This window comes from Wolffia australiana, chromosome 13 (assembly GCF_029677425.1).
Source record: "Wolffia australiana isolate 7733 chromosome 13, ASM2967742v1".
NCBI lineage: Eukaryota > Viridiplantae > Streptophyta > Magnoliopsida > Alismatales > Araceae > Wolffia > Wolffia australiana.
Window position 1 is genome coordinate 1164001 of NC_135847.1, and position 72089 is coordinate 1236089.

The 72089-nt window shown below is 40.8% G+C and overlaps 1 protein-coding gene, 1 long non-coding RNA gene and 2 pseudogenes across 3 annotated transcripts in view; 3 read left to right on the top strand and 1 right to left on the bottom strand.

Annotated features, from left to right (window-relative positions):
• LOC144711384 (serine carboxypeptidase-like 11) overlaps window positions 1-1469 on the top strand; it is a 3287-nt pseudogene extending 1818 nt beyond the window's left edge. The window contains exons 7-12 of the transcript XR_013583537.1: window positions 1-41; window positions 110-181; window positions 255-379; window positions 451-564; window positions 662-707; window positions 784-1469. The exon at window positions 1-41 is cut by the window's left edge and continues 112 nt beyond it. The product of XR_013583537.1 is annotated as a serine carboxypeptidase-like 11 (transcript). The remainder of the gene's footprint in view (window positions 42-109; window positions 182-254; window positions 380-450; window positions 565-661; window positions 708-783) is intronic.
• Window positions 1470-36816: 35347 nt separating this feature from the next.
• Window positions 36817-37332, top strand: LOC144711386 (uncharacterized). Its single transcript, XM_078585374.1, has one exon. It carries the CDS (start codon window positions 36817-36819, stop codon window positions 37330-37332), a length of 516 nt encoding a protein of 171 aa, XP_078441500.1.
• Window positions 37333-41194: 3862 nt separating this feature from the next.
• LOC144711387 (serine carboxypeptidase-like 11) lies at window positions 41195-43713 on the top strand (annotated as a pseudogene).
• A 2577-nt stretch (window positions 43714-46290) lies between these two features.
• LOC144711432 (uncharacterized) lies at window positions 46291-51423 on the bottom strand. Its single transcript, XR_013583545.1, has 2 exons — window positions 51003-51423; window positions 46291-46459 (listed from the first exon to the last, which is right to left on the bottom strand). It is a non-coding gene; the product is annotated as an uncharacterized LOC144711432 (long non-coding RNA).
• Window positions 51424-72089: the final 20666 nt, after the last annotated feature.

The following is a 72089-nucleotide window of genomic DNA, read 5'->3' on the forward strand; positions in this document are numbered from 1 at the left end:
GTCATCTCTCGTTGCCTAACTCTCTTCACGAAGGGTGCCAGGTAAAACATTCATATCTCCAGTTTCTTTGATTTATCTTCCTCATATCTCGTCCACTTGAAGCTAATAGAATTACATGTTCTTGCCGATCGAAGTCTGGGCAGAAAATAGTGCTGTTCAAGAAGCACTGGGAGTGTCCAAGGTTCGTTTTCGAACTGTTGAAATGAAAAGCTGAAAAGACATCTGAATACCCTTTGCCGCAATCTTTTGAGCAGGATCGCACCGGTGACTTAATCAGATGCCGGCGGTATCTGCTGAACTCATACATACATGATATTCCTAGTGCAATTCCGTATCATCTGAGTGTGACATCCAGGGGTTTTCGATCTCTCGTGTACAGGTTAAGCGTCATTTAATTAGCCCGTTAACGATGTCCCAAGCACCATTTAATTACCTATTTAACTTCTTTAGCGGTGACCACGATCCAATGGTGAATTTTCGGGGCACACAAGCATGGATAAGATCCCTCAACTTTCCCATCATCGATGTTTGGCGGCCATGGCTGGTTGAAGGCCAAGTTGCAGGGTCAGCCCTTGAAATCAAGATTTTTCTTCATTTTAAAATTTTTAGTGATGTTCTATTGCACTAACATTTTTGGTGTTTGATTGCATAAAAAAATCAGATTTACAAGGACTTACGCAAATAATCTGACGTATGCGACGGTCAAGGTGAGAAGCTGAAAAGTTGTACGGTACAATTGTTGGAGATCTTACATTTTATGTGCAACTATTTTCTCTTTCTCAGGGAGCTGGCCACGTAGCTGCCTCGCTGAAAGTCAGAGAATGCATGGCCTTGTTTGAACGATGGATTGCGGGGAAGCAGCTGTGATGGACTTAAAGATCCAGAAATTCTATGCCCCTGTTTAACAGTGATTCGGTCATCAGATTCTCAAAGACAGTTTCTGAAATGCTGTTTGACATATAGATAGAGACGTAGCCATATAGAAATCAATTCCTAGATAGATAAACCAGAGTAAAGAAACATGGATGGAATGGTATTGTGATATTTATTACGGTTTATATTAAGGTTAGGGAGTATTAATTGTTTATTTCATTATAAACAATAACGAATCAGCTCCACTATATAGTGTCTAATTTAAGTTAGAATAGGATAACATAATTCATCCATAAAGATCCGAGCTGAGAAATGGCCGGCTTACCCACTGTATAATTATATTCATGGAACGCGCTTCTGAAAACCCCCTAATCAGAAAGGAACTCCGGTTAAATTAGGATAACAATGTAAAATATTATATAGGCTCCGTTTTGGGGAACGTGGAATGTCTGTCAGAGAAATTCAAATTCTAGTCTGTGTATCTACGTGTCATCCATCTCTCGGTCTCTGCCTCCTTTTCACTCAATTTTATTCTCTGTATCTTTCTCGTTTACTCTACTTGTACATCATCTCTTTCTCTCTTGTTCCCATTCGTTCTGTGTCATCGATATCTCTAGATAAACTTTCTCTATTGATTTCTCTATCTATCCTCTTCTATCTTTTTATTTATTCTCATCTTAATATGTATACTTTTATTTCTCTTTTGTTCCATGTCTATATCTTTATCTATTCTTTGGTCGAAATATCTGTATGTCTCTTATTCCTATTGTTGAAGACAGAAATGCAAAAAATTATTTTCGGGGAGAACTTTGATCGAGTAGAAGAGTGGAATGAAAGTATATAAAACTAAATCCTTTAACATTTCAAGAATAAGGCCTTTGACATTCTAAAAAACGGTTTATAGGTCAACAAAAGCTGAATACCTCTGGTCTCTCTGATTAGTAGGAACCCCAAAAAAATGACACAAGGATGCAAGGACACAAGTATTGGTTGGAAGTGGTAAAGATACTGCTCTTTAGTTTGATCATAACTAATCACATCATTTTAAGTAACATAGACTTAACTTTTTTTCATTTATTATGTACATTAACTTTTTTTCTGAAATGTCCTAATCCTATTTTTAGCTTTATTCAATCACTTACTTGGTTTAAAGATAGTATGATATGCATAATTTATTTATATCTCTGTAAAAAATACTTTATATAAAATGGATAGATAAATCACGCCACAAGGCTATCTTGACATTTAAAATAAGTATCCACCTTGGCTAAACAGAGTTTGGAAAAATAGTTTTTGTTTGATCTAAATGGATAGATATCATGATCCACAAGGGATGCCATCAACTTAAGTTTTTTTTCATGTTTTTGAGGCCATGAGATAAATGGGAATTTAAAAACAGAGTACCCCTGAATTGTATTAGGATTGTCCTGACTGTTCTGATCAGATTCACACCGATCTTGTGGGAAGGGTGACCCTCAAATTCTCCGATGCAGATAATGAGAATCTACTATTCAAAACAATACTGATGATCTAGAACATGTTTTCAAAAATTTGTTAAGTACATCAATCGTAGGAGACTGCCTGGACGTCGCCTTCGATTCTTTCGCTGATGGCCATTAATTAAACGATTAATTTCATGTTGCTGGGATTAAGCCAGTTCTTTTTGGATTAAAGGATGTGGCAAAATAAAGGGAAATCGTGGATTCCTGAGCGTTTGTTTTCTCTCTTTGAATCAGTCTTTCTTTGATCCAGTTAAGATCCAAGTGTCTCTCTTTACGTGAGACTTATTTCACACTTAAATGCCTATATGTATGTTCTATGTATAATAGATTTAAATGTGGTTGTTCATCATTTCTCTACTCGCTCTTTACCTCTGTCTTTTCTCTGGTATGTGTCTGCTCTCTATGTTGCAAACTGTGTGAAACCTCTTGAAGCGGTGTCAAAGCATTAATGATGGCGCACGTTATCGAAGATCATCGACGACGTCTCCGCATCACCCGCCGCCGTTGTCAAAGCTCGGATGAGATTGCTCACTTATCGCTCTTGTTTTCATTGTTTCTTTTTCTAGTGTTTTGTCATTTTCCCATTCTCGTCATTTTGTTTTCGTCGCATCCACGCTGCGTCAAGTATGCCGTCTTCACCGTCATGGGAAGGGGCCCTTGTCCTAGCGACATAGAGAGGACACACATACCAGAGAAAAGACATATACCATGGGCTTCAGCGGATACATCAGCCTGACGGTCTATTTACCCGTTGGACGATGACACTGTCATAGTCCGATAACATCATCCCTTATCAACACCAAACCATCATATTCGGTGTCGATCGGACAACATCCCAGACGATGTCCGACATCAACTTGGTATCAGAGCCTGGCTGTGGATGCTCACAGCACGTCTACGACTCTGTTTAGCCATCATTTCTGCATATTATCAAATTTTTGAAAACCATTTAGGTACCCTAGGTACATGGCCATCAGGACACGATTGAGCAGGAGGGCGCAACCTGAAGGTTCGACCTCCCCGCGATGCATCGAATCGTTGCCCGACGAGAGAGGCCGTCGTACAGTCCTATCAGAACATCATCCTGCGACGCCCATAGGCGGCCAATCACAGCCACTTACGGAGTCCACACCGACCGCACTCGCGTAGGCGAGTGACCCCCAACCATCCGGTCCTCGTGAGCACACATGTGCTCGCCGCGGATACCGACGGTCCCCACGTAGTTCCCTGAGGTCACTAGGTGTCTCGTCACCTAGCGACAACGAGGATAGGGCGACGACGAGTCATCGTCCATATGGGAAAGCTCCCGTTGACGAGGCTTCACCTTGGGCTGCCGCCGCACGCCACCAAGAAGCAGGACGCGTACAAGGAAGAGCGCACCGATGGCACCAAACCTGGGAGGACCTGTCCGTGGAACGATGGACGTCCCCGCACCATGACCGCCTTTGTCAAGCGCGTCAAGCAGTTGTTCCCACGCCTACAACCTCCATTACTCGACGTTGTACCAGTGCTCGTGGCTCCAAAGCGAGCCCACGACCCACCCAGGGTTGCGCAGCACCCGGATCGTCCAAGGAGTCCTTATGACAATGAGGAGTACGGGAGCACGGTCGGAAGCCAGGCTAGGAGCTTTGAGATCGGCGCCTCGCCAAACACCCTGCATGCAACCCACCAGACGTCCGTGATCTGGATAGATGATACCCACAAGATGACTTCGACCATGAAGACGATTCCGACGTACCAATCCGCCGAGGTAATTATGTCTGGCCATTTGACCAAAAACTTGAGGATGACCTACCAACCCGCCGCGACGATTACATCCGACACGACGATCATGGCTACACCGCCGGACTACCGGCCCACCAAGGCGAACACGTCTGGCACCATGATCAAAAGTATGAGGCCGACATACTGGCCCACCGAGACGACTACGTCGTGATGGTTATCCGGCCGACCTACAGGTCCACCGTGATGAACTCGTTCGGCCCCATGATCGCAAAGAGGAGGCCGATCAATAGGCCCGCCAAGATGACTATGTCCGGCACGATGACTGTAGTTATGCGGCCGACCCACTGGCCCACCGAGACGAACACATCTGGTGTTATAGTCGAGGATACGAGGCCGATCGACTGGCCCACCAGGATGAATACGTCCCGTGCTATGAGTATGACGCTGATCTACCCGCCCGCCGTGACGACCACTTTCGGCCCCGCGATCATAGACATGATGCTGATCTACCAGCCCACCGTGATGGCTACGTCTGGCCCCACCCCCCGTCGGTATAAGGAACCTGATGAGGTTCCCCAGTACCCGCCATGGGCGATGCCCGACATCCGCACCGCACGCGACGATCATCCATGACACTGGGATGACCACGACCGTGACCCGGCCCCACCTCAAGAACATGTCGACCCGCATCACGAGGATCACCCGGTGCCCAAATGATGCCTGAACAACGATGAACACCGACGAGAGGAGCACAGCGCTCAGATCCAGAAGAGTGTGCGTACCAACGTTGCCCTCTTTGAGGGGTCAAGAAGACCCAAGGAGTTCATCGACTGGGAGTCGAGCATGAACTCCTGCTCCTGGTTGTACTTATGCAACGAATATGCAGAGACGAGACTTGGCAAACAGGCCAAGATCTTATGGGAGAACGAGTGTGTTGCCACTGAGCGATGAGTATGCGGACCCAAGAAGTGCCGATGTTGCCGCATGGACGACGACTTTTGCGTCGAATATGCAGGGACCAGACTTGGCGACAGGCCAAGATCATCTAAGAGAACGAGCATGTTGCTGCCAAGCGACGAGGCCGGCCCATCACATCCTGAGCCAAAAATGGAGCTGAAGTTGAGAAGTAAGTACGTGCCGCAACAATACTCGATGTCGTTGTTCCTCACGTGGCTCAACCTTATGCAAGGTCGACTCTCCGTGATGGAATATATTGGGGCGTTTGAGGAATGCCAGATGCGATGTTGATTCGTGGAGGACCTTCCAGTCGACCACAATCCGATCCGTCGCCAGCCACGTCATGAAGCCCGAGCGGACATGAAGAATCTACAATTTCACTACCAAGCTTGAGAACCGACATCGTCTTATTGCTTTACGTCGTGTATCTTTATGTTCTTTCGTTCTTTCATTGTCTTTGGATAATCGGGAGGCCCCTCCTGCGTGAGTACCGTCCTCCCTCCTTGGTGTTTTATTTTAATTAGGTTTAAGTGTCATCTTTAGGGGGAGGAAATCCATGTTGGGCTTTCTTCTCCCCCTAAAGATCTCTCTTAAAGGGAAAGCCCACTAAGCTTTCTCCCTTAAGAGGGGCCCAACTTAGCCTCCAGTACGTCCACTTCCCCTCTATAAAGAATAGAGAAGGGCGGACGTGGAGGCTAGAGGTCAAAAAGAGAAGAAGTCATTATGTGAATTAGCAGATCTTGTTTTGTGTTGGCAGCAGTTATTTTTGTTCTACGCGTTTTTTGGTTTCCTAAAGGACACGAAGAAGAGTATCTGAAGAAGAAGAAGAAAGGAGTTCTCCACGGTTCATCGTTGTTGTCAATCGCCAGGACACACTAGAAATCGACGGCTGAAGATTCGAACCAACGCTGTGAATTTTATTTATTTCTTTTCTTGTTCTGTGGCGAAGAAGACGCTTTCCCGTTCCTCTGAAAGCCCATCGACGGTACCAGTACGCTCGGTTTTCATCACCACGGTTGTTGCACTCAGATTTCGACCCGAGGATCATCGAAAGAAATCAGAATCCCTGGTGGCGGTCCTGGACGATCGTGGATTTTCCCATTGATTCGATACAATAATATCTGTTGGTCGTCGCTCACCGTGAATCCTCTTTTCAGTGATCATCACTGCCGTCATACTTCGCTTGATCATTAGAACTCTTGTGGAATATCGACAACTTGGGTTCTTTTCACCGTGCCCTGTCATGCTCAATTTGCTCTCACGACCTGGTTCACAGAGCGCCCGTGTAGCCCCCCCCAAACTTTCTCACACCATCGCGTTCAGCGTCAACTCTAGTGCACTGTTGCGTCGTATCTGACCGAAGTAACAGCCCTACCGCATGCGATAAACAAGCAATCGCTCTGAAGACGTGCCCTCTCATCCGTCAGAATATTGGATGTTGCTCGACCGGCCATCTTCACACAGATTCTCTTGGCTGCAACGTCAAAGCGACGTTATTCTTTTGGAATTTGCTCTCCAATAATCAGAACATATTCCCTCCGGCCGATGATTCTCACAGCCAATTATCACGACGGAACTGAGAGCCAGGTTGCTTATCACCCATTGATCCAGTTTCTCCGACGTCCACTCATTCTCGCTTACGACAACGGATTGTCACACAAGCTCGGGAGCACAATCTTCAGGTCCGTTCTTCCCTTACTTTCTTAGTATTAGTTACTTTCTTCAATGCCGATTTCATGACTGCTCCACTGCAAAGAGAGGATCTTACTTGAGTATAGGATTAGCCCCCCCCCCTGCTCGTGGTTGAGAGAGTTTTCCTTGTCGGTGTTGGATCCGGTCGTTGAGTTTTGATAGTGTCGACGCTCTTGGACGAAAAGTCATTCCCCACCACGTTGACTGTTCGATCTGTTTGCATTGATCATTTGGAGCCTGATTAAGACGACACCTGTCCCATGACGAATAGTTGATCTCTGTCTCAGATCGTTCGGCGATCAACGTACTACTCGTTATAATTTTTATCGAATCATCTAAAAATTCCACGTCATTAACTTTGCATTATGTGTTTAACATATAAATTTTGATCGTCGTGTTACACCAAATGCCAGATGCGATTTTGATTCATGGAGGACCCGCGAATCATCATCGGTCTATTCATGGAGGACCCAAGCCACTCGCGCTCGTACAACATTGCCAGCTGCCGTACGGGCTTCCCAGAACATCAGGGGGCAAGGGATGGCCCCCATCACATCCATGGATTCTACCCCACCTGCTCGGGCCATCACAAACGACACTCCGGTCCGCAGCACTACCGTTAGTTAGGCACCACTTACGTGCTTCAAGTGCCAAGGGAAAGGGCACAGAGCTAGCCAATGTCCATCTTCGGCCCTCCTGACCGATACGGGAGAGACCAAACAGGATCTGAACGGAGAGCTGGATCTGTTACCCATTGATGACTATCATGCAGACTAGGAGATGCGAGCGCGTACGAGTCACCCAACCCTCGGGTCGGGTACATCTAGATAGTAGACGCTAGTACGACCCCGGTGACTCGTTAGCATCGTTATCGACCGCCCAAGCCCTAGTGGGACAACCGTCCCACCTGACGATGACTCGCAGGTTAATTCTGCCCCTGTCCCATATAGGACAACAACGCTGGCCGACATGATGCTACAAACATCATTCTTCTGCACGGTTGTTCGGATCCATGATAAAGTGTGTAAGTTGATGGTGGATAGTGGTAGTTGTGTCAATACCATATCGGAATTGATGGTCGCCCGACTAGGGTTGGCAACCACACCTTATCCGACGCTATTTGACATGTCGTGGTTGATGCTTCATCATTATTGGCGAAGCGACAATGCCACATTCCTGTTAAAAATAGGGACATATGATGAGACTGTCCTGTGTGACGTCCTTCCTATGAAAGTAGGAAGTATCATTTTGGGTCAGCCCTAGATCTATGATCATGACGTCGCCATAGCCGGCGGAGTGAGCACATGTTCGTTTCTGCATAATGGACGATGGTTCATATGGTACCCTTACACCACGAAGCCAACAGAGAGGAGTGCCCCGACTAAGATGGTTTGGCTTACGATCATCCACTATCCCGTGCCCCCTCGAGAGTTGGGATACAAAGAGGATGACGTGTGTTCGTGCCCGATTGATCGCGCCCCCCGCCGAACAGCTCGCGCCCCCAGTCAGGAGACCCACATCAAGCATAGAGCCACCTAAGCCAGTCATCCAACCAGTCGCGCTGCCAGCCTGGGCGCCAGCGCCACTCACCCGGAGCAGACACGTAGCATCCCCATCGGCTTCATCTAGGAGTTTCCTTGACTTGGTGTGGACCACTTGCTCTTCCATGGCCAACATGATGAGCGATAGATGCATTGTGACTGATGTATGATTAGCACGATAATTACCAATCGTCGTTTCCCTACCCCACGCGTGGAGCACACGCTTGTCTTCCCGGAGGCCCATGCCGCCAGGTTGAGCCCACCCGAGATTGCTAATGGCCAAGTACCTCAACGACTCCATACCTTAGAACCCGTAGTTGGTCCTTATTATGCATTCACCCAGCATGTTTTGTCGCTGCATCATGACCATCAAGCAAAATCTCCATATAGGCATATAGAGTACAAGCAGTATGCGGACTCGCACAGCCAGCTCCGAGTGTCCGATGTGGGAAACTGAGTGTCAGTGAGAATTTGGTCGCAGAGCTATTCTCCTTGGCTGGCAACAACGCTACATGTTCATAGCGCCTGCCCATTCTCAACCCTCCGTTGAGTGGATAGTGACATCTACGTCGCCAAGGTCCCTCCTTCGTGGGAGATCGGCTCCACCGAGTCCCTTCTCTCCCCTCCACCCTGGCCTTTCTAATCCCCATCAATGTGCGCAAGTTTGCGGCGACCACTTCCCTGCTGTTTCTCGCACGGTTAGCCTTTCTCAGCACTAAGCATGACCTACACCAACAACGACCGGGCCCTCGCCAGTCGCCGCCGTCAGCTACCCCAACTTGACGAAGTGTAGTTCTTTTGACCCCGGGAGGATTGATGGCACACGTCATCGAAGGTCGTCGATGACGTCGTTCGTATTACCTGCCACCGTCGTCAAAGCTCAGATGAGATTGATCACTTATCACTCTCATTTTCATCGTTCGTTTTATCGTGTTCTGTCTTTTCTCCTTCTCGTCATTTTATTTTTGTCGCATCCGCAATGCATCGCGTATGTCTGTTTTCGCCGTCATGGAAGGGGCCCTTGTCCTTTCCCCTTTTCGCTTCCATTTATATTTTCAATCTCCCCTTCTATTTTGTAATGACGGGGCTCACTTTATAAGGGCCCCCTTAATGGACCCCTATGTTTCCTGTTGACCCACTTAAGGGGGGCCCCATTGACCTCTTCCCCCTTTATAGGGGAAGATGGGGCGCCCTGATTGGTTAGACCAGAAGAAGAAGAGAAAGTTATCGCATTGTTATTTATCTGCTATCCCTCCTCGTTCTAGAGAAGATCACAAAGGGGGAGGAATCATGGAAAAATATTGAGCAGGGAAGACGACAGAACAGCAACGGGTATATCACCTGTGATAAGAACCGCGAGCCACCCAGCCCCATTCTCTAGAGGTGGTAGAATTCAAAATTGGGGTTGGCAGTTTGGTAGAACAATAGACTCTTGATTCATCGTAAACGCAGGGTGAAACATTGCTCAAATAGCGGCTTGGCCATCTGGCTAGGTCACTAGTAGTGAATTTGCCCTCCCCTCTTGGGTGATCATGCTGGATGTGCGAATCCCTCTTCCTGGACCATTGAAGACGGTGGAATCAGAAAGGAAAAGAAGAAAACTGATGTCCTAAAAAAAGAGAGGATCATAACCGGAAGACTCATCTCCGCCGGGTCTACTACCCTCTCCCAGTTGATCAGATCTGAGTCCCCACCTCACGTTGATTGTCCCACGCCTTTGGTTGCCCATTGCTTATTTGATCCAACAGAATTATCACCGTGTGGGCACCATAACCCGACAGCTGTAACTGAAGAGATCACAAATACGCCTTGCAAATGGTCGGGAGTCTTGCCTGTTTTAGAAGAGATGGTGGCGTGGATGGTTGATTCAATATGCTAGATTTACTGTTCCTTCCCAATCAGGATGGTTGCTGCATCGACACCATAGTTTGAACGATTACCTATGAAATTGTGTCGCCGGGGAAGCTAATTACTCAACGGGGCCACCAGGCCAACTGGAACCCTTCAACATTGTTCTCCCTTGTTTGCGCACCAAGATCAGATCATAGTCAATTCTCTTGTTGCGGCAGCTGGGCATCTTACGACCCAATAGCATGAGGATAGCAAATTGATCCCTTCACGGCTCCTCGGACGTCATAGACCCCCGCGTCAATTGGCCGTGAGGCATTGCTGCATTGGCCCACCATTAGCTCGCCACCTCACTGCTCGCTCTCGCCCGTAGCGCTACATGATCCAGGTGTAGAGGCGGGCCTGGTTAGTGCTTGAGTTGTGCTGGCACTTATCGTCTCACTCGTCTCTCCCATGACTCCTCTGACCTTTACGTACAGCTCCAACATTACTGCTCGTCGAGCCACTGTCTACTCTCCGGTGTCTCTCCACTCCACCTGCTCTGAATCGCCACTGACGTCGATGAAGCCCTACACAACGAGCCACAAGGCGACCATGTACTCTGTCCTCTCACTCGTTTAATTACAGTTTGCAGTACTCTTTCGGCTTGACTCCACTGTGCTCGGGCTAGGTAGGTGAATGAGACAAAATGAGAGAAAATTATGACATTTGAGTGTCTTACCGGTCCGTAGGAGATCGCCTGTTACATGCGAGCCCTATAGAGAGATTCTGTTCGGCTGTAGATGCCTTTGTTGCTTTGACAAGGTTCGAGAAGCCACCGTCGCCATCACCCGAGGACCCCGTCCAATCTTGGAGCTTGGGGCCTCCCTCGAGTCAGAGCCTACGCGCACGACACCGTAGTTACTTCAACCCGTTATGGTTACCCGTTAGACGACGACACTACCGTAGTCCGATATCATCATCCCTTATCGGCACCAAACCATCATATTTGGTGTTAATCAGAAGACGTCCCCGATGATGTCTGACATCAATTAAGGAGGATGAACATGGGAGTAGGTTTTGTCAAAAACTCCAGGGTACAGGCTCTAATGATTCGCAGTGGAAGGCTTGAACGAATCGAATGGCATCAACAAACACATTAAAAGAAGTACCTTTCCACAGATTGCATCCATGATTTCTTGGATCACGGAGTGAGCCGAGTTAAGCTGCTCACGTGTGCTGACTCTAGACATATCCATGCAGTCCTCGGCACATCCGATCCCTCCTTCTCATTCACAAGCCCCGTTCTTTCTCCATCGACATCGCTATGTTGCCTCGATCGCATCAGGGAGGGAGAGGCGTGTTGGGAGATGGGAGAAGGGGAAAGGCCCCTGAAAAATTATGGCTTGGGTGAATTTTGTACAGGGCCTTCCCTTTTTATTCTAAGTGGGTATTTTTCATAAAAACCCCTAAAACTCAAGCATATATTCTGACGTCCAAATGACCATTTGCGTGCAACCCTCTAGGCCCATCTATCAGTCTAGTTAATGACTCTAGTGGCCCAATGACCTTTGTTGGCCTTTTAAATTAATTAACTATATCATCATATAGATAAATTAACGTAAGATAGATTTAACGCAATCAATAGGTCGAGTCTCTAACACGTGAGGTGCCAATATACACCTCGTATTCTAGAAGATACAAAGGAGTGTGTACCGACTCATTCATGGAACCTGTTCATCATCAGTTATCGTGTATATATAATCCCTAATGCACTTGACACTCCTTAGACGACTTAGGGTATGGTCAACTATTAAACTCTAGTTGGTCATCCGAGTTAATACTAATGCATTCTAGAATCAGCAGAGAACTCTTCTCTAATATTTCACTACCATGGCTAAGGACTTCATTGCATCATCTTCCTTGAGCTGTCACCTCTTATACCGAGAGCGGACGATCCCATCTTGACGACTCAATCGTCATCGTGAACTTTTGGATGTACCCGAACTAAGACCATTTAGAATCCCATTGTTGAGGTTTTTGTGTTTTAATGTACATTACATTAAAATAGTAATCATGACTTTATAAATTAATAAGTTCCTTGAAGTTAATGGTTTTTAAAGGTTTTTGAATGCTTAAAAAAAAATGTTTTAAAATATTAAGAGCTATTAATATAATTGTTAAATAAATTGTTAAAATCTTCTGTATAATTAAAAATGCTTTTTAAATATTCTGAAAATGTTTTTAAAATGTTTTAAATAATATAAAGGGCGTTTTAGGTTTTAAAGTGTCTTTAAAACATTGATTTATATTTTAAAATGTCAAAAAAAAATAAAGAAATTAAAAGAATTTTTATTGAATGAGAAATGATTTTTTAATCACTTTTTTTTGGATTTAATTTGGGTTATAAAGGGCCCAATAATGCCTAAATGGGCGGAGCCCATTAGCCTTAGTGGCGGACCCGATGGGCGGACTTAACCAGTTAAGTCCGCGGTCGGGTCCGCAGTAGAAAGAAATAAAGAAAAAAAAAATGGGGCAGGCGGGATTCGAACCCGCGACCTCCGCCCGGGCAACGTGGCGCTTGACTAGTGCGCCACGTGTGCACTTTAATATAGAAATAAAATTTCTATATTTAACTCACTTTAGACCTGATAAATCGAATTAGGAAATTCGATTTATTCCAAAGGTCGGGTCCGACGGTTGACTTTCCAAAATTCATTTGTCATTTCTAAAAATCATATTTTTTCCAAATTTTATAATTCCTATATTAAACCTAACTACTTTAATTAGCACTAATTACTATAGTTAATTTTTTAATTAAGGAAACTTTATATAAAACTTTGAAAGATCATAAAAAATTAATTACAGCTCCTTTTGAGCTCGAATTTTTTTTAAAATTCTCAGAAAATTACAATCTACCCTCTAGCCCTATAAATACCCCTTCAGAGCAAGGGTTGAGGCATCCACTTTGAAAACCATCTCTCTTGAGCTCCTCTTTGAAGAAGAAAGTGCTCCCTCTTGTGAAGTTCTTCCCCTGCAATCAGTGTGCTTGTGCTTCTCGACTCTCAAAGGAAGTTTTTCATTTTCATCATTCATTCATTTACTGAATAGGGTGATAGTTTCCTCCACAATCATTGAGTTAGTGGTGATTTTTATGAGATTTTGTGAAGGATAGTGAAGGGATTGATATTATTTTTGAAAGTGTTTAAGAGGAATTGATTTGTTGATCTTGAAAGTACTTATGAGACAGGTTTTCAGAATTGATCTTGATATCACATTTGAATCTTAGTGTGTTTGATCATTCATACATCATTGAGAGCGGTGATTGACCTTTGATCAATCACGGGGAGCGGATATCGTTTCTTCCACTAATCTGAATAGGTATTGAAGATCGAGAAGGCAGGGAGGTGAGGTTGGTGGCACCAAGGACGTGACGGTGACGAGGGAAATGGACGTACGAGGAAGAGCTCGTGACGGTCTACCCGAAGGCGGTTCGGGGTTGAAGCTCGTGCACCAAAGAACGTGACGTGCCATCGGAAGACTCCTCTGTAGAAGCAACTCTGTAAGTTGGGTTAGGGTACCTTACAAGGGAGGATCCTTAGTAAGGTTATACTGAGTCCTAATTTGGACTCGAAGGGGGGCCTTGGATTGACTCGATCACTAAGCGGATCGAGGAACCAAGTAAATCTAAGTGTTTAAGAGAAAGAAGGTGAGAGTCAAATCAAGGAATCTTAAAAGCTAATTAGGCAAACAAAAAGTAGATAAGCTAATTCACCCCCCCCCTCTTAGCTTCCAACACCCATGATTAGAGACTCGTTGGCCATCCAAAGTACAACCATTCATCTACAAGCCGTCTTAGGTGTCTCAGGTCTAAGGACCACTTACTCAAATCATTCTCCAAATAATTTGGAGAAGAAAATTAAACTCAATTACTATTAGCAATCTTTTAATAAGGGTTTATCTAAATTTCTTATGCACTAGAAACCCTAAGGTACTATTTTCTAGTGTTTTGCATTTTCTTTTATTTATTTCTCATGGATTTAGAATGTAACCAAGATTTTTTATTTAATTTTATTTTTTCTAACTAATTCAAAATGACAAAGAGGTCCTTAATTAGCAAACTGTAAATATGATTTGCTAATTTGAGAAACCAGACACTAAAATGTGTGAATTAGCGGTCAAATATCATTCGAGAAAGGGTCAATCTAAACTCGAATGAAACTAATTAAGTTAAAAACAAGGTTAATTTCAAAACAAAGGGATTAAAATTTGAATTTTAGGGAAAATGGTGAACAAGAACGGAACTATAAAATTTCTGAAAATAAGTGTGAAATAAAGGGTAAATCAGAAAAAAAATATCCTAGAGGTACCAGATATTCTCGGAAAATCATTCCGTGCTTATTCCGCGCAATGAATGCCCAATGTTCCACAGATTTTAGCTTGAATTTGGGGAAGAAATGCGACCACGGATCTGCAAATTTCCGGTCCAAGTTAAGCTGCAAATTGCTCCTGAATGATTCTTGAGTCATTGAGTAGGCTAGGTTTTCTTTCCTTGAGCTTGAAAATCAAGAACAGCCCTCAATTTCTGTCCTTTAGGCATTATATGCAGGATGCGCAATGCAATGCGACTGGGGCACTCAGCCCCACGTGTGCATCGCCCCTCTGGGCGTTGTACGCAGGCCACTTGTTCTTATGATTCTGTTACAATTTTTGTCATTTGCACGTTGTACGCACGGCGTTATGTGCACCTATGTTTCGGACAAACTCGGCTTACGTGGACCTGGCAATCTGCCATCTCATTGGTCCAGCAAGCTTAATGTGACTTAACTTGTTGCGTCGCATGCACGGAGTTAAGTCGCATGGGATTGGTCCGTGCAGTGCTGGGTGTTGTGCACAACATGCACCACGCTACGTGCGTGTCGTGCACCGAAATGCCTAGTGCTGCTCTGATTGCCCCTCGGATGCTGTGTGTGGTGCATGACATGCACGGTGATGTGTACGTGCTTGTCACCCACCGAAAACATCTACGGCCGTTTTGATTAGCTCTCGCACTTCTTGGTGCATTTCATGTGCATTTAACGCCCGATTAGCGCACAAACTATCCCAATAAGGGCCAGTTTTGATAAAACATTTTTAATTAAAGAAAAAACCCGTTAAATCATAAAAAATGTTTATTATTGCGAAACCTTTTCTATTAATTTCTAAAATTTGTTTTATTCTTTTATTTCTTTTTATTTTCAGATATAGGTCAATTAATCATTTAGTATATTTAAATTTTATTTTAAATACTTTGAAGCTTATATATTGACCTAGTTATTTATCAAAGGTATTATTTAACTTTAAATCTAGTGAAATTCTTCTTTTAACCTAAAATCATGATAACATGCATTAAAAATTAATATTTTAAAGCATTAGAGGCCCAAAAATATGATGAAATTAACAGTTTATCAGCCCTTATTTGTACGTTATCATATACCATCGTATACGTTCAAGGTTTCTGATTTAGTCCCCATAATGGCCCGCGTTATGCTACCAATGAGCCTCTTCCGCTTTTGTCCTCCCCAGTAAGTGTGTTTGTCGATACCACCCTCTCGTATTGACTTACAATTGGCATGAGGAAATTTAGAGTATATTTGATGGAGTAACTATGCCCATCGAAGATGGAATGGGATGAACATTTCTTATTTACTAGGAGGGGCAACAATTTTCAGAGAGGGTGTCTTGGATCACCTAAACCCAGATATTCTAACAGGTACCACAGACTTCCCCCTAGACCCAACAGGCTCGAGTTCATCCCAGGGCATGGGAATTGGTGGAGACTGCAACAGCCAGGCACCACTAGTCCAGCAGGAAATGGTCTCTCCATTGGTGGAAACTGGTCATGGCACTCGCCTACCATGAACAGTGCAAAAGACCCACAATTTATTTATTTTTGAGTAGAATGTCGTTTTCTTCCTTCCATCGACTACTCGCTGTTTTTTCTCTGTTTGAACTCGTCAAACCTTATTTTTTGAGTAGAATTAAGTTTTAAGTTCATTGTTGGTGTTCTCGTGTCTAGGATCTATTGGGAACCTCCGATCGACGTCGTCGCCGCCTGTAGCAGCTGCCGTGGAAAGGCAATCTGAGCACCTGATATCACCTGTTGTGAACGGGGGGTACTGATCTCTTGCCTTCCACTTGAAGCCGCTGTGCTGCCTGAACCACTACTCTAAGTCTCCCTTCTGCTGCCACGCCACCACTGTCGCATTATCCTTTGTCCCCCTTTCCCCTCATTGGCATCTCGTCACTGGCACTATACCATTTTCTCTTATCCTTCTTCTCCTTCCTCTCTTGGGTGTCGACCGGAGAAGATCTTCACCTCCATTTTCTCCATTCCTTCTCCTCCGTCATCGTCCTCCCTCTTCCTCCTTTAATTCGCTCCTCTCCGCTCCTTCTACAAGGGAAATCTGACCCCAGGATCTTCTTCTGCCTCTCTCTTACTCTTTGTGGCTCTGGCATCGTCCACCTTGGGTCCTCTTGCCCCTTCCTCGCCACAAATCCTCATCACCCTCATCCGCAGCATCTTCTTACTCGCCAGACTGATAGAATTCATCGCCGGCGCTAGGACTCGATACAAAGCCTGGCTACGGGAATAGCTACACAGAATTTGCCTCGCTTTGCCCTCGTCACTGTAATCGCAAGCTGCAATTCGTGACTACACACAGGATGCCCTCTGTCGCTGCTAGTCCCCCCATGTCCGTCTTCTTTCCTCTACTCATTGTAGACTCTTTAAGAAATGTCCTCGCTCTTCTTCGATCGAAACTCAACAAGAACAATCCAACAAAGAAGATTAAACTTACCACAAAAGGGAAAACGAGAGTTCAAGCATTACATCAAACACTTGGCTCTCAATTATAAAGCAACCAATGAAGGAATTAGAGAGGAAAAGTTTGTTGTAACAGCCTCTCGGGATATGAGCTGGCATCCCACGTGGAGGCCGAGTTTGTTGCAATGGCCTCCCAAGATATGGGCTGGCATCCCACGTGGAGGCCAGGTCGCCGTTATAACTCACGACAACGGACGGTCGCGATCAGACCTGAAACAGAAGTAACAAACTAAGAACATGAGTCCAACAGACTTCTCGCCGGAGACGTTCCCTCCGGCGATCACCGGAAAGAGTCTGAATCTTCATCTTCAATTTCCCCCATGATTTAAACTCCTATCGTAAATGTTTACAATTCCAAGACGTCTTCTCATTTCCAAAAACATTACTCTACCAAGTCCTTTAGAAAGAATATCCGCAAGTTGGTCTTCAGTCTTTACATAATCCACAGAAATCATTTTCTCCTCCGTACATTCTCTTATCATGTGATATCTCTTGTCAATATGCTTGGTTTGGCTGTGTTGCACCAGATTTTTACTTAAGACAGTGGCAGATTTATTATCCAGGTAGAGTTTTATCGCTTCTATTTCTTCTCAACATAACTACCCAATAATTCTCCTCAACCAAACACCTTAACAAGCAGCCAAAGCAGCAGCCGTATATTCTGCCTCACATGAAGATAGTGAGATTGTCTTCTGCTTATGTGATGACCAACTAATTAAGGCAGTATTGTAAAAAAATACTTGCCCTGAAGTACTTTTCCATCCGTTCTCGTCACCTGCAAAATCACTGTCGCTGTACCCCACTAAGCTTTCTTCCTTGTTCCCTTTTTCATACACCAATCCATATTCAAGCGTCCCTCTTAAGTACCTCAGAATTTGCTTAAGAGTTGAAAAAGTGCTCCGAAGTAGGTTTGTCCATAAGTCTGCTTAAGTAACGTATAAAATAGGTAAAGTCTGGTCGTGTGTTGGTTATATACCTTAGACTTCTATGAGACTTTGGAAAAATGTTGGATCAAGACTAGATGCACTCAGATTATTGAACTTGAGTCTTGTTTCAATTGGACTGTGTATGGAATTGCATTCTATCATCTTGGCATGTTTGAGAATATTTTCGGAATATATCTTTTGAGATAGGGTTATAAAATCCCTTTCTTGAATTATTCTGATCCCCAAGTAGCAGCTTAAGTTACCAAGGTCACTCATATCGAAGTGATCCTTCATCTGTCCCTTGAAAACATTTATGTCACTTTCTTCCTTTCCCGTGAGTAGAAGGTCATCAAAATAGACTCCAATCATCAAATGGAGTTCGGTAGTGGTCTTATAATAAATGGCCTGTTCATACTTACTTTTTATGAAGCCCAAAGACATCAAACATTTGTGTAGCTTGAAGTACCATGCCTGAGGGGCCTGTTTGAGCCCACACAATGCCTTTCTTAGTTTAAGAACATGACCCTCTTTACCTTGGACCACAAGTCCTTCCAGTTGCTTCACATAGAGATCTTCTTCCACATCCCCATTCAGAAAGGCTGATTGCACATCAAGATGATGTAAAGTCCACCCCTTTTTAGGTGCTATAGAAATCATAACTTTAATGGATTCAAATCTTACCACCAGAGCGAACACCTCTCCATAGTCTATTCCTTGTTTTTGAGAATAGCCTTTTACTGCTAGTCTTGTTTTTCTTCTCAGAATTTTCCCAAGTGTGTCTCTTTTGATTTTGAAAAAAAATTTAGACCAATTGGTCTGCAACCTTCCGGTGGTTGTACCAAACACCAAGTAGAGTTCTTGATAATGGCCTTCATTTCTTCCTCTATGGCTAGTCTCCAGACTTCTTCTTGTGATTCTTCTTGGTATGTCATAGGTTCTTCAGTGGATACAAGACATTCATCATCTTCCATACTTTGAGGACTTGTTTCTTCATATAATTGAGTGAGGGACTTGTATTTTCAATTTGAAGATACCTCACATATTGAGATTTGGTCTGAGGTAACTTCAAGAGGTTGCAGGTTTTCTCCTTGCTCTACATACTCTAAGTGATGCGCATCTTCTTCTGTCTCGTTAGTGGATAAGGCAGGATAAAAAGTGAGAGTAGGTACTTTTTCACCTTTGTGTCTCCAATCCCACTTGGCATTCTCTTCAAAAATTGTATCCCAACTGATATGAATAGATCCTTTGACTAGGTCAAAGAAACGATAGGCTTTGGAACCTAGCTCATATCCCACAAAAATCATAGGAGTACTTCGATCCTCAAGCTTACTCTGAGGTAGTTTAGTACTTTTGACATGTACTATAGAGCCAAAAATGCGAAGATGAGCTACTGAGGATTTTCTCCCTCTCCATCTTTCATAAGGAGTCACACCTTGCAAAGATGAAGTGGACATCCGATTAAGACAGTAAACAGCAGTATTCACAGTCTCTCTCCACAGCTCTTGAGGTAAATTCTTCTCTTTGAGCATGCTTCTCACCAATGCCAATATAGTACGATTTTTTTCTTTCAACAATGCCATTCTTTTGAGGAGAATAAGGGGCAGTCAACTGATGTTGATGCCCTGGGAGTCACAAAACGAGGTAAATTCTACTGAATTGAACTCCCCTCCTCTGTCACTTCTTATGCACTTGATCCTTGCCCCTTTCTCAACTTCGACCAGATTCTTAAACTTCTTGAACTGAGACTCCACATCCAATTGTTGCTTCAGCAAAGCTACCCACATTAGCCTTGAATAGTCATCCACAATTAGAAGGAAATACCTACTTCCCCCCAATGTGGATGGACTGATAGGTCCACAGAGGTCCATGTGTACAAGTGCTAGTGGATTTTGGGCCTTGAAATTGCATTTTTTGGAACAAAGTACGGGTTTGTTTCCCTGCCAAGCAACTTCGACAAACATAGCTAGGTAGTCTAATTAGTGGAAGCCCCTCCACTGAACCTTTATCACCCATATCTTTCAAAGAATGAAACTTCAGATGACAATACCTCAAGTGCCATAGTTGACTTGTTTGGTCTTCTTCTTTTGAGATTAAGCAGCCACCGATTACTTGAAGCTTCAAGACATATAGTCTTCCATATGTGCGATTGAGTTTTATGAGCAAATTGTCTTCTCAATCATGAATTGTAAGACATCCTTATTGCATAAGTACTTTGTAGCCTTCTTCATCCAACCTTCCCAAACTGAGAATGTTAACACAAAGTTTGGGAACAAAAAGAACATTCTTAAGTTACATAGTTTCCCCATCTTTTCGAAGGATACAAATACTTCCCTTTCCTTCTATTTTCACTCGAGAGTTGTCCCCAAACTTCACAAATCCTTCAGTTGAATCATCCAACTTTGAAAAAAAAAATCCCGATTCCCAGTCATGTGATTAGTGGCGCCAGTTTCTAGATACCATAGATTGGAGTTTGAGTGCTCCAATTCAGAACCTTGAAGTAGGCGATCACTTTTTCCTTCTTCAAATGCCATCAAGAGTGCTGATGTTTCTTCTTCTTCTACTATCGACGCAGTGGGTGAGGTCTCAGCTAGGTAAGAACTATCACCTCTTTCCCTCTTTTCATCGTGGCATTCGTAAGAAAAATGTCCATACCTTTGACAGTTAAAACACTGGATTTTGGTCTTGTCAAAAGGCTTCTTATCTTTTCCATCTGAGAAATTATTTCTTCCTCCATCTCGGCCTCTTCCTCTTCCCCCCCGCGAGAACTCTTCCTCATTTCCAATTATAGCTTTGTTCATTGCTTTGGCCAGTAAGCCCTGCTCTTCTTCTCGGGATTCCCTATCCCTGAGACGCATTTCATGTACGGTAAGTGAACCTATCACTTCATCCAGATTTACCTTGTCTAACTCTCCATATTGTTCTAGAGACAAGGTGAGTGCATCAACTGTGGAAGGCATTGCTCTCAGGAATCGCCTTACCACTTCTTTTTTTGGCATCGCCTCCCCAAGACTTCTCAGGTCTGAGACAATCCGAGCAAACTTCATCGCGATGTCGACAATTGAGTAGGACTTGGACATGTTGAGAAGCTCATATTCTCACCTCAAGGCCTGTATGCAAGATTGAATGACTCTCTCTACTCTGAGATTTCTCTTCCTGAGAATCCCCCAGTTTTCCTTTGCCGTCTTCTTGGCGTCCAACATCAGCAGCTGCTCCTCAGAAATAGCGCTAATGATTGCTGACAACGCCATACGATCCTTCTTTTTGGAGACATTTTCCTCAAATATTGCCTACCAAAGATCATGAGAATCTAGATATACCTCCATTGACATCAACCGGATCTGGTAGTTTGTTCGCAATAGCTTGAGAGTGAGCAACGACAAAGGTAGTTCTCCGCCAGAACTTGATTCTCCCTTCTTCTTTGCTATACCACTTGTAGACTCTTCAAGAAATGTCCTTGCTCTTCTTCGATCAGAACTCAACAAGAACAATCCAATAAAGAAGATTAAACTTACCACAAAACGGAATACGAGAGTTGAAGCATTACATCAAACACTTGGCTCTTATTTATAGAGCAATCAATGAAGGAATTAGAGAGGAAAAGTTTTTTGTAACAGCCTCCTGGGATATGGGCTGGCGGCCCACTTGGAGACCAAGTTTGTTGCAACGGCCTCCCAGGATATGAGCTCGCATCCCACGTGGAGGCCAGATCACCGTTATAACTCAAGACGACAGACGGTCATGATCAGACCTGAAACAGAAATAACGAACTAAGAACGTGAGTCCAACATACTTCTCACTGGAGACGTTCCCGCTGGCGATCACCGGAGAGAGTTTGGATCTTCATCTTCACTCGTGGCACTTTAATAATTAATAATATGCTCGCCTTTTCCATTGCCACGGGGTATTTCAATTGGATACCTCCATTCATGAGCATCGATTAGGAATATTGACCGGGGAGTTACACAAGTTGTATCTGTTTAATATGAAACTGATAGACAATGCTTGCGTCCTCAAACGAGGCTGGGGCATCCTCATCGCTAAATTATAATAATTCTCAAATTCTTTATTCGTTTGCTAGAATCTTAGTTGCCTTCTCTTTAATATAAACTATTCTCCCTTCACCTTGTTCCTGCTCTCTTGTTCTCTATTTTCTCATAATTCTATTTTCTCTCGTTCCCATTCTCTTTCTCCCGTTATCTCCCTCATCCACGCACGTTATAACTAGTTCTCTCTCTCCCGTTATTTCTCACTCTCTCGTGAACTCCTTCCTTCTTCCTCTCATAGTTGTGCTACTTCTCTCCCTCTGACTCTCCCTCTAGTTATCTCCCTTTTAAACATCTCTCACCCTTTGCGGGCCACGTTCGAGAGTCATTCTGCATCATTGATGCTCCCTAGTCATAAATTTTTTTTCTCTTTACACTTGCTCAAATTTGAATGATTATTCTTAACCATTGTTTAAAGTCATTGAGGCTAACAATGGATTCCTCAAAAACTGGATGAAACCTAGTGTGGAATATCAAGGAACAGTTGTGCTGAACCTTGATGCTTCCTTAAACTTTGCCCTATATTTAACACATTTGTTTCAAAGTTTGTGCTGATGTATGACAAAGATAGAGAGATATTCTAAAAGAGACAGACAGAGAGTTAGAGAGAAAAAGATAGAGATACAAAGTTAGAAAGAGAGACATAGATAGAAAAAGAGGAATAAAGTCAACAAGAGAAAGAGAGAGAAAGAGAGAGGGAGAGAGTTTGAACAACAGATAGAGAGAACAATGGCAGCACTGAGAGTTCCTAGATAGTGAAAGCCTTCCTTAACTATTCCATTGAGTAATATCTCTTTTGTTGCTTTGTCCTTCAAAAGAAAACAAATTCATCAAATTCAATAAAAACTTTGTTATCTCGGGTAAAGTATAGTATTGTTTTTGATTTCTTCCTCTTCCTTCTCTTCTGTTTTGGCAATAATTTCTGTTTTGACCATAGTATTTCTTATCATAGCCGGGTCCTTGCTGATTTATTTGGGTCTGTAGATTATTAGCCATAGGCGGGAACAAATTTTTCTCATCTTCCTGCTCAATCATCTCTTCAAATTTGAAATGGTGAGGATTTTCATTGATGCTAACCCTGAACTGTGAGTATGCTGATCGTAGTCCTTTTGAAAATCTAAGGGTAGTAGATGACTCATTAATCGATAGCCCATGTTGTATGTATTCAACTGTATATCATGTACCTTTCTTCATGTTGTGTAATTGCCGTTGAAGCTCACTAACTCTAACTTGATTCCATCCAACAAAGGTATTTTCCAGTTTTTTCCATGCCCCTCGTGAAGACCTTGCTTCACTTATGTAGGGCAATACTGATTCCAAGATAGTGTGATGGACAAATTCCAAGACTTGTTCGTCAATTGTCCACCATTTATTGAATTCTGTATTTGGACTGTATTTCTGTAGGTGTATGCAATTGAAAATGGAGAAGAAATTCCTCCTATAAACTTTATTAAATCATACTTGTGTAGGATTGGAATCATGGAGCACTTTCACATCTGGTAATTCTCAATGTTCAACCTTGGGTTGATTATAATTTCTAGAGGAATTACAACTGGGACTTGTCTAGCAGTTGCTTCACTGGTTTTTCTGGTAGATCCCGCAGGAGTGACTGGTAAAGAACTTTCTCCAGACATCTTGATCTCCGTTTTGCGCCCTGATACCAAGAAAGCGTTTGTCCTCGCTCTGCAATCAACAAGAATGATAATGAAGAAGAAAGAAGAGAAGGAAAGAGAAGAGTGATAGAGAGAGAACACTGTCAAAATATTAACATTAATCTTATTCCACACTGAAAGATTTAACAATGTTCATATTTATACTATAATTTTTGTACTTTTAATGCATTGTTAATTTGTTATAAGCGTAGCCGTTATAACAGGTATATCGACTACAATAAAGCTAATCATAGCCATCGGATCATATCTATGTTTAATACTATCTACGTGAATCGTAGCCGTTAAAATGGGTATAGTGGCTACAATAAAGCTACTCCAAGTCATTGGATCCTATTTATATATGTGTGAATCTTAGCTATTATAATGAGTATAACAGCTACAATAATGCTACTCCAAACCATAGGATCCGATCTATATTTAATCCTAAATGTGTGAATCCTGTCTATGTTGAAACTTATATTGAATCCTATTTATCTAATCTCTAACAAGTATAAGGGGCATGTGTCCAAGTATTACTAGCTACTCTGTAACAAAACTATTGTGCCGCATCAGTTCCTTGAGTTGCTGACTCCATTTCAATTTATACAGAGCACAACGAAGTAGGGAAAGTATTTCCATGTCTTCTAAAAAGCTACATCCTAGTTGACATCTTTGGAGGCTAAGAAGTGATAGCATAATTGGAGTGCCTGTGCTAACCCGATGAGTGAAATAATATAAAATAACTGATCCTGCAATACTTCAAGAAGAAGAGCTTGGAGCATTCTTAAGATACGGGCTTTTATCTCAACCCAAGAAAATAACCTTAAGTCTCTCTTGGCGTAGCTCTCTATCTCTATATCTATCTCACTATGATGCATGTATAAATCGTTTGCCCTCTTTCAATATATTTTTATATCTATAGTTCTTTCCTTTTGTTTCCTTCACTTTCATTGTACCGCCATTTATCTTGTTATTTCTCGATCCCGTTTTCTCAATATCTATATATATATCACCTCATCTGATTCTCTTTATCTATTTTGTTCTCTCTTTATATCTTTAACTATTCTTTGGGATAAGTCTCTGTAAGTCTAGAATTTCAATGGTTCAAGACTGAGATGTAGAAATTTATGTATAGGTAGAGTTTTGATCATCCCGAAGAATAGAATAGAAGTAAATAAAACGAAATCCTTTAACATTTCCAGGACAAGGGGTTTGACATTTTAAAAAAAGCTCCTTATAAATCAACACAAGATGAATACCTCTGGCCTCTCTGAGTAGTGGGGACCCCAGGAAAATATTTGATTGCAGTATGACGCAAGGACTACGGACCGTAATGATTGGAAGTGGTAAATGTACTGCTCTTTAGTTTGATCATAACAAACCTCATCATTTTAAGTGACATGGGCTCAACCTGCGAGTTCAGTTAGTATCCGCCTTAAACATTTTTGAAATATCTAAATCCTATTATTAACTTTATTCAGTCACTTAACTGGGCATATAGATTACTTATGATCTACAGAATTGTTTTATATCCAATTCACAATACTAAAAAGTTTTTTTAAAATGAAAACGAGAAATGGATATATAAATCATTCAATGATCTTATCTTAATTGAAATTTAAACCAATTATCCACCTCGGTGAAAGAAAATTTTGAAAAATATTTTTGGTGGGAATTAAATGGGTAGATATCATAGTTCCCAAGGGATGCCATTGAGTGACGTTTTAATGTTTTTGTGGCCGCGAGATAAATAAGCAATAAAAATGGAGCACCCCCAAAATTGTGTTAGGATTGTCCCTACTCTTCGCATCAGATCCACTCAGACTGACTGGGAAAGGTGGCCCTCATACTCTAAGACACATATACTGATAATATACTCTTGAATACAAAATTGACAATCCACCATGTGCTTTCTACAACTTTTTTAGTACATAAATCGTAGCAGAATGCTTGGAATTCACCTTCATTTGTCTAGTTGATGGCCATCAATTTTATAATGTACTTCATGTGGCATCCAATGTTTTTCTGAACCTTAACCTCCAGGCAACATCAAGTTGCATGCCATGTTGCACGGGTTGCATACGAAGGGTCCTGTAAAATTATCAAGAGATCCATAGATGAGACACGCACAGAGACACATATTTTGAAGATTGGGGTTGAATGAGAGGGAGAAAGTTTAGAAGAGAGAGCCAGATAGATTGAGACTGAGCAAGAGAAAAAGACTTCAAGAGATTGGGGTTGGTAGAGAGAAATGAAGGATATTGAGAGATTCAAACTGATATTGAGATAAGAGAGAGATTGAAAGATTGGATTGACAGAGAAAACTAAAGAGAGAGATAAAAATTAAGAACAACCGAGGGATTCAGGTTACGAGAGAGAGATATAGAGACCTCGTGTAATAAAGATAGACGGAGTAGTCTTGTTGATGCAGCGAGAGAAACTGATGGATAGAAAGCTCTTGTTGAGGGAGAGAGATAGAATTCTTGTAGTGGGAGGATGAGACAGAGAATGAGAGGAAGAGAGAGTCAGAGAGAGAGAGAGAGAGAGAGAGAGAGAGAGCGAGAGCGAGAGAGGGTGAGAGGAAAAGAGAGAGAGGAGAGAGAGCACGAGAGAAAGGGAGACAAAGAACTTGTAATCTCGTGAGTCTATCCAATCCCGACCCCAAAGTCTATTGAGCTTGATTGATCTTCACGATTGATTGTAATCGGAAGTGAAAGAACAGAATGAAGAAAAGTGAAGAGGGGAGAATGAAGAGAGAAAGAAGGGGCAAGAAGACACACACAAGTAGATCAAGATCGTTGTATTAACGCGCAAATTATTTGTGTAACATTGGTTGTGTATTTATACTCATAAGTATAGGTAATTTCTGTTTATTCCATTGTAAACTATCATAACGAATATACAAGATTTTAAATACGGTTCTTAATCTTGACCGTTGTAACAATTTGGGTGCACCGATCACAGAAGTTAATCAGTGATGTATACCCGTCTTTTATAACAGACTTGTGTATTTAATCCTGACTGTTATAACGATTTGGGTGCACCGATCACAGCCGTTGATCTGTGCCATTGGACCCATCATATATAACAGATATATCAAAACTTAATCCTGACTGGTATAACTCCCTATCCTTTAGTCCTGATGATGTGAAATGACGACGACCGGGATCGATCGGCGCGTTTCATGTCACAGGGTTATGATGCGAATGTAAGGGATGTAAGCCGAATGATGAGAAAATACGAATGAGCAGATAAGGACTAGACGGATAGCGACGTCGGCTGTACCGATCAACGAGAGAGGAGTGATCCTAAGATCAAACTCCCAATAACCCGCTGGACCTACTAGACGTCTACTAAGTGAGGGGCGTCTAACAGCCCTGGAGCGTTCGGTGTCCAAGTCGGATGACAATCCGTCTACCACAAGAATCCCTACGCTCGACAAAGTGGCTAGTCCTATCCGATGATGTTCGAGAATATCACGGTAGCAGACACGATAGGGGAAGACGAGATTGTCGAAGATAATAATACTGGAGTTTATGGAGGGGAGACGAGACTGACCTTTGTATCGCTTAGTCCAAGGCGTCCAAGTCGTCGAGCGGATGCTTAGTGTCGGGTCGTGCGGACGAGTGTCGTTGACGAGGACGAAACCGGGTGCGAATGGTGCGGTCATAACTACCAGCAGAGAGCTGAGTCCACGGGTGGTGTGCAGCAAGAGTCAGAGCAGAGGGCGCACAAGGTGCGCGCTTGGCTGGCGCACGGCGTAGTCGTGGGGGCGGGCAAGACAGCGAACCAAGTATCGTGGGAATAGTCGTGTGGGTGGGGCAGAAAACCAAGTAATCGGTTATGGCGTAGAGGGTGGGAATCAAGAAATCAAGAAAGATGAGGGCGAGGGGAGGGCGAAGGGGAGGACGAAGGGGAATCAAGGAGATATGGTGAGATCAAGAAATCAAGAAATCAAGAAATCAAGAATTCAAGAAATCAAGAAATCATGAAATCAAGAAATCAAGGGGAAGGAAAGGTGGGCAATCAAGAAAGACAAGAGGAGGCGGTTGGGAATCAAGAAACGATGGGGAAAGGAGGGTGGATGATCAAGAAAGGCAAGACGAGGCGGTTGGGAATCAAGAAACGATGGGGAAAAGGAGGGTAGGCGATCAAGAAAGGCAAGACGAGGCGCTTGGGAATCAAGAAACAATGGGGAAAGGGGGGTGGGTGATCAAGAAAGGTAAGACGAGGCGGTTGGGAATCCAGAAACGATGGGGAAAGGAGGGGTGGATGTAGAAGAAGAGGGGCAGGGGATCAAGAACCTGGCTGGCGTCGGGTTCTTGATGGTCGGGACAATGCTCCCTCGATGGAGCGGATACCCAGCTTGGTCGCAGCGTCGATGACGTTCAGGAACCTCCAAGAATTCCCGGAGTGATCTCGACGGAGACTCTTCTCAGCCTTGAAGGACAGCGACTTCTTGAAAATCTTTAACCCGTGCCGGAGTGATCTCGGCGGCACGCTTCAGTACGATCCTCCCGGAGTGATCTCGACGGAAGAAACGTGGGCTCTACCCACGTAGTGATCTCGACGTGGGGTGGGGCTAGCCAAACCCCCTCCACTATAACTACGATAGGGGGAAGATCAATTGCAACTCAATTTTCAACAATGATTTTCCAATGTTCCTTGGGCATGCCATCCCCTTATATAGGCAGGATGGGTGCCAAGAGAACGTGGGAGAGGACGAACCGTCGCAAGACGTGGTTCGGCCTCTCCTTACAAATTCAAATACAAGCATGAAAATAAAAGGAAATGACGAAGGACGGGGCCTAACACTGGCCCAATCCATAAATCCAGAAATATAAGAAAACAAACATAAAAGGAAATGCATACTTACCCAGAGTACTTAAACCCCGGGTGGCGAGCATCGGCACGAGCTGCTCGGCGTGGCTGTCGTCGTCCTGTCGCGTCATCCTCAATCTGGCTCCTCGTCTTCGCGGCATCATCCTCGAGATGGTCCTCCATCACCTGACCATCTATATTTGATCCAATCTATATTTAATCATATTCTATCTTTGAACTTATATTGAATCCTGTTTCTAGTATCTAACGAGTATATATCATTTATTGGATTTTACTAACTAATCTTCATTTAGTCCCTATCAGACGGTCCCGGAGCTGACTGCTTGAGACGCCGAGTTCGCTGAATCCACAGCTTTGACCCGGCGGATGACGAGGCGAGTAAGACTCCTCAATATTGTTGAGGCAGAAAGATAAACTGATGGATAGAAATCTCTTGTTGAGAGAGAGAGACCGAGAGAGAGAGATAGAGGTCTTCTAGGGGGGGAGATGAGAAAGAGACTGAGAGGAAGAGAGAGACAGAGAGAGAGAGGGAGAAAGCGAGAACGAGGGAGGGTGAGAGGAACAAAGGAAGAGAGGGGGGAGAGTGAGAGTGCGAGAGAAAGAGAGACAATGAACTTGTAATCTCATGAGTCTATCCAGTCCCGTCCCCACAGCCAAGTTTGCTGTAGGCCAATCCAATCGTCAATGACTTGTAATCGCGGGAACACGGTCAAGCAACATATTTCTTGTGAAAGGGACTTATAAACATACTAAATTATGACGGATAGGCTTTCCAAACATAGGCCAGGTAGATCAGCGTCACAATTATAAGGACTGTACAGCCTGGTCAACTCTTATGGCGTATTAATGATCTTATTCTGTCTCCCCGTCCACTTCAATAACGCTGGTAAAGATCTTGAGTCATCAAGAGTGTAAGGGAAAGCCATCCATGTTTTGAGTCGACACACAGGTCAACACCGGAGAAAGGATGGACAACTCTACTACTACAATAGGCATTCATGTACCCTTGTGGACTCTGATTGGCTGACAAGAGAGTGAGAGAGGAGAGAGAGAGAGAGAGAGAAGCATTTTTTTGGGAGGTTACGTCGTACACAAGAGAGAGAAGCAGTTGTTTAGGGATACGCTCAGGCCGGGGGATTACGTCATGGGGAGGTCATCGGGATTATGTCATCCGGATCGAGAGGTCGACTGGAAAATTTTATATTAATTTTATCTGCTTGCATTTAGTAGAACGAGTTCTCGCGAAGAGATTTTGGGGATTTGGCATCGCAGTTCACCAATGGAGGGATCTAAGCAAAGTATCAATTCGGCGATCTACGTTCTCTAACGGTGAAATCTGTTTATGCAAGTTTTGCCTGAGAAATTTACCGCTTTTACATGTTTGTAAGTGTAAAATCCGATGGCAGTGGCATTAGAATAACAGAAATTGATCAAGATAGGATCCGTGTTTTAGCAGTTTTCTTGATTTTTTTAAAAATTACAGTTATTGATTTTAATTTTGTCGTTGAAAGTAACCACAGTTGCTGTTGTGGCATCGGATTCGACATCAAAACATCTGTTTGGATTGAACTTGCACCTTCGCTTATCAGGTTTCAAAGTATTTTTCACTTTGCAGGTGAAGCTATTTGAGAAGTTTTCACTTTTCAGGTCAATCTTCCTCTCACTCTCTCTCTCTTTCAATTTCTCGGTCAATCTCCCTCTCGCTCTCTGTCAATCTTCCTCTCGTTCTCCGTCAACATTTACTACGATACATCAAGGGAACTATTCACTTTGGTCTTAAGTTCTTTAAAAACTCTAACCTTTGTTTAAATGCTTATAGTGATGCAGATTGGGTAGGATCTCAAACTGATCGAAGATCAACCAGTGGCTATCTCATTTATCTAGGAAAAAATCTCATATCCTGGAGCTCAAAGAAGCAACCTAGTGTTGCAAGATCTAGCACAAAGGCTGAATTCAAAGCCTTAGCTAATGCTGCGGCAGAAATTATCTGGTTAAAATCTGTTGTGCAGGAACTCAAACTACAACTGGATCCAACACCAATTCTATACTGTGACAATATTGGAGCAACATACCTGGCAGCTAATCCGGTCTTCCATGCAAGTACGAAGCATGTGGAAATCGACTTCCACTTTGTTAGAGAACAGGTGTCATCAAAACAACTCCAAATCTCCTTCGTCTCCAGCAAGGATCAACTCGCTGATGCTTTGACCAAGCCCATACCCAAGAATAGGTTGGACTGGATCAGGAGCAAGCTCAACCTTCTTCCCCGGCTGAACTTGACGGGGGGTGTTGAAGACAAGGATGCATCACGACTCAGGAATAACGGCTTCATGACTCAGGGCCTATCTGAGTCAAACAAAGGCTTCCCGACTCAGAGCCAATCTGAGTCAACTGAGATAAATCGATAAAAAAATTGAAATAATAAATAATAATAAGAATAGATGCGACCAATCAGGATGCACTTAATAACGAACAAATAAGAGACAGCCACATACCCCACTTAGTATAAAACGTTGTAGAAAGTGACCAATCAGGATACACTTAATAATGAACAAATAGGAGAGAGCCACATACCCCACTTAATATAAGAATTACAAAATAAAATAAGTATTTGAATTGAAAAAGAACCATTGTGAATGAAACTCAGTTCACAACGGTTGCCAAAACGGTTACAGATCGATAACTTCTCCTGTTGGCTTCATTCCCTATTTTACCCCTGTGTTACAACACTAGAAATAGCCTACGAATGTATCTATTTGAGTTATGGAATAAGAGATTCTCTTTCGCTATTTTATCTTCTCTTCTCCTCCTCCTTCTACCTCTCCATCTCCCTCTTGTTCATTTCTTTTCACTCCTCTCGCTCTCTCTCCTTTTTTATCTCTCTGGAATAACCTGGTTGGTGTTGCCACAGATCTGGTGTTGCCACAGAAATCGGTTATTCCACATTGTGCTAAGCTGTTCAAAATCGATTGACTGAGAAATTGAAAGAGAGAGAGAGCGAGAGGAAGATTGACCAAGAGAAAGAAAGAAAGATACAGCGAGAGGAAGATTAATTGAGAGAGAGAGAGAGGGAGATAGAGAGGGCGAGAGGAATATTAACAGATAGGTAGAGTAAGAGAAAGACCATGAGAAAGAGGGAGAAAGAATAACCGACTGAAAATCCCTAATCCTTTGTTATTTGCTCCTATTGAATGCCTTAGTTTTTATTTGTTTGTGGCATGGTTTAAGTCACTAATCATGCAGCCAATAAGTACAAAATTTGTCACACGTCAAACGTCTCTGATCGCGCGTCAAACGTCTTTGGAATAAACTCCATTTTCTGTGTTCCCTTGCATTTTTTGAAATGATTATTGGTTGGCGATTGGAATAATCTTTGTTTTTGTGTGTTTTCTTGAGTTATCTTAAATTAAAGTTTGATAATAGTACTGTAGTAACTTTCCAGTTGAGGTGAGTCTTTGATTTTTCCAGTGTAATTTTCTATGACCTCATCTTTCTCTGGCGCACTCTTTTTTTAGATATTGTACAATGGATCACTTTGCCTTTTATTCGTTTTTTTTTTTCGTTATCTTTCTCTGGCCTCGCAGTGTCTTTCTCCCTCGATGCAATCAATCTGTAATCTTTCATTGGAGGAGATTAATTTTTTTGGTGTTTGCTTGCGTTGGGAAAATCCCAATTGCTTTTTTCCTGAAATTGTTTTTCGGTTTGATGAGCCTTTGATTTTTCAAGCATGATTTTCTATGCCCTCATCTTTCTTTGGCTCGCTTTTTCTTTAGATATTGTACAATGAATCACCTTACCATTTATTTCTCATATTTCTTAGTCATTTTTCCTTTTTTAATACACGACTTTCTATTGTTCAGTCTAAGATGTTGATTCATCTAATTAATGTGATTTTTTTATTTAATTGTGAATTTTATATCTATTAATTATTATGAATTTCTTATTTTCTTTAAATTGAATCTAGATTTCATCTGATTTCATCTAAATCTGTTTGTGAATTTTAGATCTCTTGATTACTGTTAACTTTAAACATGATTATCAGTTCGCTGAATTCAATCTGGATCTCATCCGATTGTGAATTTCAGATCTACAAAAATCTATGGAATTTTGGATCCACAGTATCTACGGAATTCTTCTGAATCAACGTCTATGAATACAGAATCAAAATTGTGTATACGAAAATCCAATATGAAATCAAAAATTTTAAATCTATTTTAGATTTTATAAAATCTTTGAAATCTACGGATATCTGTGCTCGAATAATGAAAATATATTGTGTATTGGATTCAAGATTGTTCAATTTACATGTTATATTCCATATTGGATTCAAACTCTATTAACGAAATCTATGGAAATCATATTTGAATATGAAATCTAAAATAAATTAAAATTTGTGTATAAGATTTGAAACCTAAGCACGCTATCAATGAAAAACATATTTGAGTATGATTTCAAAAGTAGAAAAAAAAATTTGCATTCAAAATTTTCATTCTCTAAAAGCTGGGGAAATTGTAATTTGTGATTCTTCTACGATTGCGAATTTTAAATTCACAATCCAATTTGATTGTTAATTTAAGATCTATTTGTTTATTTGATTTTTGATTTTCATGATTTTCACAGATTTTGAAATTTTAAAATCTAAAATCGTGAATGATGATATGCATCGATAATTCATTTGTATAGTTTAGATTTATCGGTTATTCTAATTCGTCAATAATTCATCAGATTACTTATGATATCCGTTTTCAAGATATGAATTTATATGTTCTTTAAAATCAATCAGACTTCTATTGATTATTGTGAAATTTAGATCTGATTATCTGTTCTTAAAATTCAATCTGGAATCCATCTTACTGTGAATAGAATATAGACAATGGGCGTAAAAAATAAGAATTATTTTTTATATGCCCCTCTACACTTCTATAGTATGAATAATGAAATATTACATCTACCTATGTTATTTTGGATATTTTATTTTCAATATTTATCTCTACTACTAGTCTCGACTACTAATAATAGGATTTCATGTTGCATTCGGACGCTAATTGTGCCCGCTATTAATGGCAACCGTATAGCTGAGCGAATTGTGTACCGTCGATCGACAAAATCAGCCGATGTGAGGACACTCCTTGCAGCTGCCCGCATTGTGGCAAACGTTCAACCACTCTATCTTGGAGGTTTGATTGCAACATGCGCTTCGTACCAATCAAAGATATGGATGCAAGAACGCAAACCTGGCTCCGGCTAGCAAAACCCGATGTTCCACTTATGCTGCAAGGATGGTGAGGTTGCGTTGTCAGCGTTTCCCAACCCGCCAGCACCCCTTCTTGCTCTACTCAAGGGGAAGACGGAGGAGGCAGAGCACTAGCAAAATTATCTTCAAGCCTACAATTCAGCTTTTGGTTTCATGTCCAGCAGTGTTAATTTCAACCGTGCCCTCGCCAACAACCATGGTCACGTGTACACGTACCGCATCCAAGGCGGCGCCTATCATAAGATCTCAAATATACATCTATGACATGGACTACCAGATCAAACAACAAAGCTCAATCTTTCCCGATATACATTGCAGCATCCTTGAAAAGATCCACTACTATCTGAGTGTTGCCAATCTCTTTGTTTGCGAGTTTCAAGCGAACAATGAAGAAGCGCTTCTCACCGCATCCACTCAAGAATTCGAGCAATGGTTCGGCGAGCCTTTTGTCCCCGACCACAATTGTGATCAACCCACAGGCTCTGAACTCGTTGTTCTTATGCTGGAAACGGAAAAGAAGGAGATGGAAGGTGCAACATTGTTCTTCAGAAACGTGGTGGGGGCCTGCAGTTCGTGAATCAGCTCGACAGAAATTATGATCCACTCCATTTCGTGCTGCGCTTTTCGTATGGTAGTCTCGGGTGGAACCTGCAACTAAACGAAAGAATCAAGCTGACGATGAACTAGTTTTATGCCTACCACTTCATGGTTCGAGACTCATCAGAAGGGCTTCATCTTTCTGGCTGGATGTTTCAAGAATATGTTGTGGATGCTTACACCAAGCTTGAAGAATCTCGCTTGCACTAGGTTCGTTGCAACCAGGTGACGTTGCGTGCAAGCCTCTACCGAGGGTTGATTGATCAAATTCCCACCGGCGATGTTGCTGCACCCGTAGGGAGGATGATCATTCTCCCTCCTTCATCGGCGGCCCGCACTACATGCAAGGGCTGTACTAGGATGTCATGGCCACCACACGAAAGATGGGAAACCCATATTTATTCATCAGGATAACTTGCAACCCAAAATAGCTCAACATCACAAAAGCTCTACTACCTGGCTAGAAGGCGCCAAATCAATTCGACCTCTACCGGCGCATTTTCTGGTTGAAACTAAAGGAGCTCCTCCATTTGATCATCAACAAGAAAATATTCGGCAAAGTAAAAGGTCGTGTGTGCGTTGTCAAGTTTCAAAAGCATGGTCCCCCACACGCACACATGCTCTGGATACTAGATGATTCGTACAAGCCAAATACACATGAAGACATTGACAATATCGTGTGTGCCGAGCTACGAGATGCCACCAACAAGGAGTTGTTTGACTGTGCGGCGACACATATGATTCATTGCCCTTGCGGTTCTGCAAACCCAAGATGACCCTGTATAAAGGACATAAAGAGCTCCAAGAAGTTCCCCAATGAGTTCATCGGCTTAACACAAGTAAACAACAATGGGTACCCTCTCTACTTGGGCCAGAATAATAACTGCCATCCAGAAGGGTTTGCATCTCATCGAGAACCATTAGGTTATTTCATACAACAAGTACTTGACTAAGGTGTTCAAGTGCCACGTCAACATGGAAATCTGCTCTTCCATCTAGTCGGTGAAGTACCTGTACAAGTATGTCTACAAGGGCCACGATCGCATTCAAGCAAGAGTATCTTCGAAGGATGCTCCAAGAGAAGGTGTCATTGCTGGTGCAGCTCAGGACACTTCGTCACGCGATGAATCCCAATTGTATCTCGATGCCCGATATCTATCTGCATCGGAGTCTTTTAGGTGGATATGTGAATTCAGCATGTAGAAGATTTATCCAAGTGTGTACGGCCTCCAAGTTCACGACAAGAATATGCAATCCGTGGTGTACGCTGAAGGAAAACTGGTTAGTGAAATCATGGACAAGTTGGCATGCATGCCTCTCACAGAGTGGATGCGGTAAAACAGGGAGCATTCGGAAGACGAAGTAGCTAAACGAACGTTGTACTATGACTTCCCGTCTTATTACACGTGGAACCATTCCACTCGATGTTGGTCACGATGTCAGAGACTGTAGTGTATCGAAAGGGTGCACTTCGTGTGCCCTCACGACAATACACGATTCTACCTCCAGTTGATGCTTCATCACGTTCCAGGAACGACGTGTTATGAAGATTTGCACACCGTTGATGGTGTTTTCTATGACATATATCAAAGAGCTGCTCAAGCGCATGGCCTACTCCACTCCGACGAAGAGTTTGACAACGATCTTGCATTGGCGCCAAGCGTTGCTTCTCCCCGTCAAGTTCGCGAGCTCTTTGTGATGATGCTACTCTCCTGTGACATCTCCCAACCAGAAGTGCTTCTTGAGAAATACCTTGATGCCATGTCGGAGGAAATCCATTTCACGAATGGCACTTCGTAAGTGATTGAAGCGATACGGCAAAAAGTGTTGAACGCGCTTGAGCCAATCCTCTACCACAACAGATCTTCGCTTGTAGCGTTCCCAGCATTGCCCCAAGGCGTCAAAATCCAACAAACAGATACAAAATGCAGGCCAAGCCAAGGAAACAACATCGTGCATGTGATCTTCGTGGCACAAGGCATGCTGAATGTAGAACATGACAAATGTACGACGCAGTATAAAAATCCATCGAGTCGACAAAATGTGCTCAGGAGGCCAAGGTCTTCTTTGTTGACGGGCCTAGTGGATCTAGGAAGACATTTCCCTACTTGGCTATTATCGTGCAGATCAAGGCCTCTCGTCGCAACGCCATATCGACTACAAGAAGTGGTATTGCGGCGCTTCTAATAAAAGGAGGGCAAACATTGCACTCGACATTCACGATTTCGATTCCTGTCACTCACATCTCAATGTGTGAAATCCCACTTGACTCCAAAGTTGCCTGTCAAATTCAGTCAGCAAGCATTATAATTGTGGACGAAGCTCCAATGATGCACCTCCACGTTTATGCGACGATCGATCAGTCTATTTGAGATGTGATGAAGATTATCAATGCAAGTTTGGAAAGTGTTCCTTTTGAGGATAAGGTCGTCGTGACGGGAGCCGACTTCAGAAAAATGCTTCCAGTCATATAAAAAGGCTCACGCTCAATGATCGTATGTTCGTCCCTCAACCGAAGTAATGTATGGCGCAACTGATCTGTTTTTCGCCTCGAACCAATGTTCACATTTTCCCGACCAACAAGCGTGGAATGATTTCTTACTTGACGTCAAAGAAGGACGTGTTGGCCCTGATGTCCATCTTCCAGCTGAGATTCAGCACGTCCCCTCTCTGCTTGATCCGGGTGCCCAGGTTTATGGCACCTTTGAAGATGGCACAACTCAGTTGATAGCAATGACGATTTTGATGCTTCTAAACGATGATGTGGTCAAGGTCAACAACATGGGGCTTGACGTCTTTCCAGGTGAATTGATGGAGTACTACAGCATCAAGGAAATTCTTCCTAGCGAAGTTGACAATGAATCCCTCTACCCAATCGAGTTCTTGAACACGATTGATGATGCGACAATGCCACTCCACAAGCTCCCACTGAAGATCAGATGCATGGTGATCCTTCTCCAAAACTTGAACATACTGCAAGGTGTATGTAATGGGACCAGGCTTCTAGTGGACGGCTTTTTCCAGATAATGCTCTAAGCCAGATTTTCAGACAAGGAAATTTCTACAGTGAAGTCCATCTACCATGGATTGCACTATACACGTCTCACTCGAGGCTTCGGTTTGATTCAAGTGCCTTCAATTCCCAATTCGACTCACCTTTGTGATGACGATTAACAAATCATCCCAAGGTAAGAGTCTCGACACAGTGGCGTTATATCTACTGAACCCACTTTTCACTCACAGCCAACTCCACATTGCTCTCTCAAGGACGTGGATCGCTCAAGGAGTAATCGTGTTCTGCGATGGCTGTGCGACCCGACTGACTATGACTAACATTGTTTATAGAGAGGTTTTCAAATAGGAGATCTCAGGTAGGAGGTAGTAGAAGAAGAGCTTCTATGTTCTCAAGTACGCCCTCGAACTCTCTCACTCCCTTATCATCACTGAAATCCTCCAAAACTAACATCCCTTTAATTTCAGCTTCTAGGAAGCCGTTCCGTTATCCGCGCTTCCTTGAACCAATCATCATCATCATGATCATCATCATCATCATCATATTCGTCGTCAGGGCAGCAGATGCACCCTATTAAAGAGGGCTAGGATGAGGAGTTCTTCATCGCGATGACGCGGTAGATGGTGGGAATCCTTCTGATCGTATGCTTGAGAGGAAACATCCAAGAAGGATCTCCGAAATTTGAGCTTCTCCACCATCGCAATGCGGCACCATGGGCTTCATGGGTAACAAGGCAAGCAACTTCTCCATGGGAATTCCCCCTCCTCTCTCTTTCTCTCTAAAATCTCATATTTCCCTACAAGGGCGCTATCTCCGTTAGCTTCTTCCTTCCAAAAAAATAGCTTCTGCTTCGTCTGCTGCCATTTGTTGTCCATTGGGGCCACCGAAGATGAGCGACAGTGCAACTGCGTCGCCGCCAAGACACTAGGTGCATCTTCATATTGAATTATCAAGATCCTCTCTCGGCCCGCCTTCCTCCGTTGGCGGCCAAGGAAAATCCTCTACCATGAGTGAGAAACATTCGCCAAATCAAGACAAACTACAAACGATACAAGTCATAGTATTATAGGTTGATTTTTTTCGAATAATTTTTGTTATCGTGGCAGCCAAATATTTCCTTTTGTGGGATCTGAATTAGAGAGTTTTGCTTTATGTGCCCTCGGCGAGAAGCTTGAAGGCGAAGAAGGAATGGGTGACGTTGTTGTAAAGGGACCAAGTGAGGGGTGTTTCGTCACTCGTCGTCAATGCTACCCCCGGCATGTAACCCAAACAAGACAGCCTTTATTTGTTTTCTTCTACGTTGTCCGTCTATGAGCTTTAGTTCTGTGTGGTTCGTCTGAGTGGCTGAAGATGGGATTTTTTTATTCTCTCCCATGATGATAATGGCCATGCTTTCTTTCTCTTCTCTCTCTATACAGGTTTATCCTTTTTGTTGATTTTTGAAGTTTTTCAAAATCTGGCGATTATTTATTTTTAACATTTATGATTTAAAGAATTCAAGATACTATTTTATTCTCTCCCATGATAAGGACGGCCCTGCTTTCTCTCTCTTTGGTCTCTACCCCAAACAAGCATTGAGAGCGGGCCCCTCTAATAAAATTAAAACATCTTAGAGAGAGAGAGAGAGCGAGAGAGAGAGAGAGAAAGAGAGACCCATCGTGAGAATGGAGAGAGAGAGAGAGAGTATTTCATTGCGATTGCATTCAAGGCACAATTGTTTCGTGAAATGGACATACTATTCCATTTTTATCTGGTCGGCAAAGGGTGCTCCAGTAATACATATCAACAATGACAAAAAGATTAACGTGACCACAATCTGGACAACTTTTACGGTGGATGACCAATCTTATCCACAGTTGCCATCTATTTCAATAATGGTTGTAAATACCTTAAGTAGTCATTGACTTTAAGGGAGTGGAATCAATGTTTTTGGTTTGTACGCAAGTGAAGCGCGAGAAATAAGAATTCCTATTAATTAATACATTATGGCGTTCTAAAATAGCTGTTCTATATCCTTTTGTCGGTAGGCTCCCCCTTCCCTCTTCCATCTGTTCTTCCTCTTGATGCCAATTGGGTCGTCTCAGGCAGAGAGAGAGGCCAATGGATAGAAAGCTCTTGTGGAGAGAGAGAGACCGAGAAAAAGATAGAGGTCTTGTAGATGGAGGAAGAGAAACAGAATGAGAGAAGGTGCGAGTCAGAGGACACAGAGAGCCAGAAAGCGAGAGCGAGGGAGGGTGTGAGAAAGAGAGAGGGGGGGAAAGAGTTATAAAGAGAGACATAAAGAGAAAGTGATGCGAAATGGTTCCCTCTCTCTTCTCTCTCTTCTTCTCTCGTTTCTTTTTCTTTTCTTTTCTTCCCCCGTAACTTTCTTTTTCTCTCTCCGTTCTCAACTACTTTCTTTGACTTTTCTTCTCCACTTCTTCTCTTTCTTACTGTCGCATATCACCTTCTTAACTGCCCACTATTGTTGACCATTCCACCATACTCTTCCCTCTTTAACTCTCTTTCTCTTTCTCCCTCTCTCTCTCTCTCCCTCTCTCTCCCTCCCTCTCTCTCTCCCTCTCTCTCTCCCCCCCTCTCTCTCGCCCTCTCTCTCTCCCTCTCTTTCTCCCTCTCTCTCTCCCCCCCTCTCTCTCGCCCTCTCTCTCTCCCTCTCTTTCTCCCTCTCTCTCTCCCCCTCTCTCTCTCTCTTTCTCCCTCTCTCTCTCTCCCTCTCTCTCTCTATCTCGCTCTCTCTCTCTCTATCTCTATATCTCTCTCTCTCTCTTCTGTACAACTTCTGAATTAACTTTTCTCCAACGTCTCTCCCTCACCTGTAATAAATATCTTATTGGGTTAATAGCACGGTACATCCCAAACCGTGTCCAAAGTCTGCGAGTTAACCTTAGCTTTTTTTTGCCACGGTATATCCCAAACTCACTAAGTCATCTGCGATATATCCTGGTGATGATGTGGAGTCCATCGTGGCTGCCAGGTGGATCTCCGGCCAGATTTTGACCTGGCGGAACCCACCTGGCAGCCACGCTGGATTCCACGTCATCACTGGGATATGTCGACCTGCTAAGGGTTTTTCGATAAGAGAGAGAGAGGCAGGCTAGAGAGAGAGGGGTTCTAGAGAGGGAAAGAGAGGTTTTCTAGAGAGAGAGGCGTTGTTCTCTAGAACACCTCTCTTTCTCTCTTTAGAACACCTATCTTTCTCTCTCTAGAACCTGTCTCTCCTATCTCTAGAACACCTCTCTTCCTCTCTCTAGAACCTGTCAAGGGTTTTTCGATAAGAGAGAGAGAGAGAGGCATTCTAGAGAGAAAGAGAGAGAGAGGCGTGCAAGAGAGAGAGTGAGAGAAGGAGAGAGAGAGGTTCTAGAGAGAAAGAGAGAGAGAGAGAGAGGCATGCAAGAGAGAGAGTGAGAGAAGGAGAGAGAGAGAGGTTCTAGAGAGAGAAGAGAGGTGCTCTAGAGAGAGAGGCATTGTTCTCTAGAACACCTCTCTTTCTCTCTCTAAAATGTCTCTCTCCTCTCTCTCCTTCTCTCTCTCTAGAATGCCTCTCTCTCTCTTATGGGAAAACCCTTGGCAGGTCGACATATCCCGGTGATGTAGAATCCAGCGTGGCTGCCAGGTGGGTTCTGCCAGGTCAAAATCTGGCCGGAGATCCACCTGGCAGCCACGATGAACTCCACGTCATCACCTGGCAGTAAAGGTATATGACTCATGACTCATAAGGGAGCGCGATCCATGTTTTTGGTCCACGAGCAGGTAAACGTGGGGGAAAGGATGCCTATAAAATTAATGCTTGCTTGTGTTCTATATCAGCTGTTCGCTATCCTTCTGTGACAACATACATCTTTTCCTCTTACATCCGTTCTTCCTCTTGATGACCATGGGATCTCCATGGGCAATCATTTTGGTGCTCGTCTGCTCGCTGTCCTCTGCTCTGGGGAAGACAATAGTGACCATGCTTCCGGGGTTCAACGGTACCCTTCCTTTTGAAATATGGAAACGGGGTACGAAGTTCAATGAAATTATCTAATCTTCATGCCATTTTCAAACTGATGCCATTATGAATTTGCATAATTTGATAATAGGTACGTTGCGGTGGACGAATTGAAGGAAGTAAATCTGTTCTACTACTTTGTCAAGTCCGAAAGAAGCCCTGCCGTCGATCCGCTCATTTTCTGGATGACTGGAGGCCCCGGCTGCACAGGCCTCAGTGCACTGGAAAGAATGGGTCAAGCAACGGTTTCTTCTTTGTCATAAATCGCGTGGTTTTGATATTTTCTCACGAAATGATCTTGTTTCGTAGGTCCTCTACTGTTCGATGCTGATAATTATGAGTCCTTGAAGCTCCCAACTTTGAGCTATCGTAGTGTCTCGTTTTCAAAGGTATCGTAAGACTCTTCATCTTTCTGCGTGTAGGCTTGTAGAGAGCTGAGCAGAAGATCCAAAAGAAATATGGAGAAAGGACGACGGTAAAGAAAGGGACTGCCGCACAGCTTTTCACCGTGACGTTTTCCAGATGCATATTCATCAAGTCATTGCACTAGCTATTTATTGGAGCAATCTCCAGACATAAACCTTACCAAGTAATAATTCCCATTTTTTAACAGATTAGCAACATCATATTCATCGACTCGCCCGCAGGCGCTGGATATTCCTACTCCAAGGCGGACGAGAAAAATGAATGGTCGGACACCAAAGCAGCCAGCCATCTGAACGCGTTTATCAGGAAGGTTTTCCCCCGAGATCAAACCATCTCCATTTTATTCTGGGTTCTAAACTATGTTCTTATGCAGTGGCTGTTGGATCATCCCGAGTATAATTCCAATCACTTTTATATCGCGGGCGACTCGTACGGAGGGAAGATGACGCCCCTCGTTGTCGATTTAGTGATCAAAGGTAGAGCATATCTCGTTTGGTTCCAACTAGTTGAGACCATAACGTTTAAGTCTATTTTCCAGGAAACGAGGTGGGAGAAGAGCCCTTCGTCAATCTCAAAGTGGGTAAAATCAGAACAGTAATACTTCATCGGCTGGTCAGTTGTAAGGGTGCTCATGAATTCAACATTTCAGGGATACATAGCCGGTAACCCTGTCACCTCCGATAGCCGTTTCGACGTTGGATGGAGAGTTCTATTTTATCATGGAATGGGGCTGATATCGGACGAGCAGTTCAGGGTAAACTAGAGTTTGCATGATTATGAATCGCTATTATTTTATATATCATAGTCATTCCGTCCATGTCCCTTCTATGTTCATAGGCTGCCGCGGATAACTGCGGTTAGGATTTTGCTACTCCGCAAAACGCTGACTGCCGGAAGTGCCTTGATGAAGTTCAAAATGTCTGAGGATATTTCGCTCCCAGTGCCTATTATGAATAGATAGAGATTCAATCCTCTGATTAGCCTCTCTTAAACGCAGATGTTAGCTGGACTGAATAGTAGAGATATTCTAGAACCTAATTGTGACTTGGAGTCGGTAGAGTTTGGGCGGCCATCTTCCGGAGGAAGAAGTCTGAGAGCCCAAGGCAGAAACCATGTCTCTTTGCCTCTTTCCGTGCACGAAGGATGCCCGGTAAATCATTTTCTTGCATGTGTTATCCTCTGACTTCTCTTGAACACGAGATTTACCCTGGTCATTAAATGAATAACGATTCTACAGGATTACAAGTTCTTGCCGATCAAACTCTGGGCAGAAAATAATGCCGTTCGAGAAGCACTTGGGGTGTCCAAGGTTTGAATGCAAAGAGTTGAATGAAGCATGTCAAGCAGAAAAGACGTCTAAATGTTGTTGCCGCAATCTTTTGAGCAGGAATGCACCGGTGGCTTTAACAGATGCCGCTACTATCTGAAGAACAAATACATACAAGATATTCCCAGTGCAATTCTGTATCATCTGAGTGTCACCGCGAGGGGCTTTCCATCTCTCGTATACAGGTAAATCCTCATTTAATTAACCCTTTCGTTTCCCTGGCCCCGTTTAATCACCCATTTAATTTCCTTAGCGGTGACCATGATCCACTCATAAACTTCCGGGGCACAAAGCATGGATAAGATCCTTCAACTTCTCCATCATTGACAATTGGCGGCCATGGTTGGTTGAAGGCCAAGTTGCAGGGTCAGCGCTTGAAATCAGTCCTCGTCTCTATTTTCATGTCTAGCGATGTTCTATTGCAGAGATGTTTTAATTTGAAATAATATTTCAGATTTACGAGGACATACGCAAATAATCTGACGTTTGCGACGGTCAAGGTGAGACTCTGTACCGTTTAATTATCATTGGATAAGAAAATTTCAGATTTTAATTTCGGAACTACGTTCCTAATCTCAGGGTTCTGGGCACGTAGCTATCAAGCACAAACTGAAAGAATGTGTGGCCTTGTTTGAACGATGGACTGGGAGGAAGCGACTTTGATGGACGTCAAGTTCTTCAAATTCTTCATCCCTTTGTCGGTGATTCGGGTATCCAATTCTCGGAAGATAAAAGTTTCCCAAATGGTTGATTGAAATAATGTGGAATCTGATTTAGGGGCTTTCCTGACCTTTTTCACGAAATACCTTACAGTGAGGTGAGAAGGCCATTTCTCAACACGGATCTCTATGGATGAATGATATCATCTGATTCATACAAACAAAGGATATCTGGAACTAAAATAATTTGATATGAACTATAATTGATTAATTCTAAGATATAATAATAACATAAACAATGATAATTACTTAAGCACGGTAAATATACCCCGGAATTCGGATTATTTTACAGGATTTTGTTTGAATTTTAAAATAAATTTGGTAAATAAATGACTCCATGAGGCTATCTTATTCTTTAATATCCTTATCCACCTCGGAACAACGAGTTTACCAAATAAAATTTGAAAGGGAAATTAAAATATAGATTTGATGGTCCACACGCGATCCTATCATCTGAATTTTTAATACTCGTTGTACACGCGAAAATAAATCTGCATTTTGTAGCAGACTGGAAGTGAAATTGATTTAGAATTGTACTCACTCTTTGGGCCACATGCATCCCTTTGATCGTCAGTGGTCGGAGCTCCTCAAACTCTTTGCCGTTGATTAGTGCCCATCTGCTAGTGACAATAAAAAATTGAACGTCGTGATCGTAGATTGTACAGTTTCTTAGGTCTTTGGGCATAGATGTCTGCCCAGAATTTGCCTTCGATTGTTTAGATGATGGCCAAGAATTATATAAGAATTTGATGGGCCATCCAAGTCTTTCTCTCTGAATCTTTACCTTCTCGCCAACATCGAGCGACATGCAGCATGGTGAAGCAAGAGTGAAGGATGGCAGAGACGAGGTTGGATATGAAGGGTGGGATAACATGATCAAGATATCTAGAAATGGGAGACACGCATAAAGAGATTGGGATTGGGAGAGAAATAGCGAGAGATTGAAAGATTGGGATTAACAGAGAGTGAGAGAGAAGGATAATAATTGACAGAGGTATTAAGGGATCCGGATTGAGAGAGAAAGATACAGAGAGATTCTGAAGCGAGAGTGCTCTTGCAGAGAAAGAAAGCGAGATTGAAAGATTGGGATTGACATATAAAGATGGAAAGAGGTACAATAATTGACAGAGGTATGAAGGGATCCGGATTGAGAGAGAAAGATTCAGATAGATTCTGAAGTGAGAGTGCTCGTGCAGATGAAGAAAGAGAGATTGGAAGACTGAGATTGACAGAGAGATAGAAAGAGGAATAATAATTGAAAGAGGTATTAATGGATCCTGTTAGATTAATTTCTTAATCTATGGACAATTATATATATGTATGTATATAGTTGCATATTGTTAAGCTATCAGTTATAAATCCCACTTTATATGTGATTCACTTAATGACGGGATTAAGACATTTATAACAATGAGTGTGGTAATTAATTGTGTAGAGGCTAAGCATGTCTTAATTATAATGATGGGATTAATTAAGATAGGCTTAAGAGGCTTAAGTATCTCCTCTTCCTATAAATAGGGGCCAGGTCCTTGGGTCAAATGGCAATTGACTTTTCTCCTGAGCATCCCATTACTCAAAGATACTTCAGGAAGTCATCCGATATTGATCCAAAAGGCCTCCCCTCAAGCATGTTCTATTCAACTAGAGAAGACGCGATGGATCGAGGTATGTTTTACATTGATTTACATTCATGTACGATCTTCATCATCCTTGAGAATCGATGCAAGACTCCTGCGGATATAACAAGTGGTATCAGAGCTTACTTGCATATGTTCTTAAGGGATGAACAAATTTTTATCGTATGTGTTGCATGTTCATATTCATGTAAAACTCGTTCATACATTCAGATTTGATATTTATGATTATTGTCATTAGTAAGATGAGATAAAATTTTCCATACTTACATTTTGAGAATGATGACAAATGCATGATTCTTCATCTTGTTCTTCGAACTTTGTTCTTCAAGAACAGATATGTTCTTCAAGCTTTATTCTTTATCTTGCCCTTTAGAAAGAACTGTAAAAGTTCTACTTTTTTTTTTTTTTTCATGATCCAGTGATCCGCCTGGGAGGCGGTTGACCACCCAAAGGCGGTCACCACCCTGAGGCGGTGACCCGTCCGGGAGGCGGTTGACCGCCCAAAGGCGGTCGGCCTCTGAGGCGGTTTACCGCCATAAGGCGGTCGGCCCTGAGGCAATGACCGCCCGTGAGGCGGTCACCCTCTAGAGGCGGTGACCGCTCTTGAGGCGGTAACTTACCGCCTCAAGGGCGGGGCCATTAAGGCCCCGTAGGGAGCCCTAACGGGCAGCCCATTTCGGGCCGCCCAGGGCCCCCCCGGGATCCCTAACGGGCGGCCCGATGCAGATGAAGAAAACCTAGGGGCATGGGAAAGATCAAATCGGTTAAGTTTGATGACAATGCAACGTGTTGTGCCTGAATCTTATCAGCCAGATCTTATTCGAGAAGACATCACAGCAACAGAATTTATGGCAGAAATTGAACAGAAGTTTGCAACTCATGAAGAATCTGAAATTCATGAACTATTACACAAGTTAATTTCCATGAAATTTCATGAAAAGGGTCACATTAGAGAACATGTTTTGGAAATGTCTGCTATAGCTACTAAAATCGGACAATTGGGCATGGATGTATCTGAAAAGATGCTCATGCACCTTGTGCTATATTCACTTCCTGCACCATATAAGCAATTGAAATTGGCATACAAGGTTCAGCGTGAAAAGATGAGTCTCAATGATTTCATTTTGCTATGTGCTCAAGGACAGCAACAACTAATTACAAAGCGTCATGAAAGCGCAAATTTGACAACAAATGCAAAGAGGAAAATCAAGAAGCGGCCAAAACCAAAGCAAGCTAAAAATAGGCCACACCATAAGAAGCAACAGAAGCAGGACAAAGTTGTGACTTGTTTCCATTGCAGAAAGAGTGGGCATGTTAAAAAGAATTTCCCTAAGTTTCATGCTTGGCGAGAAAAGAAAGGGTTGCCTCCATTGCCGGAAACCGAGTGCCATTGAAAGCTTCATTTACACCGGGAATGGCAATTCAGCAGAAGTGGTGGCAATAGGGACGTTTAGGTTGCACTTAAAGTATGGATGTTGTTTAGACTTGATAGAGACTTTTGTTGTACCGTCTTTTAGACGTAATTTAATTTCTGTATCTGTTTTGGACAAATTCAGTTATACTTGTCTATTCGGAAATAGTAAAGTTAGTCTCTTTTATGAATCAAGTCTACTCGGCACCGGCTCTTTATCAAGTGATAGCAACCTTTATATACTTGATATGAACGTCCCATCCAATGAAATTTTCCATACTAGTGTAAAAGGGGCCAAGAGGAAGTTAACGAATAAGAATTCCATTTCATTATGGCACAAAAGACTTGGGCATATTTCTCATAAGAGAATCGATCGCCTTGTGTCATATGGTATTCTGGATCCCTTTGATGACAAGAATCTCCACACTTGCATCAAGTGTATTAAGGGAAAACAAACAAAACCTAAGGGGAAAGGGGCCATTCGAGCTTCAGATGTTTTGGAATTGATCCATACAGATATATGTGGACCATTTCCTACCGCAACTAGAAATGGTCAATGCTACTTTATTACTTTCACAGATGATTATTCTCGATACGGCCACCTATATCTCATTCATGAGAAATCAGAATCTCTTGAAATGTTTCAGAAATATAAAGCTGAAGTTGAAAATCAGCTAAATAAGCGAATTAAGACCATAAAATCCGATCGTGGAGGAGAATTTTATGGCCGATATGATGGTTCAGGTGAACGATATCAGGCCCTTTTGCTAAATATCTATCAGAATGTGGTATTGTTCCTCAATACACCATGCCAGGTTCACCCCACATGAATGGTGTTGCCGAAAGGCGAAATAGAACACTCCAAGATATGGTTAGATGTATGCTTGCAGAATCGCCTTTTCCAATGAACCTCTGGGGTGAAGCACTCAAGACGGCTGCATATTTACTTAATCGGATTCCAACAAAGGCAACTAAGAAAACTCCATATGAGCTTTAGACAACTCGCAAACCAAGTTTGAAACATTTACACATTTGGGGTTGTCGAGCAAAAGCACGACCCTTATTGCCTAATGAACAGAAGCTTGACTCCAGAACTATCACTTGCTATTTTATTGGATATTCTGAAATATCTAGAGGTTTTTAATTTTACGACCCCACTACTAAAACCATTTTTGAGACGGAAAATGCTCATTTCTTTGAGGATGTTGAGTTTGCAAGGGGAGATAAAGTTCATGACATTGTCTTTAAGGAAGAATTAGAGGATGCCCCTTTAGTTATTGTTGATGACCAAGAAGATGAATTAATCACGCTTGGCCCATCAACAAAGGCACCACTAATTCAACATAATGCTTCATGCTCCTCTATTCTAGTTAAACAAACATCACAACCTCAAATACAAGTGCCCTTAAGAAGATCCACTAGAGAAAGAAAATCTGTAATTCCGGATGACTATATTGTTTTTCTCCAGGAACATGAGGCTGATTTTGAGATCATGGAAGATGATCCTCTTAATATAAAACAGGCCATGCAGAATTTTAACTCTCAAAGGTGGATAGATGCCATGAACGAAGAAATAAAATCTATGGTTGACAATGACGTTTGGGATCTTGTCCCATTACCCGAAGGTAAGAAGCCCATTGGCTGCAAATGGATATTTAAAACCAAAAGGGATTCAAAGGGTAATATGGAAAGATATAAAGCACGTCTTGTTGCCAAAGGTTTTACTCAACGAGAAGGCATAGATTATAATGAGACTTTCTCTCCAGTTTCATCGAAAGACTCCTTTAGAATTATAATGGCACTTGTAGCGCATTTTAATCTTGAACTACACCAGATGGATGTCAAGACTGCGTTTCTTAACGGAGACATTAATGAAACCATATATATGGTTCAACCAGAAAAATTTGATATCGGAGATCCAAAGTCAATGGTCTGCAAATTAAAGAAGTCGATCTATGGTCTAAAGCAAGCTTCTCGTTAATGGTATCAAAAATTTCATCGAATTATTGTCTCTTTCGGTTTAGAGGCAAATTTAGCAGATGAATGTGTGTACCATAAGTTTAGTAGGAGTAAATACATATTTCTCGGCCTATATGTCGATGACATATTACTTGCCACAAACGATACAAACCTACTTCATGACACGAAGAAATTTCTGTCGAGTCATTTTGAGATGAAGGATCTCGGTGAAGCCTCATATGTATTGGGCATTCAGATATATCGTGATCGCTCTCAAAATATCTTAGGTTTGTCTCAAAAGGGATATGTTGAAAAAATCCTTAAACGATATGGCATGGAAGATTGTAAACCTCTAGACACTCCTATTGCTAAAGGAGACAAGTTCAGTCTTGATCAGTGTCCGAAGAACAATTTTGAAAGCCAGGAAATGCAAAAGATTCCTTATGCATCAGCTGTTGGGAGTCTTATGTATGCACAAGTTTGTACACGCCCAGATATTGCTCATGTTGTTGGTGTACTTGGCCGATATTTAAGTAATCCAGGTATGGATCATTGGAAAGCAACCAAGAGAGTCATGTGATACCTTTAGAGAACAAAAGGACATATGCTCACATACAAGAAATCAGATCAATTGGAGATCATTGGGTATTCCGATTCTGATTTTGCTAGATGCGTTGACAGCAGAAAGTCTACTTCAGGCTATATTTTTCTGTTAGCAGGAGGAGCTATATCGTGGAAAAGTGCGAAACAAGCATTGATAGCATCTTCTACTATGGCAGCAGAATATATAGCATGCTATGAAGCATCAAATCAAGGCAATTGGCTGAAGAATTTTGTCACAAGCTTGAGAATCGTTGATGGCATTGAAAGACCGCTAAAGCTCTATTGTGATAATCAGTCAGCCGTTATGTTTGAAAATAACAACAGGAGCTTAACAAAGTCAAAGCACATTGACATAAAGTTCCTTGTTGTGAAAGAAAAAGTTCAAACAGGGCAGTTGTCTATTGAGCATATTGGGACAAACTCAATGGTAGCAGATCCACTTACAAAAGGACTGCCGCCAAAGGTCTTTCATGAGCATGTTGCTCATATGGGTTTAATACCTCATGAGGATATGTAATTCAGTGGGAGTTTGTATTTTGATGTTCATTCAGTAATAGACACACTATGGAGTTTCTTTTCATGCATGAGTAATCTCCTAAATTTAAGTATGTCTGAACAAACTTCAGTTGATCTCCATGCAGAATCTGGAGGACTAAGTTGGAAATGTACACGTATAAATCACTTGTTGTGTAATTTCCATGCTACACATCCACACATGATCTATGTCATTCATTGAATTGGTGTATGTGATCATTGTTTGGGTTTAGTTACAATTACTGTAACAAAAACCCCTTGGTTCTATGCCAGTTTGTGATGGATGATAAGCTCAAAAATTATGTTTATATATGTTGTTATTTAGGGGTTTTTTTGGGCTTAATCACTAAATTTATATATCCCTTAATGAATTGAGTAAGGGGTCGAACCCTAGCGAGGCGATAGGAAATAATCAATTTTCTTTTGATTAGGGTTTTGAACTTGAAATCTAAATGAATAGATGTTTTAATTTCTTTTTCAAATGCTAATACTTGTAAATCTGAACTAACATTCTCTCCGTTGAACTTAAGTGATTTTAGTGATTCTCTGTTATTAAATAACAGAGATATAAAACCACTTAAGTTTATCTTTATATTTGATTTTAAATCCTTAGTCGATTATAATTGAAATCAATGTCTAAATGCATTTAACTGTATAGTTTTATTTCTTTAGTTTGTTTTATTTCTCGGATGGTGTTTTACTAATTTTTTAAAGAATCAGAAAACTAGGTTTAATGCTAGTTTTAAGAGTATTTTTATTATAATTTTATTTTATCAAAATTAATATGAAATTGTAATTATGTCCTAAAATTGCAAATCGTGAATATAACTCACGATTTGCTTATTGAAGAAGAACGAGATCGTGAATCGAATTCATGATTTCATGCGAATCAAAGGACAGATAGGATTCGAAATCGGAATTTTATAATCAACTAAGACAATGATTTTAAAAACGAACTAAAATCTATGAAATTAAACGACTAAAATCAGAAATAAAAAAAGAACGGCGAACGTGAACGAAAATGCAAAATTGAGAAAATTTAGCACGAATTACAGTTTAAAAATCAAGCAGACAGTGGCCTAGAGGTACCAGGAATTATTTAGACTCGCTTCGAACGAATTCCGCGCAACAAAGTCCCCGATCTCCATGAGTTTTTGCTTGAATTGGTCGGAAGATTGCGGCTACGGATCAGCGAAATTCCTGTCGAAATTGATCTTCAAATCGCTCTTGGCTGATTCTTGAGTCTTCAAGGAGGCTAGGCGATTGTTCCTTGACCTTAACAAATCAAGAATGAGTCAGAAAATTCGTTTTCTGGCCTTTTATCGTCGTGGAATCGGAAGAACAGCTCTTCCGATTCCGTTAGCATTTTCATCATTTTTGCGTTGTACACTGAGCGTACAACGCGATGCAATTGGCTCTTAAAGCCTTCGCGTATCTTTCACTCGTGCGCGACACGCACGAAATCACGTGCGTGCGTGTCGCGCACCAAAGGCGCTAATGGGCATTCTGATTCGCCGACGCCCCGCTGCGTGCGGTGCGTTATTCCGTGTGTTCTGCAGGTGTTAAAAGAAGAAATTAGTACTCAAACCGGCCCTTAGTGGGCCGGTTTTAATAAAAAATATTTATTTATATTTTTTATTAAAAGAACACATATAGTAAATTGTAAAAATCATTTCTAAATGCATGATAAAAACTAATTATTCATTTATAAAAGACTTTAATTTTTAGCTTCTCTTTATTTATAGAACTAGGTCAATTACAATCATTTAAATTGTTCCAATCATCATTTTAAATCATTTAAATGTGTAAATTGACCTAAATATTGATTAAAGTTATTATTTAACTTGAAATTCAAGAAGTTTATTATTTTAACCTAGAATCATGATAACATGCTTGAAAAACTAATGTTCTATGCATGAAAATCCCAAAAATATGATGAAATGTGCACTTATTTTAGCTTCTATTTGGATGTTATCAATGGACGAGATTGGTTGAAATGTCTTAGTAATGATAGCAAAATTTTTGAGCTCCTACAGTGATAATATGCAATATCTCATCAACATATTTATATTGTCCAAGTGGGAGATTATTAGATTAATTTCTTAATCTATGGACAATTATATATATGTATGTATATAATTGCATATTGTTAAGCTATCAGTTATAAATCCCACTTTATATGTGATTCACTTAATGACGGGATTAAGACATTTATAACAATGAGCGTGGTAATTAATTGTGTAGAGGCTAAGCATGTCTTAATTATAATGATGGGATTAATTAAGATAGGCTTAAGAGGCTTAAGTATCTCCTCTTCCTATAAATAGGGGCCAGGTCCTTGGGTCAAATGGCAATTGACTTTTCTCCTGAGCATCCCATTACTCAGAGAGACTTCAGGAAGTCATCCGATATTGATCCAAAAGGCCTCCCCTCAAGCATGTTCTATTCAACTAGAGAAGACGCGATGGATCGAGGTATGTTTTACATTGATTTACATTCATGTACGATCTTCATCATCCTTGAGAATCGATGCAAGACTCCTGCGGATCTAACAGATCCTGTTAAGGAGATAAAGCTGAAGCTTGTTCAAGAGAATACCTAAAGGTCCCGCAACGATCAGTTGCGTTTGGAAACGGACATGAAACGATCTGTTGTTACAACGGAACCACGACGATCCGCTGGGAAAAAGTCTCATCTCGGGACTATAAATAACTCTATACTGCACTTGTCATTGCGGGATTTTCTTACTAAAAAATCTCTCCCAGGGCGGCGGCTCTGCCCGTCGCCCTATCCATCCTCTTATCCCTGTCTATCTTTCTTTCTTTCTATTGTTTCAGCCTAAATGGCTTGATGATGAAGGTCGTGAGATGCCCAATGGTTGGAACAGCCATTGGTCTTGCTAGAGAGGTCGTATAGTGGGAGACTCGGATGATGGACTGCCGCGTAGCATTTGGAAGGTGATCGCACGCTTGACCCACCCGTCAGGAGTCGTTGACCATGGCCATGTTCTAGCGGATGGCGCTCTGTTCAAAGGAGTCGAGCTCGACGCCACTGTAGGAGCACACGTTGATGGCGCTGCCACTGCCAAGGACTCAGCCTCTAGCGTTGGGGATGCTTTCTCAGGAGATGAAGGCCTTGTGCGGGTCGCCGCCCCTCTTGAGAAAGAAGATCGAGAGCCATCTCGCGAATCTTCTGACTGCCATTGGCCTGGACGAGGGTCATGTCCTTGAAGGTGACACGGTCGGAGAGCATCTCCTAGAGGAGGAGGCTGAAGCTGTAGATGTTGACTCCAACGAGAGATGCCGGGGTCCTCGGAGAGCGCCCCAAAGTGGATTTCCTCACAGGCGATGCTGAAGTTGGCAATCTTAGGGATGCCGTTTTCGTCGAAGAAAATGTTCTCGAGTTTGAGGTCGGGGTGAACGTCACCCTGCGAGTGGATGTACTACATGCCGCGGGCAATGCCAGCGCGATGGCGATGACACGGTCAAGGCCAGGGGCTCTTTCTTGAGCTTGTGCAGCACCATTTTCAGCGCCGTCCTCGGCTCACATCCACGTAATGATTGGAGGCTTCACCCATCTCGACCCATAAGACTGCACCCACCTGTTAGCCGAGACAGCATCGAGCCGCTCGAAGCTGTGGAAGAAGGCATCGAGCCGCTCAAAGGGGGAGTGGGTCCAGACCATGAACCTGTAGGGGCTTGGGAACAAAATTCACTACTCATTTGGATGTGCAACACAACATAAGACAGAAAATGAAATGTAAAACTTATTTTTAATTTTCAAACTAGGTACATATATAGGAACTAATGTTCCAACCGACATAAAGTCTTGAAAAAAGTCAACAATACTAACATATCCTCCTTAATGTTGACTCTTTGACTCCTAGATGATCTCTAAATTTCTCAAATCCTCCTTGAGCCAAAGCCTTGGTAAATCCATCTGCAATTTGATCAAGAGATGAACAATGTTTCATAATAATTGCTCCGGCATTGACTTGTTCTCTAATATAATGATGCTTTATATCTATATGTTTGGTTCTTCCATGAAATACTGGATTCTTGGCCATAGCAATTGTTGACATGTTATCACATAACAAAATAAAAGCTTTTTCTTGATCAACACAAAGATCCTTCAAAATCATTTTAAGCCATATTCCATGTTGACTTGCACTTGCTGCAGCTACATACTCAGCTTCTAAAGAAGATAATGCCACTGTCTCTTGCTTCTTTGAACTCCATGAAACAGCTCTTGAGCCGATGAGAAAAACATATCCACTCGTACTCTTTCTTTCATCTCTATCTCCTGCCCAATCACTATCCACATATCCTCTCAGCTGAAGATTAGATGATTGATCATATAGTAATCCATACTCTTTGGTTCCCCATATATATCTCATAATTATTTTCATTGCTCCAAAATGATGGGGAGAAGGATAACTCAAAAATCTTGACACCACACTCACAGATAGCATAATATCTTGTCTTGTATCTGTCAAATACATTAAACTCCCTACCATGCTTCTGTAAAATTGCTCATCGACCAAAGTCATACCATCATTCAAAGTCAACTTTTCATTTGAATTCATAGGAGTAGTACATGACTTGCATGTTATCATATTAAATTTTTTTAACATTTCTGAGGCATACCTTTCTTAAGAGATAAATATTCCCTTTTCATCTTGAAATATTTGAAGACCAAGAAAATGATGAAGTAAACCAAGATCAGTCATCTCAAATTCAGACATCATTAGGTTCTTGAATTCTTGAATAAGAGAATCAGACGATCCCATATAAATCATGTCATCAACATAAATACTCACAATCATAGTATCACCTTTCCTCCTCTTGATGTACAAGGTATGTTCATTTTCACTTCTTTGAAAACCATACTTTATCAAAAAATGATGTAACCTTGCATACCATGCTCTTGGTGCTTGTTTTAAACCATATAAAGCTTTCTTCAACTTGAAAACTTTGTCCTCTTTTCCTTTAACCACAAATCCTTCAGGTTGCATAACATAAACTTCTTCATTCAAAATACCATTGAATGAAGCAGATTTAACATCAAACTACTATACCTTTCATGCCTTTTGAGCTGCAATGGGTAACAAAATTCTTATTCTTTCAAGTCTTGCAACAGGTGAAAATGTTTCAAAATAGTCAATTCCATAATTTTGTGCATAACCTTTGGCTACTAACCCTGCCATATACCCCTGTATACTCCCATCTGTTGCATGCTTGATTTTGTAAACCCATTTTACGCCAATAGTTTTAATTGAAGATGTAAAATCCACAAGCTCCCATGTGTCATTTTATCAATACACTTAATTTCATCTTCCATTACATTCTTCCACTCTTTCTTGCTTTTAGCTTCTTGAAAACTTACTGGTTCATCATGTGACAAAAGTGCAAAAATACTTGTCTCATATAATTCTTTTACCGACTTTGTCTTTCTTTGTGGTGATGGGGATTCATCTTCGATCAGTCGTGATTCAGAATTTCTATCTGAATCAAGGATAGAACCATACTTTCTCCATTTCATTCTTTGTATTTCTGAATTCCTTTCTCCTTGATATGTAAGATTTTCACTCCAATCCCAAAAGCTTTCCTCATCAAAGATAACATCTCTTCTAATAATGACCTTTTTGGTTAAAGTATTATATAATTTGTAACCTTTGCTTTCATTATTGTATCCAACAAAAGTGCATTTTTCACTTTTCTTGTCCAACTTCCCACGTTCACTTTGATCAATTAAAGCATAAGTAATGCATCCAAATACTCTTAAATGACCAACAACTGGTTTCTTTTCATACCAGGCTTCAAAAGGTGTCATATCATTCACGGCTTTCGTAGAATAAATATTTTGAATATAAGTTGCAACAACAACAGCTTCAACCCAAAATTCAGTAGGCAATTTTTTTTCATGCATCATGCTCCTAACAGCTTCAACAAGTGTCATGTTCTTCCTCTGAGCAAATCCATTCTGCTGAGGAGTTTTTCTTACAGTCAATTGTCTACAAATTCCAACTTTTCTGCAATAATCCTCAAATGACTTTGAAAGAAATTCTCCTCCTCTATCTGTACGTAGAATTTTCAAACTATGTCCACACATATTTTCAGCCATTGCTTTGAATTCAATAAATTTATGAAATACCTCTGATTTCTCTTTCAAAAAATAAACCCAGCACATTCCTGAGTAATCATCAACAAACAGTAGGAAATACTTACTTCCACTCAAGGATGAGGTTTTCATAGGACCACATACATCTGCATGAACTAATTCCAAGGGTGCTCTTCCTCTCCATGGATGTTCATTTGAAAATTTTCTCTTTACTTAAAAACTTTAAGTAAACGGTAAGCCATATACAAGCTTTCGTTTACTTAAAAACTTTAATGCTTTGAAATTCAAATGACCAAACCTTTTATGCCATAACCATGTATCATTCCTCTTTTCTAAAATCATTGCATGATTGAGAAACTCTTCTAATTTCACAGGGAATATCCTCTTACCAATGCTGTTAATATATATGACTGGCTTCTCCTTCCTTTGGTTCTGATGAAAACTTTAGCTCTGATACCAATCTGTAGGGGCTTGGGAACAAAACTCACTACTCACTTGGATATGCAACACAACATAACACAGAAAATGAAATGTAAAACTTATTTTTAATTTTCAAACTAGGTACATATATAGGAACTAATATTCCAACCGACATAGTAACCGACATAAAAGTCTTTAGAAAAGCCAACAATACTAACAGAACCGGCCAAGGTGGCTGTCAGAGGCGAGCTTCTACAGGTCGAGGTGGTCAACGTGCAGGACGTCCATGCTGGGGATGTTATGGAAACTCTTGACGAGATTGGTGCTATTGGTGCCATAGACGACGAGTGGAAACTAGCCCTCAATCGGAGATCGATCGGCCATGGCGGAAGATCAGCTACCGGACTACCTCTGGGAGAAGGTATTCTCGCTCCTTCCTGTCTCCTCGTTGATCTCCGCAAGAAATTTCTGTCGACGGTGGAATCACACGTCATCAGATCCGATATCTTCTCCTTGATCTACTCAGCCACAGCATTCTGCCATTTCAATCTCATCGATGACATTATCTTCGTGCTCTTCGCCGATCTTGAGTGCTTGGATCCTTTTGTCACGGCTTTACCAGGCCTCATCCGATCGTTGGATCCCTTTTCCTCTATCTCGATTCTTCGGTAATGGATTCCGCCGCGTTCTTGCTTTGGGAGGGCCGCGGCACAACACGTGGCTGCAGTTGCACATCTTGCCCTTGCCGGAGCAGACAGCACGGCTGTCCTTGACCATGTCAGTGTCAGCAAGGGCACAAACCTTGTGGAGGAGCTTGACAGTGGCGGAGGTCTTCTCAACAGCCTCGACGAAGTCGGAGACGATATGGTTGACTTCTTCCTCAAATCAATCAGAGAGAGTAGAGAAGTAACCTGAAAGGAACCCATAAACAAATTCAGGATGGCCAAAGAATGCTATAATCTGCTTTTCCTCGATGCCGTGACCAACCAAAATGCTTCTTCTTGAAAGAAAACTGATATTCCCGCTGATGCTGGGAAAATTACTGCCAATGAAGAAAGGACTCATTCTAGGCGTGTAAAAGAACTCGTTGGCATACCTTGGTTGTGCCTAGGCAACATAGCCATAGGATCTTGAGCATTGCCGCAAGGCATATGGCTTTGATACCATGTTAAGAAATGTGAGATGCCCCGTAACCAATAAGATAGAAATAGAGAAGAAAAGAGAAGAAGAAGAGAGAAGGGGCATCTCACGATCTTCATCATCAAGCCATTTAGGCTGAAACAGCAGAAAGAAAGAGAGATAGACAGGGATAATAGGATGGACAGGGCGACGGGTGGAGCCGCCGCCCTGGGAGACATATTTGAGTAAGAAAATCCTGCAATGACAAGTGCAGTACAGAGTTATTTATAGTCTCTAAATGAGACTGTTTCCCAACGGATCGTCGTGGTGCCGTTGTAACAACAGATCGTTTCATGTTCATTTCCAAACGCAATTGATCGTGGCGGGACCTTCAGGTATTCTCTTGAACAAGCTTCAACTTTATCTCCTTAACAGATCCGAACAGAGAGAGAGGAAAATACAGAGCTATTCTGTAGCGAGAGATCTCTTGCAGAGAGAAAGCTATTGTAGAAAGATAGAGATATACAACGAGGTTTTATAGAAAGGAGAGAGAGAGTGCGAGAAAGAGCAAGAGAGAGAGGGAGAGAGGGAGAGAGTGAGCGTGATACAGAGCCAAAAAGTGACAGATAGAGATTTTGTAGAGAGAGAGAGTGTGTGTGTCAGTGTCTCAGTGAGAGAGATCTTTTAGAGAGAGAGTAAGCGCGTGCGAAAGATATTGTTGAGAAAGAGAGAGTAAGAGCGACGGAGAGATCTTCTTAGGAGAGAGAGTGCAACGGCGAATAGATATCTTCTAGAGAAAGAGACACTGGAGAGAAACCGATACCGACCAAGAGCGAAAGAGATAGAGAGATAAAGAACATGTTGCATGAGTCTATCGTGTCCTTCGCCCGCCGTCAGTCATCTGTATGCCAAAAAAAACTTATCCGTATCCTTCAGTCCATGTATTGTCGTGAGAATGCACCAAATCTACACCTTTGTTGTGAAAAAGGCAAACTCGCCATTTAAAATTTGCTTTAACGGCATCCCGAAGGTTCGCCAGGGAGACACATCTACGATAGAAGAGTAACACTAGGACAGCCTGGAGGACTTTAAAGCTGTACTTATAATTGCAGCAAAGGCCGGTGGCACTGCACATGTCCTATAGAAAAATCATTGGCCCTATAAAATAGATCAATATAAGGGAATAGCCACCACTAGCCTACACGGGACCGCAGGACAGCTATCCACTCCAGGATAACAGCGAAGAAACTCTGGCAGCTGCAGGCTGTAGCAATCCCAAAGAAGAAAAACATCATAAAACATTAATAGCATTAGTCCAAGGCCACCTGGCAGCAGCACGGCATAGCAATCCCAAAAGAGAAAAATAGCAGAAACCATTAATAGCTTCAGTCCAAGGCCACCTATCCTAGATAGACCCATTGATATTATATATATATATAAAATAGATTGATAGATAGATAGATAGATAGGTAGATAGATATATAGATACTGATATGGGACACGAAAATGGACTTGGTGAAGTTGATAAATTAACACACACATATATATATAATCATATGTTTCCTGAGGGTGATCAGAATTAGGTTTAATCCTATAGATGGGGACTAAGTCAGTGGAGCAGGGATTTAACAAAGACAATTTGGTAATACTTGTGATCTCATAACTCAATGGGAATAGGAGATTTGAAATGGACGACCAAAGTTTAGCACACGATAACTTTAAAGTAAACATTCACTCAGAGCAAATTAACCATTATCATGAACCAGAATTATCTCAAAGTTAAGGTGGCACAATGTACCTTAGAGATGGGGGCGAATAGCTCGAATGTTCTGATGTTGAATGGCCTTGGTTGACGGTGATCTGCAGCTCCACGAGCAGGTGAGAATAAAGAGAGATGAAGGTGTGGGAAAGGAGTGGAGATGAAGTGTGGAAAATAATTTACAAATTGAATGGGACGAGGCGTGGGAATTCGTGAAGTTAAGAAGAAGGGAGACAATGAGAATTAAATGGGGATGATGAGGTGAGATGAAGGGGTGATTCAATGATGGGGATGATGGGGATGATGTGGATAATATGATAGGGAAATAATGAATATGACAAAGTATGGAGAAAGGGAAAGGAGGAACCCAATAGGAGTTTTAAGGGAACTTAGCAGAGAGATTGATGTTTCAGGGAGAGGAAGTTGTGGAGAAAGCTGCGGGAGAGAGGTTAAATAAAAGTCAATTTAGAAGTTATAAAAAGTCAAGAAGAAAAGTCAAAGAAAATGGCTAAGTGAGGAGAGAGAAAAAGTAATGTGAGAGAGAGGAGAAAAGTCAAAGAAAGAGGCTGATTAAGGAGATAGAAAAAAGGACATGAAAGATTGAGAGAAAAGAGTTGGGAGAGAAGAGAGGGAAATGCTAAGTATTTCCCATCAGATCATACCTAGACTTTTATTATGAGAAACACCTTAATTTGAAATTTCTGGGGAATTGGAAAAGCTGAAATAGGATTAAGAATAAAACAAATAATTAAAGAATATGGATTGTTGTATTCAGCTCAATGTGATTGATGAATGCCTACTGATTGTTATTGTATACACCATTTTTGAAGACAGTAAATAGTGATATCCATTATCTACAAAAATTATCAGCGAGAAATAAGGAATGCTTTGTGGGATGGACTGTCTAGTAAATGTAGCACAATGAGAGTGACATGGATAACAAGAGGATATTTAATTTCATTAGGATTTGGACAGAGGAAAAAGGGTGATGTGATCCGAATACAATAGATATGGAGATTTTCAATTCAGCTATCATGCATTAGAGTTAGATGGATCACCACATGATCGAAATAAGCTCTCATGGTGGAATGGGCAGAAAGGAAAACATAGAACATACCAAAGGCTATATTGAATACTGATGAATTTCAGGGCCCAATGGTACAAACCATATGGTATCCGATATCTACCATGTAGACTCTCAGACCACACACCTATGGTTTTTACATATAAAAAGCATCTAACAAAGAGAGGAGAGCTCCATTTAGATTTCAAGTGTTAAACATCCACAGTTTGTTAATATAGTTAAAACACCATGGGATATCCCTTAAAGTAGTGAACCATGACAAACCTCAGCAAGAAATTACGAAACCTCAAAAATGTCCTCAAAACTTGGAATAGAGATGTCTTTGGTAACATTCATAGTGACCTAGAGGATCTAAAAAATAAAGTTGGCATCATTAGAAGTGATCTTCAAAATCGTTGGGATGATACTAGTGCTGAAGAACTAAGAATGATGAGAGAAGAATTATAGAATAGAAACAAACATTTTCAAATGTTTCAACAACAAAAAGTCAACAAAAAATGGATGAAGGAAGGTGACAGAAATACCAAATATTTATGAAGGAATTAAACAACGAAAAAAGAAGAATTATTATTTGACTATGTGAATCAATCATAATGATGACCCAAAACTTCTGGAATTGACAGCTAGTAGTTATTATAATAACCTAAAACTGTGTAATAAACCCACATGGGAATAAATAAAATCAAAGAATTTAGACAGTGCACTAGTACCAGATGGATTTACCATATGTTTCTCCACATTTTTCTGTGAGATGATTAAGCAAGAGATATATGCTGCAATTCATAAATTTTTTGAAGCTAATATCTACCTACAGTTGGGAATGCAAACTTTATCGCTCTTATACTGAAAACTCAGCTACTCTCATCATTTTAATAAATGAGACCTATTAGCGTATGCGATGTCACTTACAAAATTATTTTTAAAAATTTGAGTCAAAGATTCTGCAGCATATATGTTATTGTGTCAATTAATTTGAGAACAGTTTGGTTTTGTTAAAGAAAAAACTATTTATGATAGTATCAATGTGGCACATGAAGTAACTCAATCACTAAATTATAAAATATATCGCCAAAATGTCATTGTAATATGGAAAAGGTGTATGACACATTACAATGGAGCTATTTATTTTCAGTATTGGAAAACATTGGTTTTTAGCATACAATGTCAGAACATGATAAGTTCTACACTATTTTTCAAAGGTACCAGGTAGCTAGAACTAGGTGATCCACTTTCTCTATTCCTTTTTAGTTTATCACAAGAAGTCCTAAGTCGGAACATTAAGCATAAAATTTTAGCACAAGAAATTGGAACATACCACTCCAAGCATGTTGCACCTCTTTACTCTTATAGATTTTTTTTAGATTATAGTATTACATTTCTGAATTGTAAAATCAATATATGCAAAATCTAATTAAATTACTGAATAAATATGTGAAGTCATCATGCATAAAAATATCAAACTACTGATATTTTCTCCTTTAATGCTAGAACCCTTCCATTTACTTCTTTAGGATGTCTAATATTCAGTGGCCAAACTAAATCCATCTACTTTGATAATATTCAAACACAAATTAGATAAAAACTAGAGGAATGGAAGGGGAAATTGTTCTCACCAGGTCGGAAGATAAGTCTGATCAATCATCTGCTCAATAAACTTTTTATTCACATCCTAGCAGTATTGAATGTGCCCAATAAAGTTATATACTGTATCCAGAGGGTGATGGCTAGCTTTCTATGGGCAAATAATGATGGGAACTATCGAAGGCATTGGGTATACTGGAAAAAAATATGCTATCCCAAGGAAGAGAAAGGATTAGAAATAATGAACTTTGAAGAAACACCACATGTTTTGTGTACAAAAAGAGTATGAAATTCATACAAATAATATGCTATGGGTAACACTGATCAGATTCAAATTTTGGATTGGAATAGATAATCTGTCCATCGCATGTTGCCTAAAAGAATCCAGAATCTTAAGAATAGCTGGCAAGAAATGAGGGACATTGTAGATTGGTCACTAGTCAAACGGACATCTATATCTGGAAATTGTAACTGAATAGGGAGGGAATTTTGTTAAACTGAACAGATTCTTATATCACAGAACCAAATTTAATAATTACATTTATATTTAATCAAAATGGACATCTATATCTGAAAATTGTAACTGAATAGGGAGGGAATTTTGTTAACCTGAGGAGATTCTGATATCACAGAACCAAATTTAATAATTACATTTATATCTAATCAAAATTGGAACCAATACATCCATCAGAAGAGTATTAGTGACAGCATAATCAACCAAATTAAAAATGATAACATTCAATTATCGATACTTTAAATATTCTCGTGGTGAAATTACAGTTAAGTCTACGAGGCAACATTTCAGGAGTAAGCCCCAAAAAAACTTAATATTAGATACTATGTTTAAAAACAAACTTCCCACAAAATTAAATTCTTTATGTGGCATTTGCTAGAAAAGACCTTACAACTGGAAATAGTTGTTCAAAGTATAGGCATGCAACATGCTTCTAAGTGTTTATGTCATTTAGAAAATGTGCAGATAGAAGATTGAAATCAGCGTTTCTAAGAGGAAAAATGGGCTTGTCGCACATGGAATTGCGTGCTACAAACATGGAACACACCAATTAGATTTATTAGTTTTTAGGAAACAATTCACAAGAAAGCAAAGCATCTATTCTTGAGAAATATTTAATAATTTTTGTTTTATGTGAAATATGGAAGGAATAGAATATGTGTAAATGGGAATGTGAAAATGTGGGATATTGGTCCAATATTCAGAAACTGCATATGTGGATAAAAATTTTGGACAAGAGTATTCAACCCAGAACAATCACATCTAGAGCTGAAATTGAGGGATTATTAAATTGGATAATAGAAATAGACACCCAAGAATATCTCTACACGTTTCAATTAGTTTGATTGAAACCATTGGATGAGTTACTTTACAAATTAAATATTAATGCTGCCTCCAAAGAAAATCTTATGTGTGTTTTCCCCCTCTCTTCTCTCCCTTTCTGTCACAGAATGAACGCTCTCTTGCTCCTCCTTGAACCCTCCACGAGTTCTTGATGCTAAGTTAGAGCTGTCATAACTCTACCGAGCAATCTGATCTCCAAGTAGGGACCTCTGTCTGCTAAGAACAATGAATTCAAGATTAGAGAAATGAGACCCGAAATCCCTCCTTAATGATCAAGAGAGGTTCTCTCTACCACTTAGAGAAGGCTTGATCCGATGACCCTCCGGGGGCCGTTGGATCCGCCCATGGTCCCCTCATTTGTGGCCTGCCGACGAGGACAACAACTGTGGGGGCGGGGGTTGAAGAAGACATTATTTCCCTTAGCCCTTCGATCCTCTCTTCACATGGGTTAATGGTAGTGATTAAATCACAGTCGTGGTCCCAGTCGTTTTCGGTGTACTTCTTTTCTCACCCATCAGTACCTCACCAGCCAGCCCCACCGCTGTTCCTCCTCCTGATTTGTCCGTCGAGTGCAGCCAAGAGAAACACCTGCAAAATAAATCAGAAGACGTTATTTTCTCTGGCCCGTCGATCCTCTCTTCATGTGGATTAACAGCAGTGATTAAATCACACTCGTAGACCGAGTCATTTTCGATGTACTTCTTTTCTTACCCATCAGTACCTCACCAGCCTGGCCCATCGTTGTTCCTCCTTCTGATTTATCCATCGAGTGCATCACGCAATCCTTCTCACAGAGTGCAGCCATGAGGAACACCTGCAAAATAAATCAGAAGACATTATTTCCCCTAACCCTTCGATCCTCTCTTCACGTGGGTTAATAGTTGTGATTAAATCACAGTCGTGGACCTAGTCATTTTCGGTGCACTTCTTTTCTCACCCATCAGCACCTCACCAGCCTGCCCCATCGTTGTTCCTCCTTCTGATTTGTCCATCGAGTGCATCATGCAATCCTTATCACAGAGTGCAGCCAAGAGGAACACCTGCAAAATAAATCAGAAGACATTATTACCCCTAGCCCTTCGATCCTCTCTTCACGTGGGTTAACAGCAGTGATTAAATCATAGTCGTGGACCCAGTCGTTTTCGGTGCACTTCTTTTCTCACCCATCAGTGCCTCACCAGCCTGCCCCGTCGCTGTTCCTCCTTCTATGTTTCATGCAATCCTTGTCATAGAGTGAAGCCAAGAGGAACACCTGCAAAATAAATAAAAATATATTAAGTAAGACAAGATAGATCGCACCGTCCAATCACCTTTAAAGAAGATTGGATGGATGAGATTATATTCCCCAATTTAAAATAAGCCTGAAATGACACAGGCTTTGGGCCGGATTCACTTGAAGCCTGGTCATTATTTCCGTTTAAAATTGTATTAGAACGCCGCCTATTGGGCCACAATTTCTTGGTTACTTATCACCCCGACACGATGTGAAGGTAAAATGGACTATAGGATATAAATCCCATATTGACAAATTTAAGAAACTGTTAGTCTATAAAAATTTCACCAATAAGTATAGATGGAAAGTAAAACATACCAGTCTCGTGCAATTGAACTCCATGTGGCCTTTGTGGGCTTACTACTGGGCCTGTTGGGGGTCTCTCTATGTGCTAAGGCCAACGATGGGTTGTTGTGCGCTGGTGCTCGCCAGCTACAGGTCTGCTCGAGGGCTCTAGGCTCAATGACTAGCGGCTGGCTTGAGTGTCGTCAGCTTGTCCTTGGCCTGTGGGCACCAAAAAATTATTTTTTTTCAATATTTTGAAGGCCATAAGCATTCATTAAAGGAGAAAAAAATGGCTTTCAAGGATTAAATAGGATTTTAATGAGAATAATGGCCACGTTGAGGATTTGCGTGAAATAATGCATAGAGGGCAAATTTAAAGTAATAAAAAGATATACTAACTCTAAAAAGTGTAGATTTTAACCACTAAAAATCACTTTATCATAAACCAAGGATAGACACAAAATAATGCATAGAGGGCTGATTGTGCTTAAACTCTATGGGCTAAGTAGCATCTACAAGACTATGGGGTCACACTTAACAAAATATCTATACTGTGCAATAATACTAATGCCATTAATTTGGCCAAAAATCAGATCATTCATTCACGAAAGAAGCACATTGAATTGAAGCATCACGTCATTAAAGATCATATCAATAGAGTTGACATTGATCTTCGCTTCATAGTTACCGAAAAACAAGTTGCAGAGAGCTTCACTAAACCTTTAAGTGAAGATCGGTACAACATTCTACAGAGAGAGCTAGACATGGCTCATGCTATAGATTTATCATGATTCCCCACACACGCATTTTTTTATCAACGTTTTTTTTTGATCCACCAAGGATAAGACATCAAATATGATGATCCTAATCCTATCAAGGATCATATTACACTAAGACCCAGGGGGAATCTACCCGTGATATCCACAATTTTTTTATTTTTTAATATATTCATATAAAAGTTTCTGATTACTTCCACTTATATAAATGTATTCGTCTATATCAATTATTCTTGCAGTCATTCATACGGCACACAAATATTTGTTTTTTCTATTTTTTGGGGATTCTCCCAGATCCGTGTCTCAAAAATTCGCATTAATGTCTTGAATCTTCTCCTTTTTGTTGATCTCCAATTTTATTTTCCCTTGCTGATGAGAATCTCTGTAGTATGCAAGCTACTTGTTAGGAGGAGCAAGAATGTCGGGGGAACTAGAACTTAGGTGGAGCCATCCTGATCTTTTTTATCATTTTCAAAAAGGGGAGAAAAATATGATTATTGTGTCATGTTTTGAAATTCATCAAAAAGGCGGAGATTGAAAATTAAGCTTTAAGGGTATTTTTACCACAATGCTTTAATGTGTGCTTTGATGAATGTTCAAATTGATGCATGCCTCAATAAGGGTTATGATCAAAGCACAATAGGCACTCAGTCAAGTAGTTTACTGATTACATGTGAAGATAAAATAGGAACCTTAGATATATTAAAAGACCATGCGCTGAACAAGTTAAATAATGTATTTAGGAATTGTATTTTTATGACATGAAGATAAACATAGTTTTTTAACACTTTTCAGGTATTATGGGAATTTGTCTTCATTTTATTTGTTGAATAACTTATCCAAAATTCTATTTACTACATTCAAGCATTTGAGGTTGAATTTATGGATGATTTAAGGAAAATGAATCACATGAAGATATCATTATAAAATCGTGATACCTTTATTTAACTGATTTGGTAAACATACCTAAAAGTTTAAGATTATTTTAAAACTCAGATAATTGGCATAACGACTAGTTTTGCTCTTAACTCTTGAAAAGTGTTTTGAACTGATGGTAAAATTGTATATATAAAAAATTGAAATTTAAATATTATTATTTTATACTGTTTAATCATAATCAATGCATAATGCTGTTGAACCTTTTACAGATTACCGTTATGCCCTTTCATATTTTTAAGACCATATATATAGTTTTGAGCCCTAATTTCGAACAATCTTCTCCCTGCCTTCAAAAATTGCAGTCCAAAAGCAAGAGAGATCTCTCAAATACTGGTGTGATTTTCTAGCCATTTTTTAGTATTCTTTGAAGAGATCATTTGTTTCTAACATCAATCCAAGTCCATAGAACTTGGAATCGTGGTTTTTGGTGTAGGGTATTTCAAGATTCGAAGAAAAAAAGTCTGGAATCCGAACTTCGCACATCCTCGACCCTGTGATAAGTTTATAATTTTTAGCATACTATTATACTTATTTTGAGTTTTTTTTCAACATATGAAATGTTTCTCATCTATTCAAAACCAAAGAAATTTGAATTGCATTATTGAGTTGATTTTTGCAAAGAGTTACTGGGGTTTCAAGTTGGACAAATTGCTAATGGAGCAGTAAACTAGGGACGTTGAAAGATTGATACCTGGAAACTTATCTGATTTGTTTTTGAACATTATGTTGACATAACAGTTGTGACAAATTGTGTTAAAAACCATTCCAAGAAGAATAATTAGATTTGGTTCAGGATTAAAAAAATATTTGAGTTTCATGCATCAAAGGTCAAACACGAATCGAGATTTTCATTTAAACAAAAACGTGGAGGAGAAGTGGACTGAAGAAAGAATGACTGCAAAAAAGGAGGTATTATTGAAGGGAAGTCATAGTTGTATGTATGAATATTTATCTTTGAACTAATAAAAGTTTGACATTAAAGTATTCTTGTTGGAATACTTAAAACTGGTCCTTGTCTTAAATACTATTTTAAGTATTCATCAAAACTAAGTGTTGTTGAGGAGAATACATTATTCAGAAGCAGACTGTCATTGCTAGATCTTTCTGATCACTCAGGATAATGCTTTGGGGGCCATAAGAAGAAGGCTTTGGCGGCCATGTTGAAATAGATCGAGCAACGCCATTCTGTGGAAGCCGTTGAAGGTTGAGGAGGACAAAGCTTCATCCAAAATTTTCATTTTCTTGGTATCCTTGTTCAGCCCTATTTCCAAGTGATTTGCATGGGGCCATTCATAAAAACTCGGTGAGGGCACATCATCACCTCAGGACGGATACCCTCAAACATCATTAAGGATTAGCCTAAGCTGTCTAAAGATATAACTATAAATCCCATTTCCCCTACCTCATTTCTTAATTAGAATAACCCTCAAATAATTAAAATAAAAATATAATATAAATAGAGAACCTAATTCACCGCCTCCTTAGGTTATTCCTTGGCCACCTAAACTAACACATAGCATTCCAACAAAGCACCCCTATCGGTGTTCTGAACATGATGAGAGAAGGAAGACAATTAAAGGCTCTCAATGATCACCTTGGGAGTGGGTTGGCCTTGTAAGTAAAAAAAGTAAAACCAGGCTCTGAATCATGATCCAATAGTAGTATCAGCTTGAACCTCTAGCGACTTTGATTAGCACAGCTTGGCAAAGAACAAGGGTGACCCAAAACATGACCTGGAAGGATTGGGAGGAGACGCTAGCTTAAATGGATGAATTTCATATTGTCATGTAAAATAGATTAAAACATGCTTAGTTAAAAACTCCATATGCTATCTGAAGCTGAATTCCAAGCCAAAACACAAAATTTTGGATATGAGAAAAAGAAGAAGAATTGGGACAAAACGATTCTGACCTATGTCAAAACCGATCAACAAAATATTTCAAGATGGAATCTCATAGGATCAACAACAATGGGATTTCTAGCAAGCTAACCCTCTTTAATAGCAGGTGCCTCTAGAACTATCTCTAGGAGTGATAAAGTAAAATTAGGTCAATAAAATTATGCTTTTATACGACTTTCTTACAACTTATTTTTCATACGCACTTCCAGTATTCACCATTTAAGCATAAAATGAGAAATTTATACTTTATTTTCCTCAGCTCTCTTTTATAGTTTTTTTTTATTTTTTACTTACCCAAACTCGACTCCTTACAACCATGTGAATTTCTTACATCTTCTAGGAGTTTTATTTGAAAAATAAAAGGGTAAATATGATTTCTAATTATCATGCAAGACTTAGGTAAATAAAATGATGAATTTGGAATAGAAATGAGAGGAAAGAAGAAACCTAAGCCATATCCTATATGATAATAAGAGCCCAAATACACAAGAAGCCCGTTCTAGAAGCCCATTCGAACAACTAGAATAATTGGGTTACCTAAAGGCCAGATTTATGGGATTAACCCACAATTTTGAAAGGCCTATATCAAATATGTGAACAAGAAAACAAGAATACATGAAGGAAATCAAGAAATCCTAGCCCTCCGATCCCTTCAGATTAAATCCAATTGCTGGTAGAGTTATGCCACTTTTTTTAATATCTTCTTCTATCTCTTTTTGCATCTCATCTTGGATTTCCGCACCTAACCTGTTGTTGGAGTGCCTAGTAAATCAGATTTATTCGATCCATTATTGTTCTAAAATAGTGTCGGAGAGAGAGAACAAGTGTGTTCAAGGTTCTTGGAGAAAGAGCACCACTTTGCCCTTGGGAGAAGTGACAACAAGGCTTGTGAGCTCTCCTGAAGATTATCTATGTTGAGAATAGCCTCAACTTCAAGCATTCCAACGCATCAAACAGAACTAAAAAAATCCTCTTATAGCAAAATCTATACACTGTTTTGGACCAAAATCTGTTTTACCAATTTTGCCACCCATTGGTGCGCCATTGCCTGCAAATTTCACTGAATGGAAGGGCAGCCTAACATTCTATTTGTGATCAAAATTTATTTCTTGACCTCATGAATATAATTTTTTAATGCAAATAAATTATCAGAGCTTATAACAAACTACATAAATATTTATTTCGTATATAAGAAAAAGTTTTGACTAGTTTTCCTTCAGGTTGTTGTTTGCTCTTCAGAAAATAATTTAAAATCCAAACAAATATAAAATCACCTAAACAAATATTTTTAGATATATTTAAATTTAAAATTACTCTAAGGAAACTTTTAACCTTTACTTCCCCATTTCTAAGTAAAGGAAATTTTAAAAATATTGTAGTATAAATTAGACACTTAAAAGAACTTATTTATCCAAATTCTGGTTTATCAAGGAATATCACCCATGTGGATACATAAAAAAATCCTTCTTGATTAATTGGGCACCAAGGTTCAATCTAGTCCCAAACTAACTATGGCTGGACGCCTCTTATCTCATTTTAAATGCCTGGATCACTGAATGTCTACATAGTCCATATGAGGAGTATCTTAAACCTTTTGATAACTATATACATATGAAACCAGAATTTGATCGTGAAATTTAGCGCTTTCAATTTACGAATCTCCATGCTTTGTTCATAACTTTTAGTAGAAATTAGATCATGCATGTATCATTATAAACTAGTTGTAGCAGGTTTATACCAGAAGAGGGACATTTTGAAATTATATTTAACTGAAACATGCATGCCTCACTACAACATATTATTTTGTAGAAAGTAAAACATATGATGATATGGAGGAGACTGCAAAGAAGAATTAAAGCTGTCCCAATGACATCTGGTGATCTGGTTATATGGACGCAAATCAAATTTTAGCTACCCATCAACATACAATAGTGACTGGTTTGGTATGGCTAATAGGTGCCCTAATATTTTTACTACAGTGGGTAATATATCAGATGGCAGGACAACAAGTTATGTCCAGTTATATGGTACTTGCAGGCTAGAAGGGAGGGATCATGTGTGGGGGATTGGGGCATTGGGAAAAAACTATTAAGAATCAGATTTGGTTTGGATTGGCGAGTGGGATAGTTGGAGAAACATGTTGTCAAAGTGGTCATACACCTGGATCAGTTGGAAGTTGTAGCTGAAGGCCAAAGCAATTACATCAATCTGAAAAAAAAAGACTTTAGATAGAAGGAGCAAACCAAGTAGATTAACATCAATACATTCTAAAGATGAAGCAAGGCATTCTTCACAATAGTACTTGGTAAGAAATAAATGTAAATTTGGGGTGTGACCTAACAAATAAATATTTATTTTATATTTGTCTTTAATTTTCATTCATAGTTTGAATATTACAGAGCACTATTTGTGCATTGATATAAATTTCTTGTTAGAGACCATTGTTTGTCTGAATATTTAAATTATATACTAAAAAATAAATTACAACAAATCAAGAACCACCATATGAAGTTATACTAGATACAACACTACACATATAGCTCAAAAACAACATATTCCTAATTATATAGTTATGTACTTAAAACAACGACTCAAGAGAGGCAATGAAGACATCAGAAGAAAAAAAATATATAATAACAAAAAAACAAAATTCAACAGATCAAAGGTAACACAGAGAAATATATAACATCCAAACATATACATCTGGAACCTTCAAGAAAGACACATCCATCAAGAAACAACAAGATTATGGTTTGCATGTAGCTTGCTTGAAAGATAAATGCTAGACCTTCAATTTCCCCTTCCTAAATACTTTCTATTTAAACCTTGTGAGGGAATATGGCATGAATTGAGATCCCTATGTATAAAAAAGAAGATCAAAGGTGTACAAAACAAGAGTCCTCAAGATGAATCTGTCATTGACTCAAATTTTTATCTTTTAAGATCCACATAAAAGAAGAAGCTGGATACATAATACTAGAACTTTTATGAGTAGACCAAATTTGGGTTAACTTTCAACATGGAGAGAAAAACATAAAATTTTCACAATACTAGTTCTGATCAAGTTTAAAACCAGACTGGTGGAAGGATTACCATGGATACACTTTCTATTAGATCATTGTAGAAACTTGGCTAGAATCCATTGTAACAGAAATATGAATTCACTGATACTAAAATCAAGTGGAGTAACAGTATGGAGTGGACATGCTAATTAAGGGGTATGCTCCAGAGATAAAGTATTCATGTAAGAACCAACCTTCAACACTTAGTAGCACCTATATCTCATTCAATGATTTTATTACAGAAGCGTAAACCATTCCAGGAATAAAGCTCTGAAGATAGAATAGAAAGTTAAGATATGGATACATGATAAGACTGATCAGCATATGGTGATACAGGACCAGATTTGAAGGAAGAATAACAAAGAAGGAATGAATGATTAACAAACGTAAAGATCAAGGGAATACAATTGAGGTTTATGTTTGAAGAGACATTTGCATATCAGTAGAAAGGTAAAAAGTTGGCAAGCGGAAGAGATTATCATGCTACAACGAGACGAGAAG

Bases quoted from the DNA above. Each gene is read 5' to 3' on its own strand.
- LOC144711386 (XM_078585374.1), top strand. From the start codon at position 36,817: ATGTATGGCGCAACTGATCTGTTTTTCGCCTCGAACCAATGTTCACAT.